This window comes from Rattus norvegicus, chromosome 4 (assembly GCF_036323735.1).
Source record: "Rattus norvegicus strain BN/NHsdMcwi chromosome 4, GRCr8, whole genome shotgun sequence".
In the NCBI taxonomy this organism is placed as follows: Eukaryota; Metazoa; Chordata; class Mammalia; order Rodentia; family Muridae; genus Rattus; species Rattus norvegicus.
In genome coordinates, this window is record NC_086022.1 from 103,447,141 (window position 1) to 103,519,229 (window position 72,089).

The following is a 72,089-nucleotide window of genomic DNA, read 5'->3' on the forward strand; positions in this document are numbered from 1 at the left end:
GATATTAATATCACATGAGTCACAGTGTTTCTTTCCAGTGTTCTACCTGGAAACTGACAACCAGAGTAGTGGAAAATTTATTTACCACACATCGGTTGCACTGTGCTGGAATTCTTTGTTCTTCTACACTCTCTACAAATGGTACTAGAGAGTTCTATAGTACTATTTTTGTATCATTTGATTCAGCAGAATACAGTGATACCTCCCAAAGTGACACTCGTAGGTTTCACATGTAATTGTATTCTTGTATTAGGTAGCCATTGCTCACAATAAGTTAACACAAGTTCAGTGATGTAAAAACGACTTGCATTCATATGTGGAGCAAAGAGTGTCTGAATTTCTCCAGATCTCATAAGTGAGTTAGAAAATAAACTCACAAATTAGTCAGATACATACAAAGGGCCAATGAATTGAAAATCTCTCCTTACCAAAACTTGGGCAACAAGTAAAAACATTCCATTGGTAAGTCCATTTCCTGAGAAGACTTTAAAAAGAACAGACTGTTTTTCCTGACTGCTGATCTTTATAAGGAGATAGATACAACTATCAGCATCTTGTGGATTTGCTGGGTGAAAACATGATTCCAAAAGACAAGCCCTTCCATTACACTGTAACCCCCATTCTCATGAAATCATTATACTGTTTTCCAGCTTCAGGCACTTATGATTGAGGTAGAGCCTAATTCCTGAGGCAGTCAGGCTTCCCTAAACATAAAGTAAACCTAAGGATGAAGCACACTCAGGACAGGTCCCAAGTTTGGCACAAGTAAGGGCAGCTATTCCTGGTGATTTGATCAGACTTGACCATTAGTGCTGACTGCCATGCACTCAGGATTTTAGTGTTCAGAGAACATTATAGACACAGTTGGAAAGACATCCAGGATACTTTCTTCTCTTTTTTAGATGGGCAATGTACACTTTATTGTATATTTTTTATTTGTGAGTTTCCTGTCCATAAACCTGCAAACTCATCCCTCCCACCCCTTCTTCTATGACGGTGTTCCAACCCCCCCTCATCCACCCACACCTTCCCAACTCCAACTCCAACATTCCCTTACACTGAAAGAGGGGTCCAGTCTTTGCAGGACCAAGGGCTTCTCCTCCCACTGATGCCCAACAAGGCCATCCTCTGCTACATATGTAGCTGGAGTCATGGGTCTGACCTTACATACTCTGTGGATAGTGGTTTAGTCCCTGGGAGTTCTGGATGCTTGGTATTGCTGGTCTTATGATGTTCCTTCATTCCTTTCCCTAACTCCTCCAATGGGGACCCAGTTCTCAGTTCTATGGCTTGCTCAGAGCATTCGCTTCTATATTTGTCATTCTCTGGCAGAACCTCTCAGGAGATAGCTATATCAGGTTCTTGTCCACATGTATTTCTTTGTCTGTGTTTTGTGGCTGTATGTATATCAGTTGGATCCTCAGGTGGGGCAGGCTCTGATTGGCCATTCATTTACTATCTTCTACAAACTTTGTCTTCATATTGCCTCCTATGAATATTGTTGTTCTCCTTTTAAGAAGGACTGAAACATCCACATTTTCATCGTCCTTCATGAACTTCATTTGGTCTGTGGATTGTATCTTGTGTAATATGAGCTTTTGAGCTAATATATACTGATCAGTGAGTGCATACATTGTGTGGTATTTTGTGATGGGGTTACCTCACTCAGGATGATATTTTCTAATTCCAACCATTTTCCTAAGCATTTCATGAAGTCGTTGATTTTAATAGCTGAGTAGTATGCCATTGTGTAAATGTACCACATTTTCTTTATCCATTCCTCTGTTGAGGAATATCTGGGTTATTTCCAGCTTCTGGTTGTTATAAATAAGGCTACTATGAGCATAGTGGAGTATGTGCCCTTTTTATGTTAGACCATCTTTTGGGTATATGCTCAGGAGTGGTATAGCTGGGTCATCAGTTAGTACTATGCCCAATTTTCTGAGGAACCTCCAGACTGATTTCCAGAGTGGTTGTACCGATTGCAATCCCACCAATAAGAGACGAGTGTTCCTCTTTTTCCACATCCTAGCCAGCATCTGTTGTCACCTGAGATTTATTTGCCATTCTGACTGGTGTGAGGTGGAATCTTATGGTTGATTTGATTTTCACTTCACTCATGACTAAGGATGTTGAACATTTCTTAGGTGCATCTCAGCCATTCTGTGTTGCTCAGTTGAGAATTCTTTGCTTAGCTCTGTATTCCATTTTTAAAGGGATTATTTGATTCTCTGGAGTCTAACTTCTTGAGCTCTTTGTATATCTTGGGTATTAGCCCTCCATCAGATGGGAGATTGGTAAAGATCTTTTCCCAATCTGCTGGTTATCGTTTTGTCCTAATGACAGTGTCCTTTGCCTTACAGAAGCTTTCTAAGTTTATGAAGATCCATTTTTCAATTCTTGATCTTAGAGCATAAGGCATTGGTGTTCACTTCATGAAAATTTCCCCAGGGCCCATATGTTCTAGATTCTTCCTCACATTTTCTTCTATTAGCTTGAGTGTATCTGCTGTTATGTGGAGGTCTTGATCCATTTGGACTTCAGTTTTTTACAGGGTAATAAGAATGGGTCCATTTGCATTCTTCTACATGCTAACCTCCAGTTGAACCAACACCATTTGTTGAAAATGCTCTTTTTTTCCACTGAATGATTTTACCTCCTTTGTCAAAGATCAAGTGACCATAGATGTGTAGGTTCATTTTTGGATCTTTGATTCTATTCCATTGATCTACTTGCCTTTCTGTGTTTTTATCACTATTGCTCTGTAATAGTGCTTGCCATCAGGTATGGTCATTCCCCCAAAAGCTCTTTTATTGTTGAGTTAGTTTTTGGTATACTGGGTTTTTTATTATTCCAAATACATTTGCAAATTGCTCTTCCTAACTCTATGAAAAACTGAGTTGTAATTTTGATTGGGATTACTGTCATTAGGACAAAAGGGCAACCAACAGATTCAGAAAAAATCTTTATCAATCCTACATCCAATAGAGGGCTAATATCTAATATATACAAAGACCTCAGAAAGTTAGACACCAAAGAGCCAAATTAAAAAATGGGATATAGAGCTAAACAAAGAATTCTCAGCTGAGGAATATTGAAAGGCTGAGAAGTATAGAAATATTCAACATCCTTAGTCATCAGGGAAATGCAAATCAAGGCAACCCTCAGATTCCACCTCACACTAGTCAGAATGACTAACATCAAAACCTCTGGTGACAGCAGATGGTGACTAGGATTTGGAGAAAGGAACACTCTTCCACTGTTGGTGGGTTTGCAAACTGGTACAACAACTCTGGAAATCAGTCTGTTGTTTGTTCAGAAAATTGGACATTGTACTACCTGAGAACAAGCTATATCACTACTGGTCATATATCCAAATGATTCTCCAACATACAACATAGACATTTCCTCTACTATGATCATAGCAGCCTTATTTATAATAGCCTGGGGCTGGAAAGAACACAGACCCCTTCAACAGAGGAATGGATACAGAAAATGTGGTAGTCTACTCAGCTATCAAAAACAATGACTTCAATGAATTTCATACGCATATGGATGGAACTGGAAAATATTATCCTGAGTAAAGTAACCCAATCAGAAACACACACACACAAACACACACACACACACACACACACACACATTGTATGCAAAATCACAAATTACCCAATATACAATCCACAGACCACATGAAGCACAAGAAGAAGGACAATCAAAGTGTGAATGCTTCAGTTCTTCTTAAAAGGAGAACAAAAATATTCATTGGAGGAGTTATGGAGACAAATTTTGATGCAGAAACTGAAGGAATGGCCATTTACAGCATGCCCCACCTGGAGATCCACCCCGTATATACATACATGCATAGAGAGAGAGCCACCAAAACTAGACAATATTGATGAAGCCAAGAAGTACATACTGACAAGAGTCTGATGTAGCCTTTTCCTGAGAGTCTCAGCCAGAATGTGACAAATACAGAGGCGAATGCTAGCATCAAACTACTGAACTGAGAACAGGGTCCCTATTGGAGGAGTTAGAGAAAGGATTGAAGGAGCTGAAGCTGTTTGCAACCGCATAACAACAATACTACTAACCAACCTGAGCTCCCAGGGATTAAACCACCATTCAAAGAGTACATGTGGACAGACCCATAGCACCAGCTGCAAATGCAATGGAGGATGGCCTTCTTTGGCCACCAATGGGAGGAGAAGCTCGTAGTCCTGTCAATGCTGGACTCCACCTGTGTAGTGTAAAGTCAGGGTGGGGAGGTGGGGAGGGGTGGTGGTTGAGGAGTGGGAATAACCTTATAGTAGAAGGGGAAGATGATGGGAGACAGAGTTTATGGTCATCAAACTGGGAAGGGAACATCATTTGAAATGTAAACAAAAATATCCAAATAAAAGTCTTCTCAATTTATTGTGCATGAAGGTATAGTAGGTACGGTTAGCAAGAAGGAAATAAAAATTATGGTATATGTGAAAAAGAAAATGCAAATTAATGAAGGGGATAGAATTTCTCAACTGTTGTTGTTTCCTTACATGAAGGGTAAGGTTTCTGCAGTAGGAAGTATAGGAGCTTTTGACAGTACTGGAAACCATGTGGTCTAACAAACAATGCTTAATGATCATAGCCTCATATTGATGCTATAAATGAATGGTGTTAACATAGAAGCTTTGGTGGATACAGGAGCTAGTGTTAACTTACTTTCTTAAATTGTATTGGAATCCAGATTGACCACTTCAGACAGGTTACACATTATATAAATTGTTGTTATCACAAATAAGACAAAGTGTAAATGGATTACAAGTGTGGGATCAGAAGGGCAAACAGGGAAGTTGAGACCTTATTTGGTTGACATAACAATCAATTTATGGGCAAGGGATCTTTTTCATTGATGGGGTACTCAAAATAATATCCATAAAAGTCAAGGAAAAGCAAATGAGGAAATTAGAGGTAGATGTTCCCAGGAAAGGTATTGATACAGGTGATAGAAAACCATCACAAGCTGTACCTATGGCCAGAAAACAGAACATCACAGGAATTGAGTTTCCAAATTTATAAAAGAGGCCACTGATGATATATCAGCAGCCTTGTCCCCAAGATGGTTATAGAACCAACCTCTCTGATGAGAACAGTGGTCCATAACAAAAGAAAAATTGTAGGCACTAAGACAACTGGTATAAGAGCAGGGGGATGCTCAATATACAGAAGAACCTACCAGCTCATGGAATTTCTTTAAGAAGATATTAGGTATGTGGGGGATGACAACTGGTTTAAGAGCAGTTAATAAGGTAATTCAACCAATCGGTCATTCGCAGCCTGGACTTCCTTTACCATATTTGTTACCAAGACCTAGAATAATAATTGACTTGAAAGATTGTTTTTTCTCAATACCCTAGCATGAGAAACATAGAGAAAGTTTTGCCTTCTCAGTATCTACTTTGACACATAGCCATTCACTAAAGAGATACCACTGGAAGGTCCTTCCACAGGGAGTGTAAAATATTCCAACTATATGTCAACATTTTATGCAAAATCTCTTAGAAACTATTTGTAAGCAATTTCCTCAATTTGTCATTTATCATTATAGGGAAGACATGCTGTAGGCTGATTCTGACTATGGTGTTTTAGAGAATATTTTTAAGGTAACACAAAGAATTCTATCGTGCTAGTAGTTACAGAAAAAAATGAGAAATCCATTTAATTATTTGGGTTATAAAATCAGTCAACAAAAATTTGGCTATGAAAGGTACAGTTCCATAGTGAAAAATGGCAAACTCTTAATGATTTTTCAAAAATAAATGGGTATTAATTGGATTACAAATAATACCCATTTGGCTGAGGTCTACAATTGGATTAAGTTTATATGAATTAAGTAATTTGTTTCAGCCATTACAAGAAGATTCTAATTTAAACATTGAAAAATATCTGATAAAAGAGATAATTCTTGTAGAACAAAACCTGCAAGAGGCATACGTGGATGGAAGTGACCTATGCTTGATTGTATTCTTGCCATTTTACATTCAACTCATTGTTTACTGCCCTCCTTATTCAAAGGGAAGACAGTATTATGGGATGTATTTTCTTATACCATAAAGAAAGCAAAAACCTGAAGATGTGTATAGTAAAGATTGCTGAATTGATTATTAAAGAGAGAGTAAGCACTTCTTACAAATGATTATGCCATTATGGATGATTAGTGAGGATTAGTAAAAACCTTGCAGTAAATTCTTGGGAAGATTTATCACAAATATACATAAAGCAAGTGTGTGGAAAAATTTATCACAAATATTCATAAATCACTTCATAAAAAAATAATTGGATTCTTCTACAACTAGTAAAGAGCACACAAATTCCACAGACACCAACATTTTTACTTATGCAGACCAAATAGGGATGGCAGGTTTTAAGTCAGAAAAAATAAGCAAGGTGTTCAAAATCCATACATATTGGTTCAAAAATCAGAATTGTATACTATCCTTATGGTATTGTTAGATTATTCTGAACCCCTTAACAAAATTACTGATTCTTTATATGTAGAAAGAGTTGTGCATATAGAGATTGCTGAATTTGTACCTGATTCCTGAGAATTAATTTTATTAATTTTGTTATTTATTAAACAATTCATCAGATGTTGAAATTATTCATCACTCTTTCTTCTATTAGTTTGAGTGTATCTGATTTGATGTGGAGGTCCTTGATCCACTTGGACTTGAGCTTTGTACAGAGCGATAAGAATGGATTGATTTGCATTCTTCTACATGCTGACCTCCAGTTGAAACATCATTTGCTGAAAATGCTATATTTTTTCCATTGGATAATTTTAGCTCCTTTGTCAAAGATCAAGTTACCATAAGTGTGTGGGTTCATTTCTGGGTCTTCAGTTCTATTCCACTGATCTACTTCACTGTCCCTGTACTGATATCATACAGTTTTCATCACTATTGCTCTGTAATACTGCTTGAGGTCAGGGATGGTGATTCTGCCAGATGTTCTTTTATTGAAGGGGATTGTTTTTGCTCTCCTGCCTTTGTTATTATTCCAAATGAGGTAGCAAATCACTATTTCTAACTCTGTAAGAAATGAATTGGAATTTTGTAGATTGCTTTTGGCAAAGTGGCCATTTTTAACTCTATTTTAAATCTGTCAACCCATGAGCATGGGAGATCTTCACATTTTCTGAGACCTTCAATTTCTTTCTTCATACACTTATTGCTTTTGTCACACAGCTATTTCACTTTCTTGGATAAAGTCACACTGAGGTATTTCATGTTATTTGTGACTACTGTAAATGGTATAATCTCCCAAATTTCTTCCTAAGTGTGTTTATCCTTTGAGTAGAGGAAGATTTCTGATTTGAGTTAATTTTATACCTGGTCATTTTGAACTTCTTTATCAGGCTTAGTAGTTCTCTTGTGGAACTTTTGGTGTCACTGAAGTATACTATCATGTCATCTGATAATAGTGATTTTTTTTGCCTTCTTTTCTTATTTGTATCCCTTTGACCTCCTTTTGTTGTCTGATCATTCTGGCTAGGACATTGAGAACTATGTTGAATAAGTAGGGAGCAAGTGGGCAGCCATGACTAATCCCTGATTTTAATGGAATTGTTTCAAGTTTCTCTCCTTTCAGTTTGATCTTGGCTACTTGTTTGCTGTGTATTGCTCTTACTATGTTTAGATATGGGCCTTGAATTGCTGATCTTTCCAAGACTTTTAACATGAAGTGTTATTGAATTTTGTCAAATGCATTTTCAGCATCTAATGAGGTGAATATGTGATTTTTTTTTCCTTTGGTTTTCTTTACATTGTGGAATATGTTGATGGTTTTCTGTATATTGAACTATCCCTGAATCCCTGAGATGAAGCCTACTTGACCATGTTGGATGTTCTTTTGATGTGCTGTTGTGTTCAATTTGCAAGAATTTTATTGAGTATATTTGCCTTGATATTTATAATGAAAATTGGTCTGAAGTTTGCTTTCTTTGTTGGGTCTTTGTGTGGTTTAAGTGTAAGTGTAATTGTGGCTTCATAGAAGTAATTGGGTAATGTTCCTTCTGTTTTTATTTTGCTGAATAGTTTGGACAGTATGGGTATTAGGTCTTCTATGAAGGTCTGATAGAATTCTCCACTATACCCATCTGGCCCTGGGTTTGTTTGTTTGTTTGTTTTGTCTTTTGGGGGTTTTTTTTTGTTGTTGTTGTTGTTGCTTTTGGTTTTTTTTTTTTTTTAGTTCAGAGACTTTTAATAACTACTTCTGTATTTTCAGGAGCTATGGTATTGTTTAGATGGTTTATCTGACCCAGATTTAACTTTGGTAGCTGGTATCTCTCTAGAAAACTGTTCGTTTCCTCCAAATTTTTTAGTTTTGTTGAGTATAGGCTTTTAGTAGGATTGATGATTTTTTTTAATTTCCTCAGATTCTGCTGTTACAGCTCCCTTTTCATTTCTCATTTTGCTAACTTTGATATACTCTCCATTTGATAAATTCTCCATGGCAACTTGAGCAGAGTTAGTCTAGCCATCCGGCCCAGAATTTGGAAGGCTTTTTCCTGTGGAGTAGTTACATTCAAAATAAGAAATGACCCATCACGACTTAGGCAATATGGGACATTTAAATTTCTAGATATCTTCTCTTCATCCACACTGTAGGCCAAGGCCTGGCAGAAGGTGGCGTTTCTTAATGATTATCATACCAAAAATTATTCAGTCTTTTTGCTATTCCATACCTTCTCAGAGACCATCACTAGGAAGGGGAGGTCGGGGGGAGTTAGACTTTGGGAGTTTCTGTTATAAATTTTAACATTTATGTTACATTTAGAAAATTGCTGACGAGATTGTGAGCTAATATCTATCAAGCATATCTGAATTAGACAATCGGTGTTGAAGTACCTGTTCTACATGTGTCTAGCAAATAAGGATAACACATTGTAGCTTAAAGGCAGTAACAAAAACAAGGCTAAATGTACATTTATGGCAGTGATCTTTAACTTTTTACTGTATAGAAATCATTATTTACCAAGGCAGAATAAAATAAAACCTTATAAGTGACTTTGACAGGTTGTACTCTTAAAGGCAGAAAACTGGGGACTCCCCATAACAAAGATGGCACCAAAGCAATAGTCACCTGACTGCCCTTATCTAACATGGCTCTGAAGCAATAGCATAACAAAATCTTATCTTGTTATACCTTAAAATGGAGCTGTATTTTGGCTGTGAGCCTCTGCCTCTGTATTTTTCATATCTGGCTGAAACTCTCAGGAGACAGCTGTATCAGGCTCCTGTCAGCATGCAATTGTTGGCATCAGCAATGTTGTCTGGGTTTGGTAGCTGTTTGTATATGGCCTGATCCTTGTGTGGGGTAAGCTCCGAATTTCATTCAGATTCTGATCCAAACTTTGCAAATATCCTCCTATGAATATTTTTTTCTCTTCCAAAAGGACTGAAGCATCCACACTTTGGTCATCCTTCCTTTTGAGCTTCATGTGGTCTATGGATTGTATCTTGGGTAATACAAGCTTTTGGGCTAATATCCACTTATCAGTGAGTGCATATCATGTGTAGGTTCTTTTGTGATTGGGTTACATCAATCAAGACTGTATTTTCTACTTCCATCCATTTGCCTATGAATTTGATGAAGTCATTGTTTTTGAAAGCTGAGTAGTACTCCATAGTGAAAATGTACCACATTTTCTGTATTCACTCCTCTGTTGAGGGTCATCTGGGTTCTTTTCAGCTTCTGGCTATTATACATAATGCTGCTATGAACATAATGGAGCATGTGTCCTTGTTACATGTTGGAGCATGTTTTGGGTATATGCCCAGGAGTGGTTAAGTTGGATCCTCAGGTAGTACTAAATCTAATTTTCTGAGGAACCTCCAGACTGATTTCCAGAGAGGTTGTACCAGCTTACAATCCCACCAGCAATGAATGAATGTCCTTCTTTCTCCACATCATCAACATCATCTGTTGTCACTTGAGTTTTTGATCTTAGCTATTCTGACTGGTTTGAGGTGGAACCTTAGGGTTGTTTTGACTTGCATTTCCCTGATGACTAAGGATGTTGAACATTACCTAATGTTGAACATTAGGTGCTTTTCCACCATTTGATACTCTTCAGTTGAGAATTCTTTATTTATCTCTCTATCCCATTTTTAATAGTGTTCTTTGATTCTCTGGAGTCTAACTAATTGAGTTCTTTGTATATATTTAATATTAGCTCTCTATCAAATGTAGGATTGGTAAAGATCTTTTGCCTATCTATTGGTTACCATTTTGTCCTAATGACAGTGTCGTTTGCCTTACAGAAGCTTTGCAATTTTATGAGGTGCCTTTGGTCTATCCTTGATCTTAGAGCATAAGCCATTCTTGTTCTGTTCAGAAAAAAAATTTTCCAGTGCCCATGTGTTCCAGGCACTTCTCGGCCTTTTCTTCTATTAGTTTCAGTGTATCTGGTTTTATGTGGAGGTCCTTGATCCACTTTGACATAAGCATTGTACAGAACAATAAGAATGGATCGATTTGCATTCATCTATATGCTGACCACCATTGCAGGAGTTAGAGAAAGGGTTGAAGAAGGTGAAAGAATTTGCAACCCTATAAGAACAACAATACCAATTATCCAGAGCTCCCATGGACTAAAACACCTTCCAAAGAGTACACATGAACAGACCCATGGCTAAAGCTGCAAATGTAGCAGAGGATGGCCTTGTTGGGCACCATTTGGAGGAGGGGAATGTCAGAGAGGGGAGATAGGAAGGGGTGGGTGGAAGGGGGAGGGGAGACCATAGAGGGTTTATAAAAAGGAATCCAGGAAATGGGTGGTGGCTATGGGAGCATTCCTTCTGCTCAGCAGAGCAGCATATTTGTCGGTGGAACAAACTACAGAGCAGTGACTGAACTAGCATTCTCTCTGTCTCCTAGCAACTCCACTCAGGTGAGAGAGAGAACAAGTGATCTCTGGGCATGGAACACATAAGTGCCTGCAACAACTCAGCAAAGCAGAGTACCAGGCAGGCAGGAGAGGTCAGGAATTGGAAGTAGAGAGCAAGTGGTGAGAGAATGAGGGGGTAGGGTCTCCAGATCGCTAGTTGCTGGTGAGTTGTAAGAGTGCCTTTAACTGTCCATATAGAGTTATTGTTTGTGGATAATGGGGTTGAATTTAGCCTATAAATTAGACCAGGAGGCATGACAATGAATATATTCCCTCTGGATGAGAGTAGGATAGGAGCTAGAGATTTGTCTGTACCAGCATCCAGAGGACAAAGGCAGTAGTTAAGGCAGCTGCTAGGTCAGTTCCTCAGGTCTTCACCTGAGCTCTTGACCAGCTGTGGGACTCAGAGCCCTAGAGAGAATGATTTACCTAAGCTTACAATTTTTTTGAGTAGGCAGAGAGAACTATTCCCAGAAATTGAGAGAGGGTCACCCAGGCCTAGTGGTCCTGGAATGAAGGATCAGTGAGAAGGCCAGGCATGACTCAAGGACAACAGAGGGTGATTGCCCTCTCTTCAAAAGCCCTCCATTGGAACCAGGGGTCATTTATGCTGACCACTGGAGGGAGGGAGGGAGCTTACCAATGCACAGGTCTAGTGAACTATATGATGGTTGCAAAGTCGACGTGGCAGCAAGAGATGTGAACCTGCAAGTTTCTTTATTTTTTTTTTAGGATTTCATTTTTATATGCGAGTACACTGTGAATCCCTTCAGAACAACAAGTGAGGGCACTGGATTTTGTTACAGATGTTTGTGAGCCACCATGGGGTTGCTGGGAATTGCTCTTAACCACTGAGCCATCTTACCAGCGTACTAAGAACCTGCAAGTTTCTAACTCTGAGTCTCAGCATCAATGTTGTCTTCAATAAGAAAGAAAGAAAGTCAGACAGATAGAAAGAAGGAAAGAAAGAAAGAAAGAAAGAAAGAAAGAAAGAAAGAAAGAAAGAAAGAGAGAAAGAAAGAAAGGACAAATGAACCAGGGATATGTTTGTAGAGACACAGTATGGTGAGGTAGAAGGGGGGTGCCTCTGCAGGCCCCTTGCTGAGGCATCCCTTCCCGCTAAGGTACCTGCCACATGATGATAAAGTACAGAATAGAGTTTATTTGGGACATGGTAAAGCATACTACAGTATAGTATAGAATAGATTTTATTTAGGCATGGGAAAGGGAGTTGAGGGAACAGAGATAGAAAAAGGCAGAATGTGTGTGTATGTGTGTGTGTGTGTGTGTGTGTGTGTGTGTGTGTGTGTGTGTTTGCATGTGAGTGGGAACATGTGTATGTCACATGGAAGTAGGTGGAAGACTAGGGATTGGAAGTATGTTAGTTGAAGGGAAAGGTGGTGATAGAAAGAAGAAACAAGGTAAATAAAGATTGTCAAAATTCGTGATATACTTTTAATGTATTTGTTTTATGAAACTCAACTTTATATATTCAAATTAATAATGTTAACACAAATGACACCTTGAGGTAAACTGCTGGGAGTCCAAAAGTGAGGGAGAGCTCTCACAGCTGAGCTAAGCATAAGCCAAGTTCTCTTCTGTATCCTCATGTGGGAATATAACAGAGGCTCTTGATTTAGCCCATGGAGACGCATGTTGGAACTTTTCATTCCAGAATATAAGATAATAAATTTTTCATGTTCAATACACAGAATTTAAACATGAGAAATCTAAAAAATTACAAATATATCTACTTCTTTTTGTCATAAGGATCTTTCAATTCAAAGGATCTGCTCATTAATGTTCTCCCAAACTTTATATCAGTTAGGCATAGCAGCTGTACACAGAAGGGGAAGTGTGTAGGTCAAGAGATATGTGATACAGGCAGGTGGTTAGAATATCAGAGGAGGTTTGTGTATGAGGCTGAAACAATGTGGGAGGATAAGAGTTATGCTGCAGACAGTAATAAATAGCTGGGTCTTCAGCCTGCATGTTGCTAATGATGAGAGTAAAATCTGTCCCAGATCAACTGCCTGTGAAGCAATCAGGGACCCCAGTGCACCAGTTGGATGCCCAGTAGATAAGCAGTTTAAGAGACTGCCCTAGTTTCTGTTGGTAACAGGCTACAGCAGTACCCACATTCTGACTGGCCTTGTAGCCCATGGTAACCCTGTCTCCTATTGATGTGGACATAAATGTGAGAGACTGGGTCATCACAGTGTTCCCATCAACACCTGTAATCAGAAATAGTTAGTGAGTATACACTTATAAACACAAAGAATTCCTGATACAAACCTTGAAATCTAAAATGTCTTTTCTAATGACATTTTCTGCATACTATTAGCTTCCTATCAGAAATAACCACTGCTCTACAAATCAATTATTTTTAAAATATAATACTTTTAAATGTCTCAACAGACAATGACAGAAGAAAGAATATGAAGATCTGAGTATGTGACACCATCTTTTTTTTTTCATCTTTATTAACTTGAGTATTTCTTATTTACATTTTGATTGTTATTCCCCTTTCCGGTTTCTGGGCCAACATCCCCCTAACCCTACCCCTCCCTTTCTTTATGGGTGTTTCCCTCCCCATGCTCGCCCCATTACCGCCCTCCCCCCCAACAATCACATTCACTGGGGGTTCAGTCTTGGCAGGACCAAGGGCTTCCCCTTCCACTGGTGCTCTTACTAGCCTATTCATTGCTATGTATGCAGTTGGAGTCCAGGGTCAGTCCATGTATATAGTCTTTGGGTGGTGGCTTAGTCCCTGGAAGCTCTGGTTGGTTGGCATTGTTGTTCATATGGGGTCTCAAGTCCCTTCAAGCTCTTTCTAAGTCCTTCTTAGATTCAGTCCTTTCTAAGACTTCAATGGGGGGTCCCATTCTCAGTTCAGTGGTTTAATGATGGCATTCACCTATGTATTCTGGCTCTGATGTGACACCATCTTGATGTCCATGCTGGTCTTATGCAAGTTAGATGTCATTGCAAAGCTCTGGTTTATAAATCATGGGCAGCTGGGCTGGCCTCTAGGGACCTATGCAATTTAGTTATCAAATAAGGAAATAAATTACCTTGATCCAGGTGTTTGAGTGAATCTATGTCAAATCAACAGCCAAAATTCGTATCAAAGATAGGAAGGAATCACAGGAAATGAATTCAACATACAAGCTCAAGGACCAACCTAGAGCTTCAAACCATGAGTATTTAGATGTTCTCATGACAGGCTTCCATGAAAATATCATCCTGAATGAGGTAACCCAATCACAAAAACACACATGGTATGCACCCAGCGATAAGTGGATATTAGCCCAAAATCTTGAATTACCCAAGATACAATCCAAAGACCACATGAAACTCAAGAAGAAAGATGGCCAAATGGCGGATGCTTCACTCCTTCTTAAAAAGAGGAACAAAATATCTATAGGAGGGTAAAGGGGGGCAATGTTTAGAGCAGAAACTGAAAGAACAGGCATTCAGAGCCTGTGCCACCAAAACTAGATAAGATAGATGAAGCTAAGAAATGCATGCTGACAGGAACTGGATATAGATCTCTCCTGAGAGAAACAGCCAGAACATGTTGAATACAGAGGCAAATGCTAGCAGCAACCACTGAAATGAGAACTGGACTTCCATTGGAGGAAGTAGAGAAAGGATCGAAAGAGCTAACGGAAAGCAAAGAGTCATAAGCACAAAAATGCCAACCAACCAGAGCTTCCAGGGACTAAACCACTACACAAAGACCATACATGGACTGACCCATGGCTCTAACTGCATATGTAGCAAAGGATAGCCTTGCTGGGTACCAATGGGAGAAGCCTGTGGTCCTGCCAAGGTTGCACCCCCAGTATAGGAGATTGTTGGGGGTGGGGTGGGTGGGGAGAGGAACGCTCTTATAGAAAGAGAGGGGAGGGGTTTGGGGGCTTATGGACAGGAAACCAGGAAAGGGAATAACATTAGAAAAGTAAATAAGAAATACCCAATTTTAAAAAAAGGAATAAATTCAACAGGTGAGTTTTACAGAAATAATAGTAAACCTACCTTTGATTCAATCGTAAGAAAACAATAAATCCTGTGCAACAACATCAAAATAAACAAGGGAAGTGGAATTAAAAAAAAGGAAAGAAAGAAGATAAAGGGGAAGGGGAGGGAAGAGGAAAGAAAGAAGAGGATGGAGGAAGTAAGAAGGAATATTGAATTGAAGAGGAAAGAGAAATGTGGAAAGGAAAGAAGGAATGGAGAAAATTTTAAAAGGAAAGATATTTTTCCCACTTTCAACACTTCACTTTTATTTAAAACAAGGTTTGTAGTGGTTTAAAATAGTACTAAGTTACTAAGTCCCAGTGTTTAAACACTTCCCTTCATTACACATTTAATGTAACTTAGAGAAGTGCTTTTTAAACATGGCACCCAGGCCTGTGACATCAGCATCATCTGGGAATTTCTTTCAAATGTAAATTGAGTCACAGTAACCAGCTTAAGTTATTGGCTGAGGATTTGAGAACCTTCCAGATAATGAACATAAGAGAAACTCTAACTTAAGATAGGGAAAAGTAATAAGTTTGGTGTTAGAGAGATGGTTCAGACATTTAAAGCACTTACTGCTCTTGCAAAGGACCTGGGTTTGGTTCAAGTGGTTCATAAAGCCAGTAACACAAGCTTCAAAGAAGCCAACATCTCTGGCCTCTGCAGGCATGTGCACTGATGTACAAGAACTCTCTTTCACACACACACACACACACACACACACACACACACACACACACACACACACACACAAAGAGAGAGAGAGAGAGAGAGAGAGAGAGAGAGAGAGTTTCCAGACACCTGCTACATTATATCATCACAAAGACAACCACATTATGCTTTCAGACAGCTGTTCAACCATACATCCAACTAGCCATCATGCAAGCCACAGAATATCATTTAAGGCTAACTTTTTTTTAAGTCGTGAAATACAGATCTTGTAAGGAAATGTGTTAATCACTAGCTTTTAGTCTTTGCTTCTCAATTCAGTCAACTAATATATAATTTAGTAAAATATAAATGCTTAGTAGTAAAAATATTATCATCACTAAATTTAAGTTTAACATCAAAATATAAACAATAAAAAATAAGACTAAATATGTACATTACAAATGTACAAGTTTCGTTTACTTAGGAATATATAACATTCTAAGAAAGACATACATTTGATAACAGCTTTCAGATGCAGAGTTGTGCAAATCTTAAAATTATGGTGGTCTCAACCAGACACCCTGTGAAAGGAGTGGTGACCTCAAGACAGAGAGTTCTGCTAATGAGAAATGAGCATCCACTCTTGCAGCCTTTGGTCACAAGCTGAGGAACCTGAGAGGGTCTACACAATTACCGTCCATTCTACATCCATCTGTAGCTTGAGAGAATATTTTGCCTAAACACTAACACTTGTCCAGGAGAAAGAAGTTTGACAAAAAATATATATAATTTATTTATATATAGTCATACATACATTTATGAATACATGTATGTTTGTGTGTGTATGTGTAAGAAACAGAAGCCAAGCATGATGCAATATACCGAAATTAATACAACTTGTGAAGCTAAGGCAGGACAATTGTCATAAGTTAAATGCCAGCCTGAGCTACAGAATAGACCCTTTCTCAAAATCTCAAAACAAACAAGCACACATGCACTCACGCATCAGAGAGAGAGAGAGAGAGAGAGAGAGAGAGAATATAGGTATATCTCCTAATCAGGAACAAAAAATGGCAGGGTGCTGATGACCTCACCAGACTCTATGATGATGGCATCATTGACCCAGCACAAGTTGCACTGGCACTCTGGCCCATACTTGTTGGAGTTGCACTTGGGACCTGGGTAGAAGCATCCCAGGCAGTTCTTCTCTAGACTGTCACACAGGTCCACATCGTTACACAGCAGCCTGGTGTTTTTGTCGTACTTATTCATCGCCTTGTACTTCACAGAAAAATATCCATTCATCTTCAACATCAGTGCTTTCTTTTTCAGGCTGCCTTGTCTCAAGGTTAAAATCTGCCACGTGAAGTCTATGGTTCTGAACTGTTAATCACTTTAGCTGCCGTTCGATCGGTTGCTGCTGGTCACCAGCCAGCCTTGCCAACCTAACAGGATAAACTCCAGAACTAGCTTTCCTTGAGCATAAGAAGACAGCAGCAATGGTACTCTCACAAGTATCACTGAAGAAACACATTTACTATGTGTCATAAATATTTTAAAAGGAAAGGTTTAGGGGTGGAGACTCCGCTTAGTGTTTAAAAGTACTTGCTTCTCTTATAAAAGACTGCACACACATTGCACACATGTATACAAACATGCATGCATACATAAATAGATACATACATAAATACATGCGTGCATGCATTACTTCAGATTGAGATGTGAGCCCTGAGCTTCTGCTCTAGCTACCAAGTCTTCCACCAGCTGCCTTCTTTCTGCTTTCCAGGATTTTAACCCTCTGAAAGTCCAAATGTATCCTCTCTTAATAAATAGCTTTGCTCATGGTGTATATCACACCAATAGAAAAGTAGTTAATAAAAAGGTATAATCCATGATGGTATATTATACTTGTAAGATGATATACACAAAACATGAACAGGTATATGTTTTATATAATACTATCATGTGCTACTGTATCCATGGGCTTCAAAACCAATTGGTCAGTTTGTTTTTAAGGAATACATACAGTATTTATTAGCATAATGTTTACATGGGACTTTGGATTTCCCACTAATAAATATTAAATTTACTCACAATTATGACATAAAAGCCTTTGAGGTAGAGACAATCATTACAAAGCATACTTCTTTAGTATGGTATGAGATTTCTGGATTGCCACATTTGAGAGTAGACAAGGAGAGTTCAGAGTGATATGTGACCCATGAGGAAGAAGCATGGGATGGACAAATGACTTAGAAACAAAACTATTACATATACCATCTCATTTATAAATCTTAGATTTTAAGCATAATCATATAAATATAAACACAATTGTAGTGTGTATAAGGGAAACTAGGAAAGGGAAGAAAATTTAGGGGAAAACCATGGAACAGAGAGAAAGATGTATCTTAGTTAGGACTACTATTGCAATGATGAAATATCATGACTAACGAAGAACATATTCTTCTTATACTAACAGATAACATCATTGAGGGAAGTCAGAGCAGGAGCTGAAACAGAGCAAGAACCCAAAGGTGGGAGCTGACCAGAAGCCATGGAGGAATGCTGCTTATTGTCTTCCCTCTGATGGCTTGCTCAGTGTGCTTTGTTGTAGAACTCAGGTCCAATACCAAAGCCTGTCCCTACCAACAATGGGCCGGATCCTCCCCCATAAAAAGGGAATTAAGAAAATTCTCTATAGGTCTGCCCAGAGTCTCGTTATATTGAGACATTTCTTTTTTTTAATGTTTTAATTTTTAATTTATATGAATACATTATTAATGTCATCAGAAACAACAAAAAGGGCATTGAATCCTATTAGAGATGGCCGTGAGCCACTGTAAGTTTGCTGGAAATTGACCTCAAGACCTCTCTTGACCACTGAGCCATGTCTCCAGCCTGAGATATTTCTTCAGTTAACATTTCCCACACTCAGATGATTCTAAATTGTGCCAAGATAACATAAAAATGCATTGTGTGTAGGGTATAAATGTGGTTTATATATCAAAATCTTGAAAGAAATTGCTGTTATGAAACACAACATGATGTATTATGAGTATATGTCAGTACAATTGACTCTTTTAGCAAGAACAGAAGATAAGGAGCAAAGTTGGTAGATAAATGACAACTGAGGCTCTACTGCGACCTGTGTGTTCTGTCCACATCCCAAGTACATGGAGACCATGAGATTTAGGCAGGTGAATGTGCTTCTGTTTCACTCTCTACTTATTCAGTGGCAACTTGAAGTATACATTGCTGTCTAATGCATGTACTTTTATATGACACAACTCATCAAGATTACTCTAAGTACTTTTGTTATTTTAAAAAGAACTGAGACACTAATGCATTTTATAATTAGGTAATAGTTGTTCAAGAGTAACGTCAGAAATTCAATACAGAAAAATGAGGTCATTGTTGAAATTTAAAGATCGTCTATTGAAGAATTTGGAGGGAGCTGGACTCTCAGAAGTGTAGACAATCCTGAGAGCTCAGGAGAGACAGGCAATACTGCTCACATTTCTGGCCCAAGAGGAACCTAACTAGTGACCTCTGGATATAGAAATATAGGAGCAATCAGCAGCAGGAACCTTCTCGTTTCTGCCTGCACCAGAACTGAACTCAACTGGTCCCACAGCTTTCTGCATGCAAATCCCTTGGGGAAAAGAGCTGGACTCTCAGAAGTGCAGACAATCCTCAGAGCTCAGAGGAGAAACCTAAGTCTGCCCACATTCCTGACCCAAAAGTAACCCACCTAGTGTGCCCTGTACCATCTGGGCACAGGGACATAGAAGCAGTCAGGGGCAGGATACTTCAGGTTTCTGCCTGCACTAAGAGCAGAGAGCCAGTCTTCAGGAGCACCAAGTCATCTGAGAGCAGAGGTAAGATGAACGCCTGTGCTCCAAGTGAGCTGCCTGGAGGTTTAAAGTCACACAAGCCCAGGTGGCTCCTTGTTCCAAGATCTGGGTGAAAGAAACAGGTCTATAGGAGTACTAACACACAGGCCTAGAGGAGGGTCAAGCCACTGTCAGAGACAGAAAGACAAGCTAACACCAGAGACAACCTGATGACAAAAGTCAAGTGCAGGAAAGTAAGCAACAGAAACCAAGACTACTTGGCATCATCAAAGCCCAGTTCTCCCACAAAAGCAAATATTGGATATTGAAACACAGCATAAAGCAAGACTTGGTTTTAAAATGATATCTCATGATGATAATAGATGAATTTATGAGTGACATAAATAAATCCCTTAAAGAAATAAAAGACAACACAAGTAAACAAGTAGAAGCCCTTAAAAAGGAAAGACAAAAATCCTTTACATAAAGAATTACAGGAAAGCACAACCAAACAGGTAAAGGAATTGAACAAAACCATACAGGATTGAAAAATGCTGATGGAAAAAATAAAGAAATCACACAGGGAGACAACCCTGGAGATAAAAACCCTAGGCAAGAGATAAGGAGACATAGATGCAAGCATCACTAACATAGTATAAGAGATAGAAGAGAGAATCTCAAGGGGCAGAAGATACCATAGAAAACATTGACACAACCATCAAAGATAATGTAAAACAAAAGGCTCCTAACCCAAAACATCCAGGAAATCCAGAACTCAATGAGAAGAACAAACCTAAGGATAAAGGCTTCCAACTTAAAGGGCCAGTAAATATCTTCAACAAAATTACACGAAAAAAAAACTTCTCTAACCTAAAGAAAGAGATGGCCATAAACATAAAAGAAGCCTACAGAACTCCAAATAGATTGGACCAGAAAAAATATTCCTCCTGTCACCTAACAGTCAAAAACACCAAATGCACAAAAGAAAGAATATTAAAAGTAAGGGAAAAAGGTCAAGTAGCATATAAAGGCAGACCTATCAGAATTATACCAGTCTCCTCAACAGAGACTATGAAAGCCAAAATATTCTGAGCAGATATCATACAAACCATAAGAGAACACAAGTGTCAGCACTTGCGTGTGTGTGTGTGTGTGGGCACATGTATATGTTACATGGAAATAGGTGGAAGACGAGGGATACAAAGTATGTTAGTTGAAGGGAAAGGTGGTGATAGAAGAAACAAGGGAACTGTAGATTGTCAAAATTCATGATATAATTTTAATATATTTGTTTAATGAAACTCAATATTATATATCCAAATAAATAAAGTTAACCCAAATGACAACTTGAGGGAAATTGCCAGGAGTCCAAAAGTGAGGGAGAGCTGTCACAGCTGAGCTAAACAAAAGCCAAGTTCTCTTTTGTATCCACATGTGGAAATATAGCAGAGGCTCTTGATTTAGCCCATGGAGACTCATGTTGGAACTTTTCATTCCAGAATAAGATAATAAATTTGTCATGTTCAATACACAGAATTTAAACATAATTTTATAAATTATGAGAGAAATATAAAAAAATTACAAGTGTGTTTACTTCTTTTTGTCATAAGGATCTTCCAATTCAGAGGATGTGCTTATTAATGTTCTCCTAAATTTTGTATCAGTTAGGCATAGCAGCTGTAGGCAGAAGGGGAAGTGCGTAGGTTGAGGAATGTGTAATACAGGCAGGTGGTTAGAATGTCAGAGGAGGTTTGTGTATGAGGCTGAAACACTGTGGGAGGATAGGAGTTATGCTGCAGACAGTAATAAATAGCTGGGTCTTCAGCCTGCATGTTGCTGATGGTGAGAGTGAAATCTGTCCCAGATCCACTGCCTGTGAAGCGATCAGGGACCCCAGTGTCCCGGTTGGATGCCCAGTAGATAAGCCGTTTAGGAGACTGCCCTGTTTTCTGTTGGTACCAGCCTACATTAATACCTACATTCTGACTGGCCTTGCAGCTCATGGTAACCCTGTCTCCTACTGATGTGAACATAGATGTGGGAGACTGGGTCATCACAGTATTCCCATAAACCCCTGTAATCAGAAATAGATAGTGATTATACACTCATACACACAAAGATTTCCTGATACAAACCTTGAAATCTAAAATGTCTTTTCTAATGACATTTTCTGCATACTATTAGCTTCCTAAAGGAAATAGCCACTGCTTTACAAATCAATTACTTTTAAGATATAATAATACTTTTAATAGTTTTAAATGTCTCACCAGACAACCAGAGCAGCAGAAATACGAAGACCTGACTGATTAACTCCATCTTGATGCCCATGCCGATCTTATGCAATTCAGATATCACTGCAAAGGCCTGGTTTATAAATCATGGGCAGCTGGGCTGGCCTCTGGGGACCTATGCAAAGTAGTCATCAAATATCAAATAAGGAAGTAAACTTCCTGGAAACAGGTGTTTAAAAGTATCCACATCAAATCAACAGACAAAAGTACTATCAAAGACAGGAAGTAATTACTGGGAAGAAAATCAACATAGAATCTAAAGGAGCAACTTACAGCTTCCAAACCACAAGTGTTTAGATGTTCTCATGGTAGGTTTCCATTAAAAATCAGTAAGTGAGTTTTACAGAAGTAATAGTACAACTAACTTTGATTCAGTCCGAGAAAACAATAAATCCTGTGCAACAACATTAAAATAAACAAGGGAAGTAGAGTAAAGGAAAGGAAAGAAAGAAAAGAAAGGGGAAGGAGAATGAAAAGGAAAGAAAGAAGAGGATAAAGAACAGGCGAAGGAAGCTTGAATTGAGGAGGTAAGAGAAATTTGGAAAGGAAAGAAGGAATGGAGAAAATGAAAAAAGGAAAAATATTTTAAAAAGAAAGTTGATGACTCAGCTTAGTGTTTAAAACCACATGCTTCTCTTATAAAAGACTCAGGTTTGATTCATTCCAAGCATTCACATGATGATTCTCAAGCATTTATGATTCCAGTTAAGCATATACATGCATACATACATACATACATACATACATAAATACATACAGGCATGCATGCATTCATTCAGTTTGAAATGTGAGCCCTGAAATTCTGCTCTAGCTACCAAGTCTTCCACTTGCTGCCTTCTTTCTGCTTTCCAGGATTCTAACCATCTGAAAGTCCAAACGAATCCGTTCTTAATAAGTTGCTTTGCTCATGGTATTTATCATACCAACAGAAAAGTAGTTAATAAAAAATGCATAAACCATCATGGTATACTATAACTGTAAGAAGATATACACAAAACATGAACAATTGTATGTGCTATATAATACTATCATGTCCTACTGTATCCATGGGCTTCAAAACCAGTTGGTCAGTTTCTTTTTAAGGAATACATATATAGCATTAATTAACATATTATTTACATGGAGCCTTGGATTTCCCACTTACAAATATTAAATTTATTCATAATTATGAGATCAAAGCCTAGAAGGTAGAGACTATCCACACAAAATCATACTTCTTTAGTGTGGTATGAGATTTCAAGATTTCCACATTTGAGAGTAAACAAGGAGGGTTCAGAGTGATATTTATCCCATGAGGAAGAAGCAGGGGATGGACAAATGACTTAGAAACAACATTATTACATTTCATTTCTAAATCTTAGATTTTAAGCAAGTTATATAAACACAATTGTAGTGTGTATAAGGGAAACTAGGAGAGGGAAGAAATTTAGGGGAAAGAAAATATGGAAGAGAGAGAAAGAGGAGGGTAAGGGATGTATTTTAGTTTGGATTATTATTGCAATGATGAAATACCCTGACCAAAGATGGAAGAATTTATTCTTCCTACACTACCAGATAACAACTCATCACTGAGGGAAGTCAGAGCAGGAACTGAAACAGAGCAGGAACCCAGAGGTTGATCTGACCAGAAGCCATGGAGGAGTGCTGCTTATTGGCATCTCTCTGATGGGTTGCTTAGTGGACTTTGTTGGTTTTGGTCTTAGACATTCTAAGTGGTGTGAGGTGGAATCTCAGGAGTGTTCTGATTTGCATGTCCCTAATGACTAAGAATGATGCACATTTTAAGGTACTTCTCAGACATTCAATATTCCTCAGATGAGATTCTTTGTTTAGCTCTGTACCTCATTTTTAACAGAGTTATTTGGCTCTCTGGAGTCTATCTTCTTGAATTCTTTATATATATTGGGTATTAGCCTTCTATCAGATGTAGGATTGTTAAGATCTTCTGCCAATCTGTTGGTTACCCTTTTGTCCTAATGATAGTGTCCTTTGCCTTACAAAAGCTTTTGAGTTTTATGTGGTCTCATTTGTAAATTCTTTATCTTAGAGCATGAGGCATTAGTGTTTTGTTCAGGAAATTTTCCCAGTGTCCATGTGTTCAAGGCTCTTCTTTTATTTTGCTTCTATTGGTTTCAATGGATCCAGTTTTATGTGGAGGTCCTTGACACAATTGGATGGAAGATTTCTTTTTTTATTGGATATATTTCTTTATTTACATTTCAAACATTACTCTCTTTCCTGGTTTCCTGCTATAAGCCCCCTATCCCCTCCCCTTCATAAGGGTGTTCCTCACATCCACCCCTCTACCACCCCCTCCATAGGAAATTTTCTTCACTTCCCATGTGTTTGAGGATCTTCCCCACTATTTCTTCTATTAGTTTGAATGTATCTGGTTTTATGTGGAGGTTCTTGATCTTCTTGGACTTAAGCTTTGCACAAGGTGATAAGAATGGACCAATTTGAGTTCTTCTACAGGTTAACCTCTAGTTGAACCAGCACGATTTGTTGGAAATGCTATCATTTTTTTCTACTGGATGGTTTTAGCTCTTTTTTCAAAGATCAAGGGACTTGGGGTCTGAGTTTATTTCTGGGTCCTCAATTTTAATCCATTGATCTACCTGCCTCTCTCTATACTGGTACCATACAGTTTTTATAACTACTGCTCTGTATGTAATACAGTTTGAGGTCAGGAATACTGATTCTGCCAGAAGTTCTTTTGTTGGTGAGGATAGTTTTAGTTTTCCTGGGTTTTTGGTTATTCCACATGAATTTGCAAATTTCTATTTCTAACTCTGTGACAAATTGAGTTGGAATTTTGAGTAGAATTGCAATGAATCTGTAGATTACTTTTGGCAAAATGGCCAATTTTACCATATTAATTCTGCCAATCCATGAGTATAAAAGGTCTTTCCATCTTCTGAGATTTTCTTCAATTTCTTTCTTCAAAGACTTGAAGTTCTTGTCATTCACATGTTTCACTTGCTTTGTTAGAGTCACACAGAGTTATGTTACATTATTTGGGCCTATTGTGAATGGTGTCAATTCCCTAATTTCTTTCTAAGCCTGTTTACCCTTTGAGTAGAGGAAGACTACTGATTTGTTTGAGTTAATTTTATACCCAGCCACTTTGCTGAAGTTGTTTATCAGACTCAGTAGTTCTCTGGCAGAACTTTGGAGTCACCAAAGTATACTATCATATCATCTGCAAATAGTGATATTTTGACCTCTTCCTTTCACATTTGTATCCCTTTAACCTTCGTTTATTGTCGTATTGCTCTGGTTAGTAGGTCAACTACAATACTGTATAAGTAGGGAGAGAGTGGTCAGCCTTGTTTAGTCCCTGAATTATTTGGGATTGCTTCAAGTTTCTCTCCATATAGTTTGATGTAGCCTACTGGTTTGTGTATAATGCCTTTACTATATTTAGGTATGGGCCTTGAATTACTGATCTTCCCAAGATTTTTAACATGAAGGGGTGGTGAATTTTGTCAAATGATTTCTCAGCATCTGATGAGTTGATCATGAGGTTTTTAATCTTTGAGTGTGTTGCACAGGGGATTGCATTGATAGATTTCCAAATATTGAACCATACCCAATTCCCTGGGATGAACCCAACATGACCATGATGGGTAATTGTTTTGAAGTACTTTTGGATTAAGTTTGCAAGAATTTTATTGAATATTTTCACAAAAATATTCCTAAGACAAATTGGCCAGAAGTTCTCTTTCTTTGTTGGGTCTTTGTATGTTTCAGGTATAGGAATAACTGTGGCTTCATAAAAGGAATTGGGCAATGCTCCTTCAGTTTCTATTTTGTGGAATAGTTTGAACAGTACATGTGTGTGGTCTTCTATGAAATTCTAACAGAATTCTGCACTAAACCTATCTGGTCCTTGGTTTGTTTATTTGGTTTTTGGTTTTTGGTTTTTGGCTTTTTTCCCCTTTTTCTTTTTGTTGTTGTTGTTGTTGTTGTTGTTGTTGTTGTTGTTGTTGTTGTTATTGTTGTTGTTGGGAGACTTTTAATAATCGTTTCTATTTCTTTAGGATTAATGGGACTGTTTGGATAGTTTATCTGATCCTGATTTAAATTTGGTACCTTATACCTGTCTAGAAAACTGTACATTTCACCCAGATTTACCAGGGGTTTTTTTTCTCTTTTTTGCCCATCTTTATTAAATTGGGTATATATAAAAGTCAATATAAAAGTCCTGGAAAGATCAGGAATTCAAGGCCCATATCTAAACACAGAAAAAGCCATATACAGCAAAGCAGTAGCTAACATCAAGCTAAACGGAAAGAAACATGAAGCAATCCTGCTAAAATCAGGGACTAGAGAAGGCTGCCCACTCTCTCCCTACTTATACAATATAGTTCTCGAAGTCCTAGCCAGAGTAATCAGACAACAAAAGGAGGTTAAAGGGATACAAATTGGAAGGGAAGAACTCAAAATATCACTCTTTGCAGATGATATGATAGTATATTTAAGTGACCCCAAAAGTTCCACCAGAGAACTTCTTAACCTGATTAACAACTTCAGCAAAATGTTGGGGTATAAAATTAACTCAAACAAATTAGTAGCCTTCTTCTACTCAAAGGATAAACAGGCTGAAAAAGAAATTAGGGAAATGACATCCTTCACAATAGTCTCAAATAATATAAAATATCTTGAGGTAACTTTAACCAAGCAAGTGAAAGACCTGTATGAAAAGAACTTCAACTCTCTGAAGAAAGAAATTGAAGATCTCAGAAGATGGAAAGATCTCCCATGCTAATGGATTGGCAGGATTAATAGAGTGAACATGACCATTTTGCCAAAAAACAATCTAAAGATTCAATGCAATCTCCATCAAAATTTCTACTCAATTCTTTATAGAGATAGAAAGCGCAGCTTGCAAGTTCATTTGGAATAACAAAGTATCCAGGATAGCAAAACCTATATTCAACAATAAAATACCTTCAGGGGAATCACCATCCCTGACCTCAAGCAGTATTAGAGGGCAATAGTTATAAAAACTGTATAGTATTGATACAGAGACAGGTAGATAGATCAGTGGAACAGAATTGAAGACCCAGAAATGAACCCACATACCTATGGTCACTTTGACAAAGGAGCCAAAACCAACCAATGAATGAAAGATAGCATTTTCAACAAATGGTGCTGGTTCAACTACAGGTCAGCATGTAGAAGAATGCAAATATGTGCATTCTTACTACCCTGTGCAAGGTTTAATTCCAAGTGGATGAACGACCTCTACATCAAACCAGATACACTAAAATTAATAGAAAAAAGTGGGAAAAGAGTCTTAAACACCTGGGCACTGGGAAATTTTCATGAACAAAACACCAATGGCTTATGTTCTACGATCAAGAATAGACAAATGGGACTTCACAAAATTAAAAAGCTTCTGTAAGATAAAGGATACTATAATTAGGCCAAAAGGTCAACCAACAGATTGGGAAAAGGTCTTTACCAATCCAACATCTGATAGAGGGCTTATATCCAAAATATACAAAGAACTCAAGAAGTTAGACCGCAGGGAGACAAATAACCCTATTAAAAAATGGGGTTCAGAACTAAACAAAGAATTCACAGCTGAGGAATGCCGAATGGCTGAGAAACACCTAAAAAAATGTTCAACATCTTTAGTCATAAGGGAAATGCAAATCAAAAGAACCCTGAGATTTCACCTCATACTAGTCAGAATGGCTAAGATCAAAAACTCAGGCGACAACAAATGCTGGCGAGGATGTGGAGAAAGAGGAACACTCCACCATTGTTGGTGGGATTGCAGACTGGTACAACCATTCTGGAAATCAGTCTGGAGGTTCCTCAGAAAATTGGACATTGAACTGCCTGAGGATCCAGCTATACCTCTCTTGGGCATATACCCACAAGATGCCCCAACATATAAAAAAGACATGTTCATAGCAGTCTTATTTATAATAGCCAGAAGGTGGAAAGAATCCAGATGCCCTTCAACAGAGGAATGGATACAGAAAATGTGGTACATCTCCACAATGGAATATTACTCAGCTATCAAAAACAACGACTTTATGAAATTCGTAGGCAAATGGTTGGAACTGGAAAACATCACTGAGTGAGCTAACCCAATCACAGAAAGACATACATGGTATGCACTCATTGATAATTGGCTATTAGCCCAAATGCTTGAATTACCCTAGATGCCTAGAACAAATGAAACTCAAGACGGATGATCAAAATGTGAATGCTTCACTCCTTCTTTAAAAGGGGAACAAGAATACCCTTGGCAGGGAAGAGAGAGGCAAAGATTAAAACAGAGACAGAAGGAACACCCATTCAGAGCCTGCCCCACATGTGGCCCATACATATACAGCCACCCAATTAGACAAGATGGATGAAGCAAAGAAGTGCAGACCGACAGGAGCCGGATGTAGATCGCTCCTGAGAGACACAGCCAGAATACAGCAAATACAGAGGCGAATGCCAGCAGCAAACCACTGAACTGAGAATAGGACCCCCATTGAAGGAATCAGAGAAGGAACTGGAAGAGCTTGAAGGGGCTTGAGACCCCATATGTACAACAATGCCAAGCAACCAGAGCTTCCAGGGACTAAGCCACTACCTAAAGACTTATCATGGACTGACCCTGGACTCTGACCTCATAGGTAGCAATGAATATCCTAGTAAGAGCACCAGTGGAAGGGGAAGCCCTGGGTCCTGCTAAGACTGAACCCCCAGTGAACTAGACTGGTGGGGGGAGGACGGCAATGGGGGGAGGGTTGGGAGGGGAACACCCATAAGGAAGGGGAGGGGGGAGGGGGATGTTTGCCCGGATACCGGAAAGGGAATAACACTCGAAATGTATATAAGAAATACTCAAGTTAATAAAAAAAAACTTAATAAAAATAGTATTCTGATTTAAAAAAAAAAGCAAACATAAATATCTCGTAAGACAGTCTTACCCCTGCATCTTGTAAGACTAAGTCTTGCCATCTGCTGATGCTCCCCACTACCCTTGTCCCCAGCTGCTGCCTCAAGAAGAACCTAAAAGAATGAAGACCCTAACAGGGGATGCCCCCTCCAGGGCAGTTTTCTATTCTTTGTTGTTGTTTGCTTCTTTGTGTATTTTATTTGGGTAGGGTCTGCAAGTGCATATGAGGAGACAAGTAAGGTGAGACTTTACGGTTTTGTTGAAGACACAGTTATATAGTGATGTTTTTCTGGAAAGTATCTTACAAGAGGAGGTTTTTCTGAGGTCAGACATGTGTTTTTCTGAAATCTGTCTGTTGAAAGGGCATGTGATGGTTTTGCTGGAGCAGGCACTTGAGAGGACATATGATGTTTGGACACAATATAACACAAGAGAGAATTGATCATGCTCTAGAATTGGTTTCCCTTGCTGGACTTCACTGGGCTTCACTGATGATGGCCTTCATTTGTCATGCCTTAGTCGAGAGACAAGTACTAAAGAACTTCTGGTGGTGTTCAAACTGCTTCTAGATGCTTTGGGGATGATTGGCAGAGCCTCATCGTTTCTTCCTCATCAAGCTACTGCTGTGGATTCCTGTTTGGTGTTTTGCTAGTAGACTGGACTGCAGACAACAAAGCTTGGAATTGGTCCAGGGAAATAGTCTAAACAGTTCCACATCTCCCTTGTCCTATTAGTCATTCTCCTCTGCTACATTTGGTTGATCTTCTATAAGGGATGTTGAAATGTTTAAGAACCCTTATTAAAGTAGGTTTTAAAAAAATATAAGCCTACAGATGAGAGATGAATAAGACTGGGGTACCTGGCATGAAACTCACAAAGAATCAATAAAATGTTAAAAAATAAATAAAATAATTAGAAGAACCACCACCTAAATATAAAGTTCCCACCATAATCAGGGTTTAAAATTAAATGTTTAACCTAAAATTCCTAGGCTCAAAATATCCAGGTAGTCCAGGGTTCTACACAAAGACCAAATCTACAGAAAAATTATTATAGAACAAAGTAAGAAACTCAGTTTAAAAGTACAGAAAACACTTTCAACGAAATCATAGAAAAATATCCCCAAATATAAAGAAGGAGGTACCTCTCAAGGTACAGGAAGCATGTGGAACACATTTACTATTCGACTGGGCCAGAGACATGAAAAATACATTAAAGTACCAGACGTAGGAAAGAATATTACACTATATTCAAAGGAATAAATAATTTCAGATCACCAAATAAAAATAGGACGAAAATTCCTACACCGCCACAACAAATAAGAGGAAGCAACAGACACTCATCATTGATAACGCAACATCCAGGGTATCAATTCCACAATAAAAGGCACAGACAACAGATTGGGGTTGAAAATAGCATCCATCTTTCTATTGCATCTAAAATCACATCTTTATTCCTTCGTGCCTTCACATCAAGGATAGACATTACCTCAGGGTAAAAGAAGCAAAGCCAGGGAGCCAGCTGGTGGAGCCCTTTTAGTATCTGACAAAATAGACTTCACACCCAAACTAATCTCGTTGATTAGTTTTTCGTCACTATGACAAGATGCATTAATAATCCTGGAAATCCAAATATATTCAAAAAAGTCTTTTCACATGTATCTGGATATCTCCTGTATATAGTTCTTTTCTTTATTTCTGAAGTTCTATATTTACTTAAGTATTATTTGTGTTCAACCTGAAGAATATGTTTTCAGTGCTTTTATTTAGAAGTGAGTTGGAGGTGATTCTATGAATAAAGTGTGAGGACCTGATGTACACTCTGAGAACCCACGTAAATGAGATGAAACAGCAGCAGGCGACTGTACTTGGAGTGATGCTATGGTAGGTGAGAGACAGAGACAAGAGAATCCCTAGTGGGTCAGGCCTCCTTTCATGGGAATTTGAACCCTGTCTCAGATAAGGTCAAAGACAGCAGCCACACCCAAGGTTCTTCTCTGATATCTACCTGCATGCGATGACAAAGGAAGTTGCCCTTACAAATGAATATGAAAACATGTGACACCCTACACACAAAAACATAGAGATTAAGTAAAAATAAGAAATTATTCTAGAAATTAATTATATCATTTCTTTTCACTGAGCATTTGTATTCCTTCTTAGAAAACTTTATCACTAGGTATGTATAATTTTCAGACATCAAGTTGTTTTTGAAATATATTACATTGTTTATATAGAACATTTATTTTACACTTCCCTATATCACACCTCAGAACGACTTCAGGACAAAGATTTAATGAAATAGACTTTAAGGCTACCTTCTGATATACATGATGCTGTAGTGAATTTTCCGCTCACACCAACTCCCTGTGGGTGAAACAGGACCAGGTGCCCTCTGAACCTAAGTACACACTCTGCTGAGCTGATTTGCATATGTGCAACAGCCCAGGCTACTTTAAGGGCAGCTGCCAGGAACATAAGCATCATTCTCTCTTCCAGGTCTCAGAGATGGAGACAGACAGACTCCTGCTATGGGTGCTGCTGCTCTGGGTTCCAGGTGAGGGTGCAGAGAAGTATTGGGAGAAACTTCTGTGGCCATCATGACTTTCCATGGCTCTGGGCTCTTTATCATTAAAATTAGGGCATTTGTAATTGGTTTTAAGTTTCCCTATTCCTCTTGATTTTCTGGCTTTTCAGAGTGATGCCCTCAATTATTCTTAAAAATTTAAATTACAAAGTCCTCTGCTGGGAAGGTTTTCAAACATATATAACAATGGTCTGTGTGTTTCTCTTTCCAGGCTCCACTGGTGACACTGTACTGACCCAGTCTCCTGCTTTGGCTGTGTCTCCAGGAGAGAGGGTTACCATCTCCTGTAGGGCCAGTGAAAGTGTCAGTACACTTATGCACTGGTACCAACAGAAACCAGGACAGCAACCCACACTCCTCATCTATCTAGCATCAAACCTAGAATCTGGGGTCCCTGCCAGGTTCAGTGGCAGTGGGTCTGGGACAGACTTCACCCTCACCATTGATCCTGTGGAGGCTGATGACACTGCAACCTATTACTGTCAGCAGAGTTGGAATGATCCTCCCACAGTGCTCCAGGGCTGAACAAATACCTCCTGTTTTTGCAGCTCACTGAGGCTCAGTGTCTCAGTTCTTGCTTCCTCTCTGACCTCTCAACACAGAGCTCTAAGCTGTTTTGGAAAAAGATCTCAAATAGTGAAACAAGCTTTTATAAACAGATACGCATGTATGTCCTATTTTACAAGCTTTGGGATTTAGTCATATCTGAACAAAATTTAGACATTTATGATAGTTTCTCATTTACTATTTATCACTTAGAACGATTGTGAACATGTTTATCTTATGATATATTTCATGCTTTCTCCCTCATCTCCTTGACCACATCTCTGTCTATTCCCTCCACTCTCACTATTCCACCTTTGACCTTCCTATCTCTTTAAAAAAGTTTTGCATTTAAAAAATATAAATAATATGAACATATTACTGAAAAACTTAGTAAGGGACAGTTATTATGGTGTGTGTGTCTGTGTGTGTGTGTGTGTGTGTGTGTGTGTGTGTGTGTAGACCAGAGGTCAACCCAAGAAATCTGTTCTTTCCTTCCACCATGCAGGGCCTAGGAATCAAATTCTGGTCATTAGTTTTTGCTGTTAGTAGCTTTCCTGCTTCAAGGAGCAATCTTACTAGCATGATGTAGTATTTCTTTTTCTTTACAGATTTGTTTTATTTTAGATTGTGTTTGGGAGTGTGGGTATGTCCATAAGTGAGTGCCCATAGCAGGAGTTGTAAGAGGTTTTGACTAGCTGATGTGGATGCTGGGACCAAACGAATCTCCTCTATAACAGAAGGAAGCACTAGGTCCCCTTGTCTACCACTTTTTAAACAGGTAATTTTACAGATTGAATAAATGCTTTGCCCTAAGATAATAGTAGACCGAATGGAAGCTCTGTAATCCACCAAACTAAAAAGAGAATTGCATAGTTAAGATTGTCAATCCTAATCTGTACTAAAGGCTTATAATCCACCTTAGTGGTTTTTATTTGTCAACTGATTTTTTGTTTGTGCTGACAAAGAGCTTGCTGTAGTTACTTTGAAACATGAGTCTGTGTTGCAGTTATTTTTTCTTCTTTTCTTTCAATGTCTTTATCTCTTTTTCGTTTACCAATGAACAGATTTGTTGATTGACCTTCTGTCTTTATCAAATATTCTTTGTTTTAAGACCTGTTGTATTTGTGGTTAAATTCTCTTTCTTTATTTTTCTTCCTTCCTCCTTTGTGTATAATCATATAAAATGTGAGTGTCAGGGCCTGGAGAGACGGCTCAGTAGTTAAGAGCACTGACTGTTTTTCCAGATATCCCATGTTCAATTCCAACAATCACATCCATAATAAGATCCAATGTCTTCTTCTAGTGTGTCTAAAGGCAGAGACACTGTAGTCACATATATAAAATAAATAAATACATCTTTTTAAAAAGTGAGTGTGTGACATGGAGGGCACGTGGAGAATAAATGACAACATCAGGTGCTGGACCTCAGGTTTCACCTGGTTTGAGCAAAGATCTCTCATCCATTTCCACTGTGAACTTCCAAATGCCCCGCCCCCCGTCTTTGCTTCCATCCTTCAGGACAAGGGCTGGAATTACAGATGGCGGAAGTACTTCACTGTCTGCATGAGAGTTCCAAGGATGCAAACTTGACCATGAAGCTTGAGGAAAAGGGATTTACTCCTTGACCCACCCCAAGCCATGTCTGACTGGAGACTCCTTTTCTTTTGAGCAGGTCTCTCCCTATAGACCTCCTTATATAAAAAGCCAGGTTGATCTGGAAGTCCCTGCACAGCCCAGAATTTCTTTGAACTATGACATTCATAGTTCCTGAGTGCTGGATATTAATATCACATGAGTCACAGTGTTTCTTTCCAGTGTTCTACCTGGAAACTGACAACCAGCGTAGTGGAAAATTTATTTACCACACATCTGTTGCATTGTGCTGGAATTCTTTGTTCTTCTACACTTTCTACAAACGGTATTAGAGAGTTCTATAGTACTATTTTTGTATCATTTGATTCAGCAGAATACAGTGTATACCTCCCAAAGTGACACTCGTAGGTTTCACATGTAATTGTATTCTTGTATTAGGTAGCCATTGCTCACAATAAGTTAACACAAGTTCAGTGATGTAAAAACGACTTGCATTCATATGTGGAGCAAAGAGTGTCTGAATTTCTCCAGATCTTATAAGTGAGTCAGAAAATAAACTCGCAAATTAGTCAGATACATACAAAGGGCCAATGAATTGAAAATCTCTCCTTACTAAAACTTGGGCAACAAGTAAAAACATTCTATTGGTAAGTCCATTTCCTGAGAAGACTTTAAAAAGAACACTGTTTTTCCTGACTGCTGATCTTTATAAGGAGATAGATACAACTATCAGCACCTTGTGGATTTGCTGGGTGAAAACATGATTCCAAAAGACAAGCCCTTCCATTACACTGTAACCCCCATTCTCATGAAATCATTATACTGTTTTCCAGCTTCAGGCACTTATGATTGAGGTAGAGCCTAATTCTTCAGGCAGTCAGGCTTCCCTAAACATAAAGTAAACCTAAGGATGAAGCACACTCAGGACAGGTCCCAAGTTTGGCACAAGTGAGGGCAGCTATTCCTGGTGATTTGATCAGACTTGATCATTAGTGCTGACTGCCATGCACTCAGGATTTTAGTGTTCAGAGAACATTATAGACACAGTTGGAAAGACATCCAGGATACTTTCTTCTCTTTTTTCCTGGGCAATGTACACTTTATTGTATATTTTTTATTTGTGAGTTTCCTGTCCATAAACCTGCAAACTCATCCCTCCCACCCCTTCTTCTATGACGGTGTTCCAACCCCCCCTCATCCACCCACACCTTCCCAACTCCACCTCCAACATTCCCCTACACTGAAAGAGGGGTCCAGTCTTTGCAGGACCAAGGGCTTCTCCTCCCACTGATGCCCAACAAGGCCATCCTCTGCTACATATGTAGCTGGAGTCATGGGTCTGACCTTACATACTCTGTGGATGGTGGTTTAGTCCCTGGGAGTTCTGGTTGCTTAGTATTGGTGGTCTTATGATGTTCCTTCATTCCTATCCCTAACTCCTCCAATGGGGACCCAGTTGTCAGTTCTATGGCTTGCTCAGAGCATTCGCTTCTATATTTGTTATTCTCTGGCACAGCCTCTCAGGAGATAGCTATATCAGGTTCTTGTCCACATGTACTTCTTTGTATCAGCAATATTGTCTGTGTTTTGTGGCTGTATGTATATCAGTTGGATCCTCAGGTGGGGCAGGCTCTGATTGGCCATTCATTTACTATCTTCTACAAACTTTGTGTTCATATTGCCTCTTATGAATATTGTTGTTCTCCTTTTAAGAAGGACTGAAACATCCACACTTTCATCATCCTTCATGAGCTTCATGTGATCTGTGGATTGTATTTTGTGTAATATGAGCTTTTGAGCTAATATACACTAATCAGTGAGTGCATACATTGTGTGGTATTTTGTGATGGGGTTACCTCACTCAGGATGATATTTTCTAGTTCCAACCATTTTCCTAAGCATTTCATGAAGTCGTTGATTTTAATAGCTGAGTAGTATGCCATTGTGTAAATGTACCACATTTTCTTTATCCATTCCACTGTTGAGGAATATCTGGGTTATTTCCAGCTTCTGGTTGTTATAAATAAGGCTGCTATGAGCATAGTGGAGTATGTGCCCTTTTTATATGTTAGACCATCTTTTGGGTATATGCCCAGGAGTGGTATAGCTGGGTCATCAGTTAGTACTATGCCCAATTTTCTGAGGAACCTCCAGACTGATTTCCAGAGTGGTTGTACCGATTGCAATCCCACCAATAAGAGATGAGCGTTCCTCTTTCTCCACATCCTAGCCAGCATCTGTTGTTACCTGAGATTTATTTGCCATTCTGACTGGTGTGAGGTGGAATCTTATGGTTGATTTGATTTTCACTTCACTCATGACTAAGGATGTTGAACATTTCTTAGGTGCATCTCAGCCATTCTGTGTTGCTCAGTTGAGAATTCTTTGTTTAGCTCTGTATTCCATTTTTAATAGGATTATTTGATTCTCTGGAGTCTAACTTCTTGAGCTCTTTGTATATCTTGGGTATTAGCCCTCCATCAGATGGAAGATTGGTAAAGAACTTTTCCCAATCTGCTGGTTATCGTTTTGTCCTAATGACAGTGTCCTTTGCCTTACAGAAGCTTTCTAAGTTTATGAAGATCCATTTTTCAATTCTTGATCTTAGAGCATAAGGCATTGGTGTTCTCTTCATGAAAATTTCCCCAGGGCCCATATGTTCGAGCTTCTTCCTCACATTTTCTTCTTTTAGCTTGAGTGTATCTGCTTTTATGTGGAGGTCTTGATCCACTTGGACTTCAGTTTTTTACAGGGTAATAAGAATGGGTCGATTTGCATTCTTCTACATGCTAACCTCCAGTTGAACCAACACCATTTGTTGAAAATGCTCTTTTTTTCCACTGAGTGATTTTAGCTCCTTTGTCAAAGATCAAGTGACCATAGATATGTAGGTTCATTTCTGGATCTTCGATTCTATTCCATTGATCTACTTGCCTTTCTGTGTTTTTATCACTATTGCTCTGTAATACTGCTTGCGGTCAGGTACGGTCATTCCCCCAAAAGCTCTTTTATTGTTGAGTTAGTTTTAGGTATACTGGGTTTTTTTTATTATTCCAAATACATTTGCAAATTGCTCTTCCTAACTCTATGAAAAACTGAGTTGTAATTTTGATTGGAATTACTGTCATTAGGATAAAAGGGCAACCAACAGATTCAGAAAAAAATCTTTATCAATCCTACTTCCAATAGAGGGCTAATATCTAATATATACAAAGAACTCAGAAAGTTAGACACCAAAGAGCCAAATTAAAAAAAATGGGATATAGAGCTAAACAAAGAATTCTCAGCTGAGGAATATTGAAAGGCTGAGAAGTATCGAAATGTTCAACATCCTTAGACATCAGGGAAATGCAAATCAAGGCAACCCTCAGATTCCACCTCACACTAGTCAGAATGACTAACATCAAAACCTCTGGTGACAACAGATGGTGACTAGGATTAGGAGAAAGGAACACTCTTCCACTGTTGGTGGGTTTGCAAACTGGTACAACAACTCTGGAAATCAGTCTGTAATTTGTTCAGAAAATTGGACATTTTACTACCTGAGAACAAGCTATACCACTACTGGTCATATATCCAAATGATTCTCCAACATACAACATAGACATTTCCTCTACTATGATCATAGCAGCCTTATTTATAATAGCCTGGGGTTGGAAAGAACACAGACCCCTTCAACAGAGGAATGGATACAGAAAATGTGGTAATCTCCTCAGCTATCAAAAACAATGACTTCAATGAAATTCATACGCATATGGAAAATATTATCCTGAGTGAAGTAACCCAATCAGAAACACACACACACACACACACACACACACACACATTGTATGCAAAATCACAAATTACCCAATATACAATCCACAGACCACATGAAGCACAAGAAGAAGGACAATCAAAGTGTGAATGCTTCAGTTCTTCTTAAAAGGAGAACAAAAATATTCATAGGAGGAGTTATGGAGACAAATTTTGATGCAGAAACTGAAGAAATGGCCATTTACAGCATGCCCCACCTGGAGACCCACCCCATATATACATACATACATAGAGAGAGAGCCACCAAAACTAGACAATATTGATGAAGCCAAGAAGTACACACTGACAAGAGTCTGATGTAGCCTTTTCCTGAGAGTCTCAGCCAGAATGTGACAAATACAGAGGTGAATGCTAGCATCAAACTACTGAACTGAGAACAGGGTCCCTATTGGAGGAGTTAAAGGATTGAAGGAACTGAAGCTGTTTGCAACCGCATAACAACAATAATACTAACCAACCTGAGCTCCCAGGGATTAAACCACCATTCAAAGAGTACATATGGACAGACCCATGGCACCAGCTGCAAATGCAATGGAGGATGGCCTTCTTTGGCCACCAATGGTAGGGGAAGCTCGTAGTCCTGCCAATGCTGGACCCCACCTGTGTAGTGTAAAGTCAGGGTGGGGAGGTGGGGAGGGGTGGTGGATGAGGAGTGGGAATAACCTTATAGTAGAAGGAGAAGATGATGGGAGACAGAGTTTATGGTCATCAAACTGGGAAGGGAACATCATTTGAAATGTAAACAAAAATATCCAAATAAAAAATCTTCTCAATTTATTGTGCATGAAGGTATATTAGGTACGGATATCAAGAAGGAAATAAAAATTATGGTATATGTGAAAAAGAAGATGCAAATTAATGAAGGGGATAGAATTTCTCCACTGTTGTTTCCTTACATGAAGGGTAAGGTTTCTGCAGTAGAAAGTATAGGAGCTTTTGACAGTACTGGAAACCATGTGGTCTAGCAAACAATGCTTAATGATCATAGCCTCATATTGATGCTGTAAATGAATGGTGTTGACATAGAAGCTTTGGTGGATACAGGAGCTAGTGTTAACTTACTTTCTTAAATTGTATTGGAATCCAGATTGACCACTTTAGACAGGTTACACACTATAGAAATTGTTGTTATCACAAATAAGACAAAGTGTAAATGGATTACAAGTGTGGGATCAGAAGGGCAAACAGGGAAGTTGAGACCTTATTTGGTTGACATAACAATCAATTTATGGGCAAGGGATTTTTTTCATTGATCGGGTACTCAAAGTAATATCCATAAAAGTCGAGGAAAAGCAAATGAGGAAATTAGAGGTAGATGTTCCCAGGAAAGGTATTAATACAGGTGATAGAAAACCATCACAAGCTGTACCTATGGCCAGAAAACAGAACATCACAGGGATTGAGTTTCCAAATTTATAAAAGAGGCCACTGATGATATACCAACAGCCTTGTCCCCAGGATGGTTATAGAACCAACCTCTCTGATGAGAATAGTGGTCCATAACAAAAGAAAAATTGTAGGCACTAAGACAACTGGTATAAGAGCAGGGGGATGCTCAATATACAGAAGAACCTACCAGCTCATGGAATTTCTTTAAGAAGATATTAGGTATGTGGGGGATGACAACTGGTTTAAGAGCAGTTAATAAGGTAATTCAACCAATCGGTCATTCACAGCCTGGACTTCCTTTACCATCTTTGTTACCAAGACCTAGAATAATAATTGACTTGAAAGATTGTTTTTTCTCAATACCCTTGCATGAGAAACATAGAGAAAGTTTTGCCTTCTCAGTATCTACTTTGATTCATAGCCATTCACTAAAGAGATACCACTGGAAGGTACTTCCACAGGGAGTGTAAAATATTCCAACTATATGTCAACATTTTATGCAAAATCTCTTAGAAACTATTTGTAAGCAATTTCCTCAATTTGTCATTTATCATTATAGGGAAGACATGCTGTAGGCTGATTCTGACTATGGTGTTTTAGAGAATATTTTAAGGTAACACAAAGAATTCTATCGTGCTAGTAGTTACAGAAAAAAAAATGAGAAATCCATTTAATTATTTGGGTTATAAAATCAGTCAACAAAAATTTGACTATGAAAAGTACAGTTCCATAGTGAAAAATGGCAAACTCTTAATGATTTTTCAAAAATAAATGGGAGATATTAACTGGCTGAGGTCTACAATTGGATTAAGTTCATATGAATTAAGTAATTTGTTTCAGCCATTACAAGAAGATTCTAATTTAAACATTGAAAAATGTCTGATAGCTGAAGCAGTAAAAGAGATAATTCTTGTAGAACAAAACCTGCAAGAGGCATACGTGGATGGAAGTGACCTATGCTTGATTGTATTCTTGTCATTTTACATTCAACTCCTTCTGTACTGCCCTCCTTATTCAAAGGGAAGACAGTATTATGGGATGTATTTTCTTATGCCATAAAGAAAGCAAAAACCTGAAGATGTGTATAGTAAAGATTGCTGAATTGATTATTAAAGAGAAAGTAAGATGATGTCTGTTGGTAGGAACAGATCCAGCCAAGATTGCAGCACTTCTTACAAATGATTATGCCATTATGGATGATTAGTGAGGATTAGCAAAAACCTTGCAGTAAATTCTTGGGAAGATTTATCACAAATATACATAAAGCAAGTGTGTGGAAAAATTTATCACAAATATTCATAAATCACTTCATAAAAAAATAATTGGATTCTTCTACAACTAGTAAAGAGCACACAAATTCCACAGATACCAACATTTTTACTTATGCAGACCAGATAGGGATGGCAGGTTTTAAGTCGGAAAAAATAAGCAAGGTGTTCAAAATCCATACATATTGGTTCAAAAATCAGAATTGTATACTATCCTTATGGTATTGTTAGATTATTCTGAACCCCTTAACAAAATTACTGATTCTTTATATGTAGAAAGAGTTGTGCATATAGAGACTGCTGAATTTGTACCTGATTCCTGAGAATTAATTTTATTAATTTTGTTATTTATTAAACAATTCATCAAATGTTGAAATTATTCATTATATATTATGCATATTCAATCTCATACAGGTCTGCCTAGTCCATGAGCTTAAGAAAATGAGGAAATTCACTAATGTCTTATAGGAAATAAGTTAGAAGCCTCAAATTTTCACGAGAAAAAATATGCCAATGGGAAAGCTTTAAAGAAAACAATTCTTATCAGTTGTCAAAACTAAGGAAATAATAAAAAACTGTCTTACATGTTTCCTATGAAACCAACCTCCATTATCTGCTGGTAGTAACTGTAGCGGGTAGCAAAAGATGACATCTAACAGATGGACATTTTCCATTTTGCAGAACTTGGAAAACAAAGGTATTTACACCATACCTTTGACACATTCTCAAGGTTTCAATGGGCAACGGTTTAAAGTTCTGAAATGGCTGATAATGTAATTACACATTTATTGGAAATAATGGCAATGATAGGTATACCTGCACAAATTATAATTGACAGTGCTCCTGCATATGTATCCAATAAGGTGAAACAATTCTTCTCATATTATAATATAAAGCATGCTGCGGGTATACAACAGTATCCCACAGCACAAGGAGTTATAGAAAGAGTCAGTCATACCTTTAAAGTGATACTTATTAATTTTCTTTCTTTTTTTAATTGGATTATTTTTAATTTATATTTCAAATGTCATTCTCTTTCCCAGTTTCCCATTCATAAACCCTAATCACTTCCCCTAGTTCTATGACGGTGTTCCCCCTCTCCCCAACTTCCCGCCTCCCCTCCCTGACATTCCCCTACACTGTGGCGTCCAGCCTTGGCAGGACTAAGGGCTTCTCCTCCAATTGGTTCCCAACAAGGCCATCCTCTACTTTATATGCAGCTGGAGTCATGGATCTGTCCCTGTGTATTCGTTGGATAGTAGTTTAGTCCCTTGGAGCTCTAGTTGCTTGGTATTGTTGTTCTTCTAAGGTTGCAAGCCCCTTCAACTCCTTCAATCCTTTCTCTAACTCCTCCAATGGGGACCCTGTGTTCAGATCATTGGTTTACTGTTATCAAAAGGAACTAGTTGCTGAGCAACTAGGACAAATAATACACTGTAAGGATACCTTGACATAAGAATGAAACCTGCAATACTTTTAAGACAGGCACATGGTTATACTTATGTATTTACAAGAATTGAAAAAATATGATTACCAACAACTAAAAAAAATCATAACTGACAAGTGAAAACCTCTTATGACCTGAGAAATGGATGTCTTCACAAAGCAAATACTCCAAATAATTCATATAAATCATTTACCAATTTCTTTTTAAAAAATTATATAAATCAACGTCAAAAAGGGTAGCCTGAGTGATTTATCACACAAAGACTGGGTATACAGAGAGACTGGTCAATACATTCACATATTCTTAAGATTTTGGCCAGATATTTCAATCAGTATGTAAAGCCAAATAGATTTCTAAAGTGAATGCTAGAAATAATACCAATCTATGTGGTTAGATAAAATGATTATAAAGCAGTTTGATGTAATGTCATTAAGAATAACAACAATGGTAGTTTTCCTCTTAGAACCCTAAGACCTCCACAGCCATGGACTCTTGAGCATGTTTTCCTTACCAGCCATTACAATCATTGTTGTATAATTTCAGATGAGGACAGGGAAAATATAGTTCATCTGGATCACAAATGATAACAGTCTCCATTTTTTGCTCTTTGTGTGTCAGCACAACATTGACTAAAATGTATTCAATAAAAATATGAAATTAGTGTGACCATTGTCCTACAAATTCTAATTTAACTTTGTATAAACTTCAAACTTACTGATAGACTTTCTAAAGCCGACAGTCTCAGTTCAATGCTGGCCTCTACAGATTATTTGTCCTTTACACATGGATGAGCCCAAGCCATGTTCATTTCAGACCTTGTGTCCTTTGTAAAACATTGGACCCTAAGCATGGGTAAAGGGTTCCTCTGTGGTCTTTGTATTTTCAAACCTGTTTTCTCAGGCATGCTCTTAAGTAACTGTGTCTGAGGAACTCATGCCTCTCCATACTTTTGCTGCTTTCCCAACCAGATGGGTTACTTTCGTTTTCTTTTCTGTCATCCTGTCATTTTTGTCTGGATGAAAATTTTGTGTTATCTCATGTTATGTTGTTTCAGCTTCTTTGAAGAATGAAAATTATCAAATATAGAAAATAGGAAGTTAAGTTGTTTATTGCAGACAAATGATAACATATGTGAATGTTAATGGAACTTTATACAATTCTATTCCATTTCCACAGAAGTGTTACAAACAAACTCATGTGTATATGTGTGTACATATATGCTACATATGTGTGTGTATGCATACTTAGATTCATACATATGTGATGGTGTCTAGTTGTGTTACTGTCTAGCATAGGACTTTTGACAAAAGTTGGCCAGAAACATGAAATCCCCTACCTCCAAAATGATCAGATTATAGTCACCCATCTCCAAGATGGGCAGATGTGTGATTTTACAAGCCATAATATGAATCAGGTTAAGAATAATACTGATGTTTGTCAGAATATCTCAGGAAGCAGGATAATAATTCTTTGAATAGTATTACTTATCAACCATTATGTCAATAAAACTCATTTTGGAAGTTCCTATAAATTACATCACTGTCTACATAAGATGCATTGTGGAAATCTAGATAAATTTTGATTGTCTGCATAAATTGCCACATACTCTGACATCACTTGGAACTCACATCATTTCCTGTTGTTACCTCTATGAGGAGCTATGAAGTACCAGTTTCTTCAAGGTGATTCTAGAAAGTAGTAGAGAGGTTTTGAGGGAACTGGTTAAACTAGAGACTCTTAGTAGAGTACAGAGATCACGATCAAATGCAATACCAGTGATGTCTACAAAGAGCTCTAGTAACAAGCTATTTAGCCTAATACCCCCCCCCAAAAAAAAAAACAGATACGTGTAGCTGCTCGTAGTACAAACGCTAATTACATTCTCCAAAAAAAGTGTTTGCACAAGAAGATCTGCCCATAGCTTCTGGGAACCGTCTACAGTTGGTTCTGATTAGTAAATAATGATACCAACGGCCAATAGCTGGGGAGGACAAACATAGCGAGGAATTAAGAATTCTCAGGTTTGGGACCCAGAGGAGAGGAAAAAGAGATCCATCATGCTTTAGGAGAGTGTGGAGAGTGGAGAAACAGAGGCTATCATAGGGTAGAGAAGCAAAGAGAACGCCCATGGGCTCTGAAATCATGACCCAGAGTGCACCACAAATGGGTCTGAAGTGGCGAAGATGGAATATGGAAGTTAGTAAGTATAAACTCAGAATTATCAGCAGAAGGCAGGTTCTTACAGCAAGGAGGCTAGGCAGTCACCCAGCTATTGTGCTGCTTAAGACATATTAAAATATAAAGGCTGCGTGTCTTTCATTTGGGAACATAAACCATTGAGGTGGGTAACAATACCACACTGGGATTTATTAAAAATTAATACTAGAGATGGCGTCCTCAATGTGGGGCAAGAACTCACTTTTAAAAATGAATTGGAGATTCAGAAACTGAAAACACACCCCATTGCTTTAAGATTAAGAGGCAGGGCAAAATGGTTTCCTTTTTTTTTATTATTAACTTGAGTATTTCTTATATACATTTCGAGTGTTATTCCCTTTCCCGGTTTCCGGGCAAACATCCCCCTCCCCCCTCCCCTTCTTTATGGGTGTTCCCCTCCCCATCCTCCCCCCCTTGCCGCCCTCCTCCAACAATCTAGTTCACTGGGGGTTCAGTCTTAGCAGGACCCAGGGCTTCCCCTTCCACTGGTGCTCTTACTAGGATATTCATTGCTACCTATGAGGTCAGAGTCCAAGGTCAGTCCATGTATAGTCTTTAGGTAGTGGCTTAGTCCCTGGAAGCTCTGGTTGCTTGGCATTGTTGTACATATGGGGTCTCGAGCCCCTTCAAGCTCTTCCAGTTCTTTCTCTGATTCCTTCAACGGGGGTCCTAGTCTCAATTCAGTGGTTTGCTCCTGGCATACGCCTCTGTGTTTGCTGTATTCTGGCTGTGTCGCTCACGAGAGATCTACATCCGGCTCCTGTCGGCCTGCACTTCTTAGCTTCATCCATCTTGTCTAATTGGATGGCTGTATATGCATGGGCCACATGTGGGGCAGGCTCTGAATGGGTGTTCCTTCTGTGTCTGTTTTAATCTTTGCCTCTCTATTCCCTGCCAAGGGTATTCTTGTTCCCCTTTTAAAGAAGGATTGAAGCATTCACATTTTGATCATCCGTCTTGAGTTTCATTTGTTCTAGGCATCTGGGGTAATTCAAGCATTTGGGCTAATAGCCACTTATCAATGAGTGCATACCATGTGTGTTTTTCTGTGATTGAGTTACCTCACTCAGGATGATATTTTCCAGTTCCGACCATTTGCCTACGAATTTCATAAAGTCATTGTTTTTGATAGCTGAGTAATATTCCATTGTGTAGATGTACCACATTTTCTGTATCCATTCCTCTGTTGAAGGGCATCTGGGTTCTTTCCAGCTTCTGGCTATTATAAATAAGGCTGCGATGAACATAGTGGAGCACGTGTCTTTTTTATATGTTGGGGCATCTTTTGGGTATATGCCCAAGAGAGGTATAGCTGGATCCTCAGGCAGTTCAATGTCCAATTGCCAAAATGGTTTCTTAGCTGAAAGTCTAAGTGGGGATGCTGACAGTTCCTCCTGGGAGAGGGTAGGCCACAGAGAGCAAGCTTGAATAAGATAGGAATGGAAAGTTTGTTGATAATTTACAAAGTCAATCCTTCACAAGCAGCCAGATCCTTTGAACTCTTGGGAATTCTGGGATAGCTTAGCATGGCATTCATCCATAATCATCCTGAAAAAGGCTCATATAGAAAATATAAGGGAACTTTATTGAAGGTAAATACATAGGGAAGGATGTTAATCCAAGTCATATAAAGAGAAAGGGTATATAAATTTAATATCCATACATACCAATCTCCTTAGAAAGAAGGAATAAAGGAAAATTACATTGCTTTAAGGATAAAGGGTAGTAATAGTGGTACTTGCTTTCAGAGTTTTTAAGTATACATGGAAGAATAAAGAAATCCAGGACTTTGATCTAAAATGTAGGAAACAGGCATGAAGCTAGAGAGAAACTCTATCTCAAAGGATAATAATAATTCTTAAAATTTGTTTTAATGGCTTTGGGTTGTTTTAATCATCAAAATGAAGGTGTTATACATACAATGGTATTAATGATATTACTAATCCTTTGGGAGAAAAGTCAGAGTAGAGCAGGCCCTAAGAATATGCATATGTCCTGGTGTATAATGTAGAAAGAGGTAGAGAAAGGGAGGAAGTCCTTGGGGTGAGTCAAGTGATATAAATATCACTCTTATTTGAGAGACGAGTATTACACACAAAATCCATGTTCTCTGAAGCAGTATACAGAATCCTGTGGTAAATGTCTGAGATCTGTATGGATTATAGGATACATGTAACCCTGCCACATTATGACAGAACCAGAAGACCAAGATATGTGTGTGTGTGTGTGTGTGTGTGTGTGTGTGTATGTGTGTGTGTGTGTGTGTGTGTGTGTGTGTGTGTGTGTTCAGAAATTGAGTTGGTGTCTAACTAGAACCTCTATTCCTATTAACTAGTGTCCATGGTACTGAACAATACTCTGCATTCTATCCGAGGGGTATCTACCAATGTAGTATAATCCCTGTGACTTGAAGGATTGTGGAAGTAACCACCTTCAAACTGAGTGTTTAATTCCTACTCCATGAGATGCAACCCATGCTTGATATTTCTCTGGTGTCCAAGAACCTGAGTATCCCCAGGTACTATTATTCTTCTGAAGGAACACAGCAGTGATATTCTGTGGTACCTCTCTCAACCATCATTAGAGGTGTGTCTTCCTGTATTGGATTGGAACAAATACAGAGACTCACAAGACAATAAGGTACAGAGAATGGGAGACCTTGGAATAATTAGTTTTAAAAGGAAATTCTTCATCAAACTCCTCCCTCAGAGGTCAGGGATCTTTGAGGAAGAGGAAATGGAATGATTGTGAGAACCAGAGGAGATGGATGACACCAAAGAAACAATGTCTTCCAGACTCACCAGGAATAATGAACATATGAACTAACACAGATTGTGGTAGCATAGATTGTGGTAGCATGTACAGGTCTGGCACAGGTATAAGATAAATGGGGTCCTTGCGGTAAGAGGAGGGAATGGACATGAGCTCTCATCCCTAACCATGAAACTATTGCCAAGCAGCAACAACTCCCAAAGTAGAAATTAATTTTCTTCAGTGGAATCTCATTGCAGGTTGAAACCCCACTGGGCAGAAGGCCTTATGCCCACCCAGAAGTGTGTATCCAACACAAAATGAACTGAATGGTATTTTTGTTGATTCTTTTGGCTCGTATTTCTTTGTTTTGTCATTTATTACATTACTGGTATTCACTTATATATTAGGGTTTCTGACTTTGTGTTTTATGTTTATTGTGTGTTTCTCTTGCTGTATTCCTTTAATATATATTTAAATATATAACGTGTTTTACATTAATATCATTATATTATAATATAATATATTAACATAGTATATTTTATTAATATCGATATTAATATAGATTTACCAGTCCTTTTTCTAAAGAGAAAGGAGGCATGGAAATGGATGGTTGGGAAGGTGGGGAAGATGAGAGAGGAGCTGAAGAAGGAAATTCATGATCAGAAAATAGTTCATGAGCAATTTATTTTCATTTAAAAGGAATCATCATTACCTTCACATTAATGACATATTTATGCATAACACATAAATGTATGTTCATGTATGTTTTTATGTCATCTGTATAATCAGGAATTCTATTTTAAGACATACATTTTTAATATATGTCTTTAGTATATCTCTTTGTGTGCATGCCACATATGTGTGGGTTACTTTGTACATGGACCATAAGAGGGCACTGAATTCTTTGGAACTAGAGTTAGAAGTGATGGCGAGGTTCTAGATATTAGAGCTCAGAAATAAGATGGAATCCTCTGAAAGAGCAGCTGGTGCTTGTAATTGTTGAACCATCTAAATCATTTGTTCTAAAAAGCAGTAATTCAGATTGGACTCATTTTATTTGTTTATTTTTCAATATGGAATCTTTTTGTGTATCACAGGTAAGCTTAAAACTTGTTTTGTAGCCCAAGCTTCCCTGAACCCATGGAAATTTCCATGTATCAGCATCTTAAGTGTTACAATTCCAAGTGCCATTCCCTGTATATATTACCAAAATAATATTATATCAATATTTTATCAGAATATTGTAAATCCTCCCATGTCTACTACTTCATGTCACTGATATTGGATAGCCACAACCATTCATCCAGAAAGTAAAAGATATGTAATTGAAGAACAAATCCAAGTTCAGCCTTGTAGTGGCAAGTATATTTTTCATCTCAGACTGAATTTCCCTAGACCTCTAGGCATGGTGGATGAATGGAAAAGATTTCTGGGTCCCAGGAGCTCAAGTCATCATCTTCCGACATCCTGGTTCCAAAAGGGGAAGGAAATCATCTGTGTTATTTTGCGTCAGCTGGAAATTCTTCATCAAACTCCTCCCTGAGAGGTCAGGCATCTTTGAGGAAGAGGAAATGTAACGAATGTGATAACCAGAGGGGATGGATGACACCAAGGAAACAATATCTTCCAGACTCACCAGGAATAATGAACATATGAACTAACACAGATTGTGGTAGCATAGATTGTGGTAGCATGTACAGGTCTGGCACAGGTATAAGATAAATGGGGTCCTTGTGGTAAGAGGAGGGAATGGACATGAACCCTCATCCATAACCAAGAAACTATTGCCAAGCAGCAAAAACTCCCAAAGTAGAAATTAATTTTCTTCAATGGAATCTCACTGCAGGTTTCAACCCTCTACAGAGTCTCATCTTTACAAAGCTTTTTCTCCCATATAATCCTTTCTTTCTTCTCTGAGAAAGGTGAGGTCCCCACCAAACAAAGGTACCTACCAATTATGGCACATCAACTCACTTCAGGACTGGGCACATCCTTACACTGAGGTCAAACATGGCAGCCAAGTTAGGGGAACAGGGTCCAGAGTCAGGCAACAGAGTCAGGGAGAGTTCTTGCTCCAGATATTACCAAGCTTCACATCTGCTACACACATACAGGAGTGGGTGGGAAGGGATTCAGTGCATGAATGCTGTTTGATTGGCTGTTCAGACTCTGGGAGCTTCCTTAATGGCCCAGGTTAGTTGAATCACTTGGTCTTGTGGACTCACCATCCCCTCTGGGTCCATTGATCCTTCCCCTAACTCTTTCAAAGGCTTCTCCAACATTGACTATTCTTTGGCTGTTGGTCCCTTCATCAGTTTTGCCAGCTGTTAGGTGAAGCCTCTCAGAGGACAGTTATGCTAGGCTCCCTCCATCACCTACTCTCCTCCCCATGCCCTGCCTGCTATGTCCTCTAGCAGGTCCAGCAGCAGTGAGGTCTGCACTTTGCTTGTTGTGCTCCATCTTTAGGTCCACACAGTGACCTGCAATCCTGGAGGCCTGCAGCCATCAGAGAACACTGGTGAGACTGCTGACACAATTCCTGCATGTTGGACCTGCAGAGAAACCCAGCAGTGAGCTCCTCCCCCTATACTGTCAGTACTTCATGTCCTGAGGCACAGTTCTGCCTGCTTCCCTGAAGTCCTGCTGCTAACCAGGACCTGCCCTCTTCTCCAGCAAGCCCAGCATCTGTGTGATCTGCCCTGTCCTCTGTGGTCCATATTCTGATCCTGGAAACTGCAGCCACCAGGGACTACCAGTTTTGCTTCCATCCCTAGAAGCCTGCTGCAACCTGGCACATCCAGAGCCTGAAGCCATCAGTGACTAACAACTCTGCCTGTGAGAAAGACCATAATTAGCCACTTTTAAACCTACTAATTTCTAGACGTCTCTAGAATATGCCCTTGTGGATAAAACCTCTTGGTAGTTCTGGTCTCCAAGCATGATGGAGTAAAGAAACCTGGTTTGTTTTATTCACTGCCATTTTCCCAAACTGAGAATTCTCTTTAACTTCCCTGAAGTTGTGGAAACATGATTGTTAGTTTCTGTTGGATTTGCCTTTACTTTGAGATTAAAGCTTCTCTGATCCTAGGCTTATGCTAGTTTCCCCCAGGATTTCTACAGTGCTAATTTGGTCTTCTCCTTGCAACTCTGTCCCATGTTTATATTGGAAGTTGGGGGCCCAAATGTCTAAGGTGCTGTTCGTTTTCTCACTTTAAGAGTCCATTTTGAGATGGGGGACAGTGAACAAATATAGCTTCAATTATTTTGCTTTGTGCTTTGTTATAGCCAATTAGATAATATTTTACATTGCCTTAAGAAGGTAGTGAAGAACGAATATTGACAAATAGAAAATCCAGTAATGGGTCATAGAAATAACAGTGCAAGAGTCCTGCAAGCAGCATTGAGCTCTCTGCTTGTACATGATTAACATCTGAATTCACAGAGACACACTTTTCACAGTATGAACACCAACGGCTTAAAATTTTTCCTTCTAATCTCTTCTCCCTCCCCTCAACTCCTGCATCTCTGTCATTCTTACTGTCTCCCCTTTCTATCTTAAACACATATGCACACATACATATGTATACATACATACACACATACACATGCATACACAAATATACATTTCAAACATTTAATGTGCACATATATACATGTATACACATTCACAAATGCAGGCATACAGAGATACACACATATACATACATACACGCATGAAATTTAATACAATGTATTTAGGATCCAAAAACGAGAGAAAGTATGATATCTGTTGCTCTTGTTTCTGGGACCACATATCACTCTGAAAACTTTTTATGTACTTTTGACTGTGGAGACTGAAATACTAGATACTCCCATCCTGAAGATGACTCAGTGGGACAAATGCTCTGTCTTTAGAATATCTTATTAGTTCAGCATTTGATTTTGGAGTACAGTAAGGGATGAGTCTTATTATTCAAAATTATCTGTGCTCCCTGTTCATGTTTTTCATAAACTTAGATCCTGAAGACAGATTTGGTGTGAAGGTTACTCAGTGTGTAAATTCTTCTTGAAACCAAGAGGAAGCCATATCCTTTATCTCTTAAGTAATATCCAGTTGCTTTGTCTTCTTGCTAAGTATCACAACGTGAAATACACTGTTGCTAGAAAACTGTGATACTGTTGAGATATGAAAGTGTTCTAAAAATTCTCAAATTCCTTACAGTAAAGTATCCATAAAGCACATTTATTTTTGTCTTGCAGTTTTAAAATTGGTTTTTTGAGAGAGAGTGGGAGGAGAGAGGGAGAGAATATGAAGTTGGGTGAGTAGGGAAGAGGAAAGAATCTGGTAAGAGTTGGGAAAAGGAAGATGTTATCAAAATGTACATATGTAAAGTTTTTTTTGAATGGGCTGAAATTGCAGAGAAGTTGTAAAATCCCCTAACATGTGTTTCAGCTGCTCTGTGAATGGTTTTGCCAACCCCACTGACCACTGAAAAGAGAGCATGTGTCCCTCTGATTATTAGCTTTACTGAGCTGTTCTGCACGTTGAATCATTAGGCAAAGGCCAAGGGTGCTGAAAACATCTACAAAGCCTGTGACCTGAAAAGGAGCCACTTCTCAGAGTCAGGATGAGCTGCTCTCCTGCTATGGGTATTGCTGTGAGTACCATGTGAGACAGAGCGGCAAAGCACTGTAAGCTTCTACTGTACCCATATCCATTTCCCATTCCTTTGTGATTGTGATGGTTGGAATTATGGCATTTTAAATTTGTTTTTAACCATCACATTTTCCCTTTTATTTCCTAATAATTCACAGTGATGCTTGTGACTATTGTCACAGTTGTCATATGTATCACACTGAGATGGTTCAAATATGCCTGTAACAGTAGTGATTGTGTTTTATCATTTCAGGCTCTGTAGGGACATTGGGCTAGCTCAGTATTCAGTTTGTTTGGCGGTGTCTCTGGGACAAATGGAAACCATATCCTGCAAGGCATGTGAGAGTGAAACTGACACAGTTTATAGTAATATTATTCAGTAGTAACCACAGAACCCAGAACAGCCTCCCACAGTCCTGATTTATAAAGCATTCAGTGTAGAGTTTGGTGTTTCTGTCATGTTCAGTGGTAGTTGGTATGAGACACCTTTTACATTCACCATTAATGCTGTAGAGGCCAACAATGCTGCAAACTTTTACTGTCAGCAGGGTAAGGAATTTCCTCCACAGTTCTCTTTGCCTAACCAAATATTATTGGGCTTTCTGCTCAATGAGATTCTAACTCTCACATGGTTCTTCCTCTCTAGACTTTTCTAGCACAAATCCTCACATTTCTTGAAAAAAGTGTACTGGCTAAAATTATGTCAACTTGATACACAGTGGAGCCATCTGAGAGTTGGGAACACTGATTAAATACCTTCACAAATGGGGCATATATTCTAGCCTGTAGGGCATTTTCTTAATCAGTAAATGATGTGGGACGACGTCTGAAAATATCCATGAGGGCATCCCTAAGCTTGTGGTCATGAGTTCTACAAGACAGCAGCCCATGTGAGCAAGCTGGTAAGCAGCACTCCTCGGTGGCCTCTGCATCAGGTCCAGCCTTCAGTTTCCACTCCTCGTTTACTTGAGTTTTGTTCTAACTACCTTCAGTGATGGATTGCGGATGTCGAAGTATATGCCACATAAACTGTTTCTGCCCCAAATTGTTTTGATTGTGGTGCTTCATCATAAGAATAGTGACCTAAGAAAAAAGTATAACCATGAAACATACATTGTTTATACTTGTGTTTATGTTTTCCTGTACATGTCATAATTAATTTCCTTACTAAATGGTGGTGTCTATTTTATTTCTCAAAGAATTTATTTTAGTTTTATTAATTTTTTGAATAAGTAACACTACTAAATTTTAAGAAAATTCCCCCATTCATTGAAGATAAAAAAAAATAACTACAGATATTTAGGACTATCAGTTGTCTGACTTTCAAATACAGATATTATTCTCACCCCAATGTTTTATTTTTCACTCTATACATTGGACTGGACTTCTAAACATTTGAGAAAAGGTCTCACTCCATAGTCCAAGCTGAACTGCAATGCACTATAAAGGTCAGTCTAGATTTGACCCTATGGACTATGTACTTTCTCCTCCTGACTGACGAGATTCTGGTACATGTCATCGTGTTCAGATATTTTCATTTTCAGATTATCTCACTTTGCAAGTGAATTAATTCCAGATGTCTGAGTATGAACAGCTACAATCCCTGGAAATTTGGTTAATACATGCCTTTCTACCCCTATCTTGGCCTTTCATATTATTTCAACAAGAGGTAGAGATCGCAATAATATGACATTCACCAGAAAGTACATCTGTACTTTAAAATTTTAGAGTCATACCTCATAAACATTAAAGTATATTTATTAGGTTTCGAACAAGTTTGGTGTCCATTAACATATCAAAGAAGACACTGGCTGCCCAGCACATCCCAGTCTCTACCTGTTATATAGCTTTCTGGGGTGGTACACCTCAGGCCCTACCCTGAATACACAATTCCATATATTGGACTGTGCTTGTCTTCCTCCTGTTCCTTTGGCCTCCATATAATCCAGCATTATGGATCCAACCCCTCTTTTCATCTACCATTAAGTAAACTTTCTAGCTTCTTGGTCTGGCTCTTCCTTTCTGGTCAAGGTATCTCTGGATTACCAAAGAAGTACCTGCCCCTGACTATACTATCCTTTTCATTGATAAACCTTCTCCTTAACTAAACTTAGGAGAATTTATACCCTTTCCCTGATTTTGTTTTTATTTATCTGATCTAAATGTGCTTGGCTTATTTGTTGTTGTCAAAATATGAGTTACAGACAGAGGCAAGGCTCACTATAAATAAAGTACAATTAAAATGAGGAAATATGAAAGAATGTTAAAAAAGAAAACCCACCATAAAACTGATTCAAAGGCCCGTCTTAATGAAAAGCTAAAGGCAGTCAATGCTGACTGAGAGAGTGAGAATCCATTATATTTCTGGAACGGTCTCTTCTCTAGGTTATGCAATTCCAACTGGACAGTCCTATGCAAATGTACACCTGGGATAACTAAGTGGAGTTAGTAGGATATATATATTTGTGTGTGCATGTATATGTTCATGTGTGCAGCAATAATAATTTAAGAGCAGCATCAGAATATGACAGAAAAAGAGGTGGAAGATGAAGAAGAAGAAGGAGGAGGAGGAGGAGGAGAAAGAGAAGAAGAGGGAGAGGGAGAGGTAGAGGGAGAGGGAGAAGGAGAAGGAGAAGCAGAGGGAGAGGGAGAGGCAGAAGGAGAGGGAGACGGAGATGGAAATGGAGACGGAGACAGAGATGGAGACGAGGAAGATAAGTCCTGAATATGAGAGTTCAGAGCACAGGAAAGCATAGATGTTCGAGAGGAAAAGTTGGAAATGATATAAAGTTAGTACTTGTGTCCTATGCACCTCTAGTGTGGGAGGCTCTTAATGCATTTTTATACTGAGCCTCTATATATCTATGTCTCTGGTTACTGTGTCTACAGGTGAAATTGCTATTAATCAGCCTTGAGAGATTCTGTAGTCTCCCTGGGAAAGAAAATCTCCATGATGCCCAGAGCCAGGCATATCCTCCCCTACACTGAGAGTGACAAAGATAACTAACTACATGACAAAGATAAGATCCATTCTGAGTAGAGGAACAAGAAAGGTGATAATCCAGATTCTATAAACTACTTTCTGGGGTCTAATCAGGATGGCCAAGACAAAAGGGCTCCCACAAATGCTTCTGCAATGTCTGCTCTGAGCTTTGTATTAACTCAAATGTAAATGTACTTTTACAAGGCCCATTTTCTGAGCCCAAGCCCAAAGCCAGATTCCTGTCCTGGGCTTCTTTCATTTGTCCTGATAAGATCAGATTCCCCCCAAGTATCTAGAAGATAAGCAAATGGCCACAAAAGGCTCTCTATACATATCGCACAATTCTATTGATTCTTTTTTTCCCCCCATGTTTATTAACTTGAGTATTTCTTATTTACATTTTGATTGTTATTCCACTTCCAGGTTTCTGGGCCAACATGCCCGTAACCCCTCCCCGTCCCCTTCTATATGGGTGTTCCCACCCCCATCCTTCCCCCATTACCACCCTCACCCCAACAATCCCTTTCACTGGCGGTTCCTCTTGGCAGGACCAAGGGCTTCCCCTTCCACTAGTGCTCTTACTAGGCTATTAATTGCTACCTATGAGGTTGGAGCCCAGGGTGAGTCCATGTATAGTCTTTGGGTAGTGGCTTAGTCCCTGCAAGCTGTGGATGGTTGGCATTGTTGTTCATATGGGGTCTCAAGCCCCTTCAAGCTCCTTCAGTCCTTTCTAAGATTCCTTTGACAGGGGTCCCATTCTCAGATCAGTTCTCAGATCCGCTGGCATTCGCCTATGTATTTGCTGTATTCTGTCTGTGTCTCTCAGGAGAGATCTACCTGTCAACCTGCACTTCTTTGCTTCATCCATCTTATCTAATTGGGTGGCTATATATTTATGGGCCACATGTGTGGGAGGCTATGAATGGGTGTTCCGTCTGTCTCTGTTCTAAACTTTGCCTCCCTATTCCCTCCCAAGGGTATTCTTGATCCCCTTTTAAAGAAGGAGTGAAGTATTTGCATTTTGGTCATCCTTATTGAGTTTCATGTGTTCTGTGCATCTAGGGTAATTCAAGCATTTGGGCTAATAGCCATTATCAATGAGTGCATACCATATGTGTTTTTCTGTGATTGGTTTACCTCACTTAGGACGATATTTTCCAGTTCCATCGATCTGTCTATGAATTTCATAAAGTCATTGTTTTTGATAGCTGAGTAATATTCCATTGTGTAGCTTTACCACATTTTCTGAGTCCATTCGTCTGTTGAAGGGCATCTGGGTTCTTTACAGCTTCTGGCTATTATAGATAAGGCTGCTATGAACATAGTGGAGCACGTATCTTTGTTATATGTTGGGGCATCTTTTGGGTATATGCCCAAGAGAGGTATAACTGGGCCCTCAGTTAGTTCAATGTCCAATTTTCTGAGGAATTTCCAGACTGATTTCCAGAATGGTTGTTCCAGTCTGCAATCCCACCAACAATGGAGGATTGTTCCTCTTTCTCCACATCCTTGCCAGGATTTGCTGTCGCCTGAGTTTTTGATCTTAGCCATTCTCACTGGTATGACGTGAAATCTCAGGATTGTTTTGATTTCCATTTCCCTTATGACTAAAGACATTGAACATTTCTTTAGGTTTCTCTCAGCCATTCGGCATTCCTCAGTTGTGAACTTTTGTTTAGCTCTGAACCCCATTTTTTAAATAGGGTTATGTGTCTCCCTGCAGTCTAACTTCTTGAGTTCTTTGTATATTTTGGATATAAGCCCTCTATCAGTTGTAGGATTGGTAAAGATCTCTTCCCAATCTGTTGGTTACCATTTTGTCCTAACCACAGTACCCTTTGCTTAGAGAAGATTTGTAGTTTTATGAGATTCCATTTGTCCATTCTCGATCTTAGAGCTTAAGCCATTGGCGTATTGTTCAGGAAATTTTCTCCAGTGTCCATGTGTTTGAGATGCTTCCCCACTTTTTCTTCTATTAGTTTGAGTGTATCTGGTTTGATGTGGAGGTCCTTGATCCACTTGGCCTTAAGCTTTTTACAGGGTGATAAGCATGGATCCATTTGAATTCTTCTACATGCTGACCTCTAGTTGACCCAGCACCATTTGCTGAAAATGCTATCTTTTTTCCATTGGATGGTTTTGGCTCCTTTGTTAAAAATCAAGTGACCATAGGTGTGTGAGTTCATTTCTGTGTCTTCAATTCTATTCCACTGGTCTATCTCTCTGTCTCTGTACCAATACCATGCAGTTTTTATCACTATTGCTCTGTAATACTGCTTGAGTTCAGGGATAGTGATCCCCCCTGAAGTCCTTTTATTGATGAGTATAGTTTTAGCTATCCTGGGTTTTTTGTTATTCCAGATGAATTTGCAAATTGTTCTGTCTAAATCTCTGAAGATTGAATTGGTATTTTGATGGGGATTGCATTGAATCTGTAGATTGCTTTTGGTAAAATGGCCATTTTTACTATACTATTCCTGCCAATCCATGAGCATGGGAGATCGTTCCATCTTCTGACGTCTTCTTCAATTTCTTTCTTCAGAGTCTTGAAGTTCTTATAGTACAGATCTTTTACTTTCTTGGTTAAAGTCACTCTGAGGTATTTTATATTATTTCGACTATTATGAAGGGTGTCGTTTCCCTAATTTCTTTCTCAGCTTGTTTCTCTTTTGTGTAGAGGAAGGCTACTGATTTATTTGAGTTAATTTTATACCCAGCCACTTTGCTGAAGGTGTTTATCAAGTTTAGTAGATCTCTGGTGGAACTTTTGGAATCACTTAAATATACTATCATAGCATCTGCAAATAGTGATATTTTGAATTCTTCTTTTCCAATCTGCATCCCATTGATCTCCTTTTGTTGTCTGATTGCTCTGGCTAGAACTTCAAGAACTATATTGAATACGTAGGGAGAGAGTTGGCAGCCTTGTCTAGTCACTGACTTTAGTGGGATTGCTTCAAGTTTCTCTCCATTTAATTTAATGTTAGCTACTGGTTTGCTGTATATGGCTTTTACTCTGTTTAAGTATGGGCTTTTAATTCCTATTCTTTCCAGGACTTTTATCATGAAGGGGTGTTGAATTTTGTCAAATGCTTTCTCAGCATATAATGGAATGATCATGTGCTCTTGTTCTTTCAGTTTGTTTATATTGGATTACGTTGATGGTTTTCTGTATATTAAACCATCCCTGCATGCCTGGGATGAAGCCTATTTGATCATGATGGATGATTGTTTTGATGTGCTCTTGGATTCGGTTTGCCAGAATTTTATTGATTATTTTTGCGTCGATATTCATAAGGGAAATTGGTCTGAAGTTCTCTTTCTTTGTTGGGTCTTTGTGTGGTTTAGGTATTAGAGTAATTGTGGCTTCATAGAAGGAATTCGGTAGCACTCAGTCTGTTTCAATTTTGTGGAATAATTTGGATAGTTTTGATATGATATCTTCTATGAAGGTCTAATAGAATTCTGCACTGAACCCATCTGGACCTGGGCTCTTTTTGGTTGGGAGACCTTTAATGACTGCTTCTATTTCCTTAGGAGTTATGGGGTTGTTTAACTGGTTTATCTGTTCCTGATTTAACTTTGGTAACTGGTATCTGTTCAGGAAATTGTCCATTTCCTGCAGATTTTCAAGTTTTGTAGAATATAGGCTTTTGTAGTAGGATCAGATGATTTTTTGAATTTCCTTTGATTCTGTAGTTATGTTTCCCTTTTCTTTTCTGGTTTTGTTAATTTGGACACACTCTCTGTGTCCTCTTGTTAGTCTGGCTAAGAGTTTATCTATCTTGTTGATTTTCTCAAAGAACCAACTTTTGGTTCTGTTGATTCTTCGTATAGTCCTTTTTGATTCTACTTGGTTGATTTCAGCTCTGAGTTTGATTATTTCCTGCCTTCTACTGCTCCTGGGTGTATTTCCTTCTTTTTGTTCTAGAACTTTTAGGTGTTCTGTCAACCTGCTGACATATACTCTCTCTTGTTTCTTTCTGTAGGCACTCAAGAGCTATGAGTTTTCCTCTTAGCACAGCTTTCATTGTGTACCTTAAGTTTGCGTATGTTGTACCTTCATTTTCATAAAATTCTAAGAAGTCTTTAATTTCTTTCTTTATTTCTTTCTTGACCAGGTTATCATTGAGTAGAGCATTGTTCATCTTCCATGTATATGTGGGCGTTCTTCCCTTATTGTTATTGAAGACCAGCTTTAGCCCATGGTGGTCTGATAGGACACATGGGATTATTTCCATCTTTCTGTATCTGTTGAGGCCTGTTTTATGACCAAATATATGGTCAATTTTTGAGAAAGTACAATGAGGTGGTGAGAAAAAGGTATATCTTTTTGTTTTAGGATAGAATGTTCTATAAATATCTGTTACGTCCATTTGATTCATGACTTCTCTTAGTCTGTCTATGTCTGTTTAATTTCTGTTTCCATGATCTGTCCATTGATGAGAGTGAGGTGTTGATATCTCCTACTATTATTGTGTGAGGTGCAATGTGTGCTTTGAGCTTTAGTAAGGTTTCTTTTATATATGTCAGTGCCCTTGTATTTGGAGCATAGTTATTTAGGATTGAGAGTTCATCCTGGTGGATTTTTCCTTTGATGAATATGAAGTGTCCTTTCTTATCTTTTTCGACGACATTTAGTTGAAAATCGATCTTATTCGATATTAGAATGGCTACTCCAGCTTGCTTCTTCTGACCATTTGCTTGGAAAGTTGTTTTCCTGCCTTTCACTCTGAGGTAGTGTCTGTCTTTGTCTCTGAAGTGTGTTTCCTGTAGGCAGCAGAATGCAGGGTCTTCATTGTGTATCTAGTTTGTTAATCTATGTCTTTTTATTGGGGAGTTGAGACCATTGATGTTGAGAGATATTAAGGAATAGTGATTATTGCTTCCTGTTTTATTCATATTTGGATGTGAGATTATGTTTTTATACTCTTCTTCTCTTTGTTTTGTTCCCAAGACTATTAGTTTCTTGGTTTTTCAAGCGTGTAGCTTGCCTCCTTATGTTGGGCTTTACCATATGTTATCCTTTATAGTGCTGGATTTGTAGAAAGATATTGTGTAAATTTGGTTTTCATCATGGAATATCTTGGTTTCTCCCTCTATGTAAATTGAGAGTTTTATTGTATACAGCAACCTGGGCTGGCATTTGTGTTCTCTTAGGGTCTGTATGACATCTGTCCAGGATCTTCTGACTTTCATAGTCTCTGGTGAGAAGTCTGGTGTGATCCTGACCGTCTGCCTTTATATGTTACTTGACCATTTTCCCTTACTGCTTTTAATATTCTTTCTTTGTTTTCTGCCTTTGGTGTTTTGACTATTATGTGACAGGAGGAGTTTCTTTTCTGGTCCAATCTATTTGCAGTTCTGTAGACTTCTTTTATGTTTATGAGCATCTCTTTCTTTAAGTTAGGGAAGTTTTCTTCTATGATTTTGTTGAAGATACTTACTGGTCCTTGGACCTGGGAGTCTTCACTGTCTTCCTTACCTATTATCCTTAGTTTGATCTTCTCATTGCGACCTGGATTTCCTTTATGTTTTGGACCAGTAGCTTTTTCAGTCTTACATTATCTTTGACAGTTGTGTCGATGAATTCTATGGAAATTTCTGCTGCTGAGATGCTCTCTTCTATCTCTTGTATTCTGTTGGTAATGCTTGTATCTTCGGTTCCTTGTCTCTTCCTTTGGTTTTCTATATCCAGTGTTGTTTCTCTTTGTGCTTTCTTTATTGCTTCTATTTCAATTTTTAATTCCTTCACCTGTTTGATTGTGTTTTCCTGGAATTCTTTCAGGGATTTTTGTGATTCCTCTCTATAGGCTTCTACTTGTTTATTTATGTTTTCTTCCGTTTCTCTAAGGGAGTTCTTCATGTCTTTCTTGAAGTTCTCCAGCATCATGATCAAACATGATTTTAAATCTAGATCTTGCTTTTCTGGTGTGTTTGGTTATTCAGTGTTTGCTTTGGTGGGAGAATTGGGCTCCGATGATGCCATGTAGTCTTGCTTTCTATTGCTTGGGTTCCTGCACTTGCCTCTCGCCATTAGGTTGTCTCTGGTCTGTGTTACCTTGTTCTGCTATTTCTGACAGTGGTTAGACCGTCCTATAGGCCTGTGTGTCAGGAGTGCTATAGACCTGTTTTCCTGTTTTTTTCAGCCAGCTATGGGAACACAGTGTTCTGCTTTCGGGTGTATAGTCTTTCCTGTCTACTGGTCTTCAGATGTTCCTGTGGTCCTGGGTCCTGAGTTCACCACGCAGGTCACTTGGAGCAGAAAAGTTGGTCTTACCTGTGGTCCCGAGGCTCAAGTTTGCTCGTGGGGTGTTGCTTATGAGCTCTCCACGAGGGCAGCAACCAGGAGGACCTGTGCCACCTTTTCTGGGAGCCCCCATGCACCAGGGTTCCAGATGGCATTTGGTGTTTTCCTCTGGAGTCAGAAATGTGGGCAGAGTGTAGTTTCTTCTGGCTTCCCAGGTGTGTCTGCCCCTCTGAAGGTTTAGCTCTCCCTCCCACGGGATTTGTGTGCAGAGAACTGTTGACCAGGTCCCTTCAGGTCCAGGCAGTGTCTGGAGCACAGGGGACCTGCGGTTCCAGTCTCTATTGATTCTTTACATCTTGTATCATTACTCTGTGAGAGTATAGACACTTGTGAGATATTGGTCAACATAAATGAGTACACAGTAAAGAAAACACTGAAATGACTGGTTCATTACTTGGTAGGGAGGTTTTATTGTAGGTAAGAGAAAATATCCAGAGGGCCATTGAAAAGCTCAGAGCAGAGAGAAAAAGAAGCACACTAAACATGGCCTGGGCCTTCTCTTGGGAGTAGGAAGAAGCATAATAAAAAAATTAGCTGGATCTGAGCCCTGGAGCAGACTCTTTGCCAAGAATTCCATACCCAACTCCTTCCCAGAGAGAGATGGTCTCCTGGGAGTAGTGACACACCTGAAGACACATGTGATACCACCACTTCTACTCAAATACCTGACCTAAGAGGGATTGGCTCAGAGCCCACAAGACACAGGAGACAAGAAACAGCCAGAGACAGGATCCTTTCAGGTTCCAAAGAGCCCTACAGCTCACCCTGTGCCATGGTTCTACATATCCAAATACTGCCCAGAGGGAGCTGGTTTCCTAGGAGTGCTGACACAGGCATTTACAGGGAAGACAAGCCATGTTCAGACACAGCAAACCAGCCAAAACCAGAGATAACCAGATGGCTAGAGGCAAGTGCAAGAACCTTAAGCAACAAAAAAGAATGTCACTTGGCATCATCAGAACCCAGTTCTCCTACTACAGAAAGCCCTGAATACCACAACACACCAGAAAAGCAAGATTCTGGTTTAAAATCTCAATTCATAATGATGATTGGGGAATTTAAGAAGGACATAAATAACTATCTGGAAAATTTACAGGAGAACACAGGTAAACAGGTAGAAGCACTTAAAGAAGAAACACAAAAACCCCTTAAAGAATTACAGGAAACACAATGAAATTGGTAAAGCAATTAGCCCTCTATCAGATGTAGGATTAGTAAACATCTTTTCTCAATCCCTTGGTTGTCATGTTGTCCTAATAACAGTTTCCTGTGTATTACAGAAGCTTTGCTGTTTGATGAGGTACCACTTGACCTTTCCTGATCTTAGAGAACAAGCCATTGAGATTTTCTTCAGGAAAATTCCCAGTGCACATTTGATTGAGATTCTTACACACTTTTTCTTCTATTAGTTGGAGTGTGTCTGGTTTGATGTGGAGGTCCTTGATCCACTTGGACTTCAGCTTTATACAGAGTGATAAGAATGGATTTATTTGCATTCTTCTACATGCTGACCTCCAGTTGAACCAGCAACATTTGTTGAAAATGCTATCATTTTAGAGGGCTAATATCCAAAATATAAAAAGAACCCAAGAAGTTAGACTCCAGAAAGCCAAATAACCCTATTATAAATCGGATACAGAGTGAAACAAAGAATACTCAACTGAGGAATATCAAATGGCTGAGAAGTACCTAAAGAAATGTTCAACATCCTTATTTATAAGGGAAATACAAATCAAAACAGCCCTGAGATTCCACCTCACAGCTGTCAGAATGGCTAAGATAAAAAAAAAAAAACAAAAAACCAGAGGGCAGCAGATGCTGGCAAGAATGTGGAGAAAGGGGAACACTCCTCCATTATTGATGGGATAACAAACTGGTACAAACACTCTGGAAATCAGTTTGGAGGTTCCTTAGAAAATTGGACATTCCACTACCTGAGGACCCAACTGTACATATCCTGGGCATATATCTAAAAAAATTCTCCAACATACAACCAAGACACATGCTCCACTATGTTCACAGCAGACTTATTTATAATAGCCAGAAGCTGTAAAGAACCTCAGATGTCCTTCAACAGAAGAACAGATACAGAAAATGTGGTACATCTACACAATGTGTAGTATTAAGCTATCAAAAACAATGACTTCATGAAATTCATAGGCAAATGGAATGAACTAAAAAATATCATCCTGAGTGAGGTAACCCAATCACAGAAAAACACACATGGTATATACTCACTGATAAGTGCATATTAGCCCAAAAGCTCAAATCACCAAACATACAACACACATACCACATGAAGCACAAGAAGAAGGGTGACCAAAGTGTGAATCCTTCAGTCCTTTTTAAAAGAGGGAGCATAAATATTCATGGGAAGGCATATAGAAGCAAAGATTGGTGCAGAGCCCTAAGAAACAGCCATTCAGATCCTGACCCACATGTGGTCCATATGTGTACAGTCACCAAAACTAGATAAGATTGATGAAGGTATGAAGTACACAGTGACAGGAAACAGATATAGATTTCTCCTGAGAGACACAGCCAGAACATGTCAAATACAGAGGCAAATTCTAGCAGCAAACCACTGAACTGTGAATAGGACCCCTGTTGGAGGAATTAGAGAAAGGATTGAAAGAGCTGAAGAAGCTTGCAACCCCATAAGAACAAGAATGCCAACCAACCAGAGCTTCCAGAAACTAAACTCTACCCAAAGACTTTACATGGAAAGACCCATGCAAAGACTTTACATGGATAGCTTGAGCTGCATATGTAGCAGAGGACAGCCTTTTTGGACACCAATAGAAGGAGAAGTCCTTGGTCCTCCCAAGGTTGAACCCCCAGTGTATGGGATCAGGAGGGGAAGAGGGAGTGGATGGGGAATGGAACACTCTTGTATAAGAAGGGGAGGGGAAAGGGAGAGGGAACTTATGTACAGGTACCCGTGAAGGGAATAATATTTAAACTGTAAATAACGAAAAATCCAATAAAAATAATTTTAATATAAAAAATTATAGAAACTGCTATCTTTTCTCCACTGGATGGTTTTACCTCCTTTGTCAATGATCACATGACCGTAGGTGTGTGTGTTCATTTCTGGGTTGTCAATTCTATTCCACTGATCTACCTGCCTATCTCTTTACAAATACGATAGTTTTCATCACTACTGCTCCGTAATATTACTTGAGGTCAAAGATGGTGATTCCCCCAGAAGTTCTTTTATTGTCGAAGATTGTTTTTGGTTTCCTGGGATTTTTGTTATTCCAAATGAATTTGCAAATTGCTCTTTCTATCACTGTGAAGAATTGAGTTGGAATTTTGATGGGGATTGCATTGAATCTGAAGATTGCTTTTGGCAAAATGGCCACTTTTACTATATTAATCCTACCAATCCATGAGCATGGGAGATCTTTCCATCTTCTGAGATCTTCTTCAACTTATTTTTTCAGATATTTGAGATTCTTGTCATAGAGATCTCTCACTTGTTAGGTTAAAATCACCCCAAGGTATTTTATGCTATTTGGGACTATTGTGAAGGGTGTCATTTCCCTAATTTCTCTCCCTACTTATCAATTGAGTAGAGGAAGGCTACTGATTTGTTTGAGTTAATTTTATAACCAGCCACTTTGCCGAAGGTGTTTATCATGCTTAACAGTTCTCTGGTGTAAATTTGGGGTCACTTAAGTTTACTATCTATACCATCTGCAAATAGTGATATGTTGACTTCTTCCTTTCCAATTTGTATCCCTTTGAACTCCTTTCATTATCTGATTGCTCTGACTAGGACTTCAAGTACTATATTGAATAAGTAAGGAGAGAGTGGGCAGCCTTGTGCTGTCCCTGATATTAGTGGGATTCCTTCAAGTTTCTCTGCTTTTAGTTTAATGTTAGCTACTGGTTGGCTGTATATTACTTTTACTATACTTAGGCATGGGCCTTGAATTCCTGATCTTTCCAGGACTTTTATCATGAACAGGTGCTGAATTTTGTAAAATGCTTTCTCAGCATCTAATGAAATGATGTTTTTTTTCTTTCTTTGAGTTACTCTATATAGTGGACTACATTGATAGATTTCCATATATTGAACTATCCCTGCATCCCTGGGGTGAACCCTACTTGATCATTAGGGATGTTCTTTTTGATGTGTTCTTGGATTTGGTTTGAGAGAATTTTATTGAGTATTTTTGTGTCAATACTCTTAATGGAAATTGTTCTTAAGTACTTTTTTTGTTGGACCTTTGTGTGGTTTACCTACAATTGTAATTGTGGCTTCATAGAAGGAATTCGGTAGTGCTCCGTCTGTTTCTATTTTGTGGAATAGTTTGGACAGTATTGGTATGAGGTCTTGTAAAAAGGTCTAATAGAATTCTGCACTAAACCCATCTGGTCCTTGACTGTTTTTGGTTGGGAGACCTTTAATAACTATTTCTTTTTCTTTAGGCATGATGGGACACTTTAGATGGATTATCTGATCTTGATTTAATTTGGTACCTGATAGTTGTCTAGAAAATTGTCCATCTCCTCCAGATATTCCTGTTTTGTTGAATACAGGGTTTTGTGGTATCTGATGGTTTTTCAAATTTCCTAAGATTCTGCTGTTATGTCTCCCTTTTCGTTTCTGATTTTGTTAATTTGGATACACTCTCTGTGCCCTCTGGTTAGTCAGGCTGAAGGTTTATCTATTTTCTTGATTTTCTCAAAGTATCATCTACTGGTTTTGTTGATTCTTTGTATAGTTCTTTCTGTCTCTACTTGGTTGATTTCTGTCCTGGGTTTGATTATTTCCTGCCTTCTACTTCGATTTGGTGTATTGCTTCTTTTTGTTCTAGAGCTTTTAGGTGTGCTGTAAGCTGATAATATATGCTCTCTCCAGTTTCTTTTTGGAGGCACTCAGATCTGTGAGTTTTCCTCTTAGCACTGCTTTCATTATATCCCATGATTCGGGGTATTTTGTGCCTTCATGTTCATTAAATTCTAAAAAGTCTTTAATTTCTTTCTGTATTTCTCCCGTGACCAAGTTAACATTGATTAGAGGGTTGGTAACTTCCATCTGAATGTGGGCTTTCTGTTTTTATTGTTATTGAAGACCAGCCTTAATCCCTGGTGATCTGATAGGATGGATGGGATTATTCAGTCTTCTTGTATCATCTGTTAAGGCCAGTTTTGTGATGTGGTTAATTTTAAAGAAGGTACCCTGAGATGCTTAGAAGACGGTATCTTCTTTTGATTTAGCATGAAATTTTCTATAGATATCTATTAAATCCATTTGTTTCAAAACTCTGTTAGTTTCACTGTGTCTCTGTTCTGTTTCTGTTTCTAGGTTCTGTCCAATGATCATAATGGGGTGTTGAAATCTCCCACTATTATTGTGTGAGGTACTATGTATGCTTTGAGCTTTAGCAAAGTTTTTTTTTTTTAATTTAGAATGTGGGTGCCCTTGCACAAATGATCAGAATTGAGAGTTCATTCTGGAAGATTTTTCCTTCCTTATTTTTTTTTGACAAATTTTGGTTGAAAGTCGATTTTATTAGATATTGAAATGACTACCCTAACTTGTATTTTGGGAGCATTGGCTTGGGAAATTTTTTTCCAGTCCTTTACTCTGAGGTAATGTCTGTCTTTGTCACTGAAGTACATTTCCTGTATGAAGCAAAATGCTGGGTCCTGTTTACTTATCCAGTCTGTTAGTCTATGTTATATTCTTGGGGACTTGAGTCCATTGATGTTAAGAGATGTTAAGGAATAGTGATTGATGCTTCCTATTGTTCTTTTTGTGCGTGCGTCCCTGTGTCTGTGTGTGTGTGTGTGTGTGTGTGTGTGTGTGTGTGTGTGTGTGTGACAAGTTTACAATGGCAACATTCTTTTGGTTTGTTGCAAGAAGATTACTTTCTTCCTTTCTCCAGGGTGTGGTTTCCCTCCTTGTGTTGGTCTTTTCCATCTATTATTCTTTGTGGGGCTGAATTAGTGGGAAATAATTGTGTAAATTTGGTTTTGTCATGGAATATCTTGGTTTCTCCATCTATGGTAATTAAGAGTTTTGCTGTGTACAGTAGCCTGGGCTGGCATTTGTGTTCTCTTAGGGTCTGTATGACATCTTCCCAGGATATTCTGGCTTTCATAGTCTCTGTTGATAAGTCTGGTGTAATTCTGATAGGTCTGCTTTATATGTTACTTGACTATTTTCCCTTACTGCTTTTAATACTATTTCTTCATTTTTTCCATTTAGTGTTTTGACAATTATGTGATGGGAGGAATTTCTTTTCTGGACCAATATTTTAAAGTTTTGTAGACTTCTTGTATGTTCATGTATATCTCTTTTTTAGGTTAGGGAAATTTCTTCCATAACTTTGTTAAAGATATTTATTATACCTTTAAGTTAGGAATCTTCTGTCTCTTCTATACTTATTATCCTTAAGTTTGATTGTGTCCTGAATTTAATGGATGTTTTGTTTTAGAAGCTTTTTGCATTTCTGATTTTCTTTGACTGTTGTGTCAATGTTTTCTTCCCTTGAGATTTTCTCTTCTATATCTTGTATTCTGTTGGAGATGCTTGCATCTATGACTCCTGATCACTATTTCTAGGTTTTCTATCTCCAGAATTGTCTCACTTTGTAATTTCTTTACTGTTTCTATTTCTGTTTTTAGATCCTGGATGGTTTTGTTCAATTTCTTCGCCTGTTTGGTTGTGTTTTCCCTAAATCTTTAAGAGACTCTTGTGTTTATTCTTTAAGGCCTTCTACCTGTTTACCTGTGTTCTCCTGTATTTTTTTTCAGGGAGCTATTTATTTCCTTCCCCAATCGACATTATATGTTGTGACTTTAAATCAATCTTACTTTTCTGGTGTGTTGGGCTATCCAGGGCTTGCTGTGATAGGAGAATTCCGTTCTGGCGATGCCAAGTGTCCTTGATTTCAGTTGCTTAGGTGTTTGCACTTGCCTGTAGCTATCTGCTTATTTCTGGTGTTGACTGGTGTTGTTTCTCTGACCATGGTTTGTCTTGCCTGTAAGCCTGTGTGTCAGCACTCCCAGGAGACATGCTCTCTCTGGGCAGTATTTGGACATGTATTCCTTTGGCACAGGGTCAGCTCCAGGGTGCTAATATAAACTGGAAGGATCCTGCCCCTAGCTGTTTCTTGTTTCTTGTGTCCTGTGGGATCTGGGCTGATCTCTCTTGGGGTAGGTATTTGAACAGAAGACATGACCTAACATGTGCTCTTAGGTGTGTAAGCACTCCAAGGAGACCAGCTCTCTTCGGGCAGAAGTTAGGTATGGAGAGATTGGCACAGGGTCAGCTCTAGGGTGCAGATGTAGCTATTCTTTCTTATTATACTTCTTCCTACACATAAGACAAGGCCTAGGCTATGTCCAGTCTATTTCTTTTTCTCTGTGCTCTGAGCTGTTCCATGGGCCACTGGATGTTTTCTCTTAACTACAATAAAACCTCCTGACCAAGTCATGAACCAGCCAATTAGGTGTTTTCCTTTGTGTGCACTCATTTACATTGCACAGTATAGTATATAGAATTGTACAGCATACAAATGTATAGACTTTAACAGAGTAATTATACAAGATGTAAAGAATCAATAGAATTGTGTGATATGGACAGGGAAATCTTCAATATACAGAGAGAACTAACAAATAAAGAAATGGGAAAAATAAAAAAAACATAAAATGCCACCTTTTTCTGCTTCTTTTGGAATAGTTGCTCCTGTCATTGAAGTTTTTTTCTTTAGGAACAGAGAAAAATAACAAATACACCCAGGAGGAGTATAAGGCATGAAATAATCAAACTCAGAGCTGAAATCAACCAAGTAGAAACAAAAAAGACCATAGAAAGAATCAACAGAACCAAAAGTTGGTTCTTTGAGAAATCAACAAGATAGATAAACCCTTAGCCAGACTAACGAGAGGACACAGAGAGTGTGTCCAAATTAACAAAATCAGAAATGAAAAGGGAGACATAACTACAGAATCAGAGGAAATTCAAAAAAATCATCAGATCCTCCTACAAAAGCCTATATTCAACAAAACTTGAAAATCTTCAGGAAATGGACAATTTCCTAGACAGATACCAGGTACCGAAGTTAAATCAGGAACAGATAAACCAGTTAAATAACCCCATAACTCCTAAGGAAATAGAAGCAGTCATTAAAGGTCTCCCAACCAAAAAGAGCCCAGATCCAGACGGGTTTAGTGCACAATTCTATTAGACCTTCATAGAAGACCTCATACCAATACTATCCAAACTATTCCACAAAATTGAAGCAGATGGAGCACTACCGAATTCCTTCTATGAAGCCACAATTACTCTTATACCTAAACCACGGAAAGACACAACAAAGAAAGAGTACTTCAGACCAATTTCCCTTATGAATACTGACACAAAAATACTCAATAAAATTCTGGCAAACCGAATCCAAGAGCACATCAAAACAATCATCCACCATGATCAAGGTTTCATCCCAGGAATGCAGGGATGGTCAAACATACAGAAATCAATCAACATGATCCACTATATAAACAAACTGAAAGAACAAAACCACATGATCATTTCATTATATGCTGAGAAAGCATTTGACAAAATTCAACACCCCTTCATGATAAAAGTCCTGGAAAGAATAGGAATTAAAAGCCCATACGTAAACGTAGTAAAAGCCATATACAGCAAACCAGTTGCTAACATTAAACTAAATGGACAGAAACTTGAAGCAATCCCACTAAAATCAGGGACAACAAGGCTGCTCACTCTCTCCCTACTTATTCAATATAGTTCTTGAAGTTCTAGCCAGAGCAATCAGACAACAAAAGGAGATCAAGGGGATACAGATTGGAAAAGAAGAGGTCAAAATATCACTATTTGCAGATGATATGATAGTATACTTAAGTGATCCCAAAAGTTCCACCAGAGATCTACTAAACTTGATAAACACCTTCAGCAAAGTGGCTGGGTATAAAATTAACTCAAATAAATCAGTAGCCTTCCTCTACACAAAAGAGAAACAAGCTGAGAAAGAAATTAGGGAAACGACACCCTTCATAATAGTCAAAATAATATAAAATACCTCAGAGTGAATTTGACCAAGAAAGTAAAAGATCTGTACTATAAGAACTTCAAGACTCTGAAGAAAGAAATTGAAGAAGACGTCAGAAGATGGAACGATCTCCCATGCTCATGGATTGGCAGGAATAGTATAGTAAAAATGGCCATTTTACCAAAAGCGATCTACAGATTCAATGCAATCCCCATCAAAATACCAATCCAATCTTCAGAGATTTAGACAGAACAATTTGCAAATTCATCTGGAATAACAAAAAACCCAGGATAGCTAAAACTATCCTCAACAATAAAAGGACTTCAGGGGGGATCACTATCCCTGAACTCAAGCAGTATTACAGAGCAATAGTGATAAAAAACTGCATGGTATTGGTACAGAGACAGAGAGATAGACCAGTGGAATAGAATTGAACACAGAAATGAACTCACACACCTATGGTCACTTGATTTTTAACAAAGGAGCCAAAACCATCCAATGGAAAAAAGATAGCATTTTCAGCAAATGGTGCTGGGTCAACTAGAGGTCAGCATGTAGAAGAATTCAAATGGATCCATGCTTATCACCCTGTACAAAGCTTAAGGCCAAGTGGATCAAGGACCTCCACATCAAACCAGATACACTCAAACTAATAGAAGAAAAACTAGGGCAGCTTTTCGAACACATGGGCACTGGAAAAAAATTCCTGAAAAAAACACCAATGGCTTATGCTCTAAGATCAAGAATGGACAAATGGAATCTCATAAAACTGCAAAGCTTCTGTAAGGCAAAGGACACTGTGGTTAGGACAAAACGGCAACCAACAGATTGGGAAAAGATCTTTACCAATCCTACAACTGATAGAGGGCTTATATCCAAAATACACAAAGAACTCAAGAAGTTAGACCACAGGGAGACAAATAACCCTATTAAAAAATGAGGTTCAGAGCTAAACAAAGAATTCACAGCTGAGGAATGATGAATGGCTGAGAAACACCAAAAGAAATGTTCAACATCTTTAGTCATAAGGAAATGCAAATCAAAACAACCCTGAGATTTCACCTCCCACCAGTGAGAATGGCTAACATCAAAAACTCAGGTGACAGGAAATGCTGGTGAGGATGTGGAGAAAGAGGAACACTCCTCCCTTGTTGGTAGGATTGCAGACTGGTATAACCATTCTGCAAATCAGTCTGGAGGTTCCTCAGAAAATTGGACATTGAACTAACTGAGGGCCCAGTTATACCTCGCTTGGGCATATACCCAAAAGATGCCCCAACATATAAAAAAGACACGTGCTCCACTATGTTCATAGCAGCCTTATTTATAATAGCCAGAAGCTGGAAAGAACCCAGATGCCCTTCAACAGAGGAATGGATACAGAAAATGTGGTACATCTACACAATGGAATATTACTCAGCTATAAAAAAACAATGCCTTTGTAAAATTCGTAGGCAAATGGTTGGAACTGGAAAATATCATCCTGAGTGAGGTAACCCAATCACAGAAAAACACACATGGTATGCACTCATTGGTAAGTGGCTATTAGCCCAAATGCTTGAATCACCCTAGATGCATAAAACACATGAAACTCAAGACGGATGATCAAAATGTGAATGCTTCACTCCTTCTTTAAAAGGGGAACAAGAATACCCTTGGCAGGGAAGAGAGAGGCAAAAATTAAAACAGAGGCAGAAGGAACACCCATTCAGAGCCATGCCCCATACACATACAGCCACCCAATTAGACAAGATGGATGAAGCAAAGAAGTGCAGGCCGACAGGAGCCGGATGGATGTAGATTTCTCGTGAGAGACACAGCCAGAATACAGCAAATACAGAGGTGAATGCCAGCAGCAAACCACTGAACTGAGAATGGGACCCCCATTGAAGGAATCAGAGAAAGAACTGGAAGAGCTTGAAGGGGCCCGAGACCCCATATGAACAACCATGCCAAGCAACCAGAGCTTCCAGGGAGTAAGCCGCTACCTATAGACTATAATACATGGACTGACACTGGGCTCTGACCTCCTAGGTAGCAATGAATATCCTAGTAACATCACCAGTGGAATGGGAAGCCCTTGGTCCTGCTAAGAGTTAACCTCCAGTGAACGTGATTGTTGGGGGGAGGGCGGCAATGGGGGGAGGATTCGGAGGGGAACACCTATAAAGAAGGGGAGTGGGAGGGGTTAGGGGGATGTTGGCCCAGAAACCGGGAAAGGGAATAACAATGGAAATGTAAATAAGAAACACTCAAGTTAATAAAAAAAAAGATGAATCAAAAAAAAAAAACAGAAAAAATAATTGGACAAGATAAAGCACCAGACAGTCTGTGCTTATTCTTATTAACCTGCATATTCACTGTCTATATATGAGCATATATATACATATATATATACACACATATGTATATATATATATATATATATATATTCATTCACATATCTTTCTTTAAAAGGTCCCTACAACTGGGAAAGATAGCACCAATAGGTCTGTTGCCTTGCCCTTATGGAAATTTATTTTAGGGGATACACTTAGCCAAATAAAGATGACATTTGAGAGTATGATGACAGTAAGAAACTAAGAAATCCTTCAACATCATGTCTGCAATCTGTGGGTGAATTCTATCACACATCAACCTCAGAATCAGATAAGGACTCCCACCAACACTGGCAGAAGCATACGAAGAGTGGGTGGGGTTCTGTTCTAGTGGCCTGCTGGAGATAGTGCTAGAACTGTGACAAATTGTAATTTCTCTCAGTGTAGGGGAGGATATATCTGGCCATGGGGGTCATGGACACATTATTTCCAAGGGAGACCAGAGAATCTCCCAAGGCTGATTGATAGTAATTGCACCTGTAGATGCAGTAAC

General features: G+C 38.7%; 1 protein-coding gene and 2 gene segments (V, D, J or C); 1 reads left to right on the forward strand and 2 right to left on the reverse strand.

The window, feature by feature from the left end:
* Positions 1–16,660: 16,660 nt before the first annotated feature.
* Positions 16,661–16,921, reverse strand: LOC134486676 (ARL14 effector protein-like). Its single transcript, XM_063286877.1, has one exon. It carries the CDS (start codon positions 16,919–16,921, stop codon positions 16,661–16,663), a length of 261 nt encoding a protein of 86 aa, XP_063142947.1.
* A 4,183-nt stretch (positions 16,922–21,104) lies between these two features.
* Positions 21,105–21,799, reverse strand: LOC134486886 (immunoglobulin kappa variable 4-1-like). The segment is given in 2 exon segments: positions 21,105–21,514; positions 21,708–21,799. Coding segments are annotated over 2 exon segments (471 nt in total).
* A 9,316-nt stretch (positions 21,800–31,115) lies between these two features.
* On the forward strand, positions 31,116–32,135 carry LOC134486796 (Ig kappa chain V-III region MOPC 63-like). The segment is given in 2 exon segments: positions 31,116–31,200; positions 31,442–32,135. Coding segments are annotated over 2 exon segments (363 nt in total).
* Positions 32,136–72,089: the final 39,954 nt, after the last annotated feature.

Excerpts from the sequence above, each read along its gene's own strand:
- LOC134486676 (XM_063286877.1), bottom strand. The coding sequence starts at position 16,921 with ATGTTGAAGATGAATGGATATTTTTCTGTGAAGTACAAGGCGATGAAT.